The following is a 72,089-nucleotide window of genomic DNA, read 5'->3' as shown; positions in this document are numbered from 1 at the left end:
GGCTGTGTGAGCATGTGTATCTATCTTTTTCTTCATAAATACCCATCTCATGGAAACTGAAGCAAAACTAAAAAATGCATTTGTTCACAGCAGTCACTTCACAGACCTTGATTAGTTTGGAGACTTGCTGATAAGACACAACATCAAATTCAGAGCAGTTGTGCAGAGGCAAGAGGCTTGCTGTCCCTCTGCAAATGCAGTGTGACATGGCAGAGCCCTGCTAGTCCAGATGGATGTGGGACAGAGGGAAGGGTGTCATGCACATGCTTTGAGAAGGGTGTCATGCACATGACAGAAGAATCAGCGAAATGGAAAGACAGCCACGAGAAGGAACTTGGAAAGGTTAGAAAGGATTTAGAAGGAGGGAAAGGGCAGGAGTGGGCAGAAGAAGCTTGAGGGGAAGGTTGAGATGTGAGGGAAGAGGCCTGGGCATTGGGCTGTTCATCCCCAAAATGTCCAGTCAAATCCACAGAGTGCTTTCTGCAGCCCCTTTGCTGGCTCTTGGCACTGGCTTCTCTCTGCAGGTTTCTTCCAAGGCTTCACTCAGAGACTCTGGATCAGTGCTTAGAGGCAAACTGACCCTGGCCAGCCCCATCTCATCAGACATCCACAGTTGGTTCCCACATCCCACAGACAACTCTCATGCTCGTGCAATGTGACATTGACATGCTGTCTCCTGCTCTCAGACAGAACGTGACGTACACACCTCCTTAGGATACTTGCATCTCATCTGCAACTCAGAGCTCCGTGTGATGCTGGGTGTTCTCACAGGAGCATTTTGGGGTCACAGAGCCTCAGAGATTTGCTGGTGCCTGGCACCCCTCCCCTGCAATTGCCTGCAGCAGAGGAGTGCACTGGTATGTGACTCAGAGCTCCCCTGGGCAAGCTGACCTGTGAGGACACAAAAAAGATGGGTCTCCCACTCCTGTTCCAGCTGCCCCTTCGAGGGAGCAGAATAAACATGGCTGCACTGGTTTTACCTCTGAGAGGTATCTGACAGCACGTCCCAGTATTGCTGTGATCAGGAAATGCGGGTGGGGACTGCAACACTCCCTGTTTCATAATCAGAGTAAAAAACATCTCTGACCCCATCTCTGACTAAAGGACAGCATATTTCGCACTCTTGGATGTGAGGCTGAACCAACATAGTGAAGTTTTTGAAGTCTTCTTTTTTCCCTGATTCGCAAACAAGTCCACACGGGAGCAGGCAGACTGCTGTCTCCAGTGTGCTTGCCTGCAGCGGAGCTCCCCCAGGAACACCACCTGAAGGACGGGAAGGAGAGACCATTGAAAAGGAAACCAGTCTCGCACTCCCAACCTGAATTTTTGGCACTGGCACTGTGTGGTGCCACGGAAGTGGAGAGGCTTATTCTTGAGCAGAGTTGAAGCAAACAGAAGAACTTTAGGGTTACCAGCCTCCCAATGGCCAGTCTCACTGGTGGCCACTTTTACCAGACATCTGGCAAGTCAGGGTCATCAAAGGTGGGAATTGACCCAAGGGAGAGCTCTGATGATGCTGGTGCTGCCACAGGCACCAATTTTTGTCTTAAAAGGACAATATGAAATGGTAAAAAGCTGTGCTCTCACCAGGGAGCAAAGGGACTGGGTCCTGAAGACACTGGCATTCCTGCTATGTGACACACAGCACATTAGGCAACTGATTCACCAATTTCCTACGAACTTCTGTCTTGTTTCTACATTTACACCATAACCTTGAAAGCTGGGAACTTCCCAGCAAACAAGGACAGGGGAGGCAGCCATATAGGTAGGAGTGAGATTCATCTAACAGCAACATCTGCTATAAGAACTCCAAGTTTTAGGTACTGTACAAGAATGAAGAAGGATGGGTAAAATCCTAAATCTCATCAGCCCCCTGGGGCTGGACTTTACCTGGAAGGTCTAAAAATAGTAATTCCCACTGTAAGTGATTTCTATTTCACAACTCTTTCTCTTTCAATTTTATATTTTGAGAATCAATTCCAGTTACACAGTCTCCAGTTACAGCAATTTAGAATGGAGAATTTCTTACTCAGAAAGGGGAATTAATCTTTCAACGTACCCAATACTCATCATGGAGAAGTAGGTTCCTTCCAAAAGAGAATTCAGGCTAATAGCCCAAATTTTCCTGCAAAGGCCAGGAAATGAAGTGGAAGGAAACAGAAAGTGGAAGAATTTAAAGGCAATACAAAAGACTCAAAACAAAACTGCTTTTGTTGTGATAATCTGCCAAGAAACATTGAGTTAGCAGACAATGAAAATGTATATTTGTTGCTTTTCATTATGAGCCTGTTTTCTCAGTTGAAAATGTTGCCCATGAAAACATTTATGAATTCCCAACCTTGACTCCACTATTTTAGACAATGAGCCCCCTGAGGATTTCGCACTACCCTTACAAGGATATTTTGATATAAATACTCTCTTTGTTTTTCCTTTTTCCATCTTGTGATTTTTCATACTGTCTCCAGTTGGGGAAATTTTACAGCAGTGAACTATTCAAGCCTGCTAAACTTTAGCTTTTCCTCTTTCCCTAGGGCCAGTGTTATGCTGTGGTTTTGCCTTTTTTTTTTCCCCCTAGTCTTTTTTTCCCCATCCTGTAGCTTTGCTGGAGCTGAGGGGGATTTGAAAGCTGCAACAGGAAAAAGTAAATGAAACATGACCTGCTGGTGCCCCCACAGAACTCAGTCAGCAAAGCCTGGGCAAGTCACTGAAGACCAATGTGCACAAGTCAATGTACGTGTTAGTTTTGCTCTGATCACTGTTGCAGTGTATGGTTCCTCACAACTGCTTAAACTACCCTGATCTAGAATACAAGCATCTCTACTTGCATTTCTAAATCCTGACTATACTTTGTTCCTTGATTCATCATAACTTTTCATAAACAGAAATAAAATTAAAATGGAATTCACATGATATTTCAAGTTTTACTCTGATGTTTCCCATGTAAAAATGCATTTTTCCCAAGAAATTACAAATTCCCAAATGCAAGGACTGATTTTGCTAAAGCATCATTTCTCAGTGAGGAAAGATTTAAGTGGAAATACTTTGACCTTTTTCATGGTGATCTTGGAATCTTTCCATTTTGGGGAGCACAGTTAACTGAGGATAAGAAAACTTCCCTGAAAACTTTTTGAGAGAAGCACAGAAGGCAGAATGACCAAAGCCAGTGTGTACCATAGTCTCACCAAAAGAGGGATCAACCCATCACAGTTTCCTCTGAACCATGAGGTTAAGCAGTTCAGTTAGCCTCGGATAGATAGAAATGTTTTGTTTATTGTCAGCACTTGTCCAATATCTGTTATCAAGACTGACTTGTGCAGCAGTTATTGCCAGCACCCATAGATGCAGCTTTGTCTTTTCTGAGGTCTCAGAGCTCTCTGCTGCTGCTCCAGCCATGCACCACACACACCCTCCATCACCCTCCCTCTCCTCTCACCAGCCATCGCTGCCCCACTCTCCCCATTCTTCACCACCCCACAGCTCCCATCAGCAGGGATTGTCCATTCATGCTCCAAAAACTGCTGGCCCAAATTACCTTTCCCGCTTCTGGAAGTGGCCTGTTTGCCTTTCACCTACCACATGTGTCTTTGGGTCAGCATGCCTTTCATTTCCACGTGGCCAGAAATGAGAAGTAGCCCCTGCTGTCAATCAAGTAATTACTGAGACACTCAGAATAGTTGTATCTTCATTACTGTGCCACGGCACTCCTTTTGGCATCTTCAGAGCTCCTTGAAAATCTCAGCACAAACTGGATTCATCATCAGGATCTGATGTGGTCTGATGGTGAGAATGCCAAAGTAAAATCTAGATTTTTCACCAATCCTTTCTGCTTTGCAAAAGAAGGGATTGAACTCTCAGAAAGTCTAACTATATGAACTCAGAGATAGGAAAATGTAGTTTGAAATCCACATGTAGTTTGCCCTTTGTAGAAGAAAGCAGACATATTTTCCAGCTCTTCAGGAAAAAGATAATACAGAGGCCAGGGCTTTGTGGGGACTGGGGGAACTCTAGACCTTTTTCTGCTTCCTTTTTAGGTCAGTACTGTAAGAAACTCTGGTCACTTCTATACAGGGAAGTTGTGCTCATTTAAGTAAAGTCCATTTTATAATTCATTTTAAGCCTGACAAGCTCTGGAAAATCCAGGCAAGACAGATGAAGATGCTACTGGCCCTTCTGGTCCACTAAGAATCAAAGCCAGAGGTTTCCATTCCTATGAGTGAGTGGGCAGAATGCAACATTTGCCCATGCACCAAAATCTTAGCACAAAGCTACCGTCCTCTACACTTTGGGTAACTTAATATGAGTAATGGTGACTCCATGGGTGCCTCAGAATATCAAACTGTGAATCAGGATTCCTGAGGCACAATCAGGACGCAGATCTGCCATCTCTGCTGAGTGAAAGCAGGGTCTGCTGAAGAAGCAGTGCAGAGGTCTGCCAGTGCTGGCATCTTCAATTGCTACACCAACCATCACCAAGGCTCAGCTATCACAGACTTCCCCCTACGAGGACTCAGACTCCTTTCTTGTTTTCCTCCTACAAGGTTTAAATGTGGCTTGTGCCAGTTTGGCTTGCAATCATTCAACTGCACATGAAGCCCATGTCCTGCTAACAGCAATATCAAGTATCATGTAGCTAGTTTTGTCAGTAGGCCTCCAGGAGCTTTGCCATGGGCATATGATTATCTCCGTTCTTAACAGTGGGTAAATTGGTCACAGAAACTAAGGTGTTTGTAAACAGCCCTACTTAAGACTACTTTTTAATTTTTTATGGTTCTAAGTATACAATGAACCTTTGCATGACCTGCATTTTGAACACTCTTGTATACTGCTAATGAAACCAGCCAAAGCAATGTCATTTGTGGTGCAGCTCTTCAGAATGTGATGGTGTCACGGTTTAACTCGAGCTAGCAAAATAACCACGATAGCCACTCACTCAGTCCCCTCCCCACTCCCACAAATAGGGGAGAAAATCAAAAGGGAAGGGAGAAACTTGGACTAAGATAAACACAGTTTAATAGAATAACAAAATGCTAATACACTACTAGTATTTATATATAAAATAGAAATAGAATATAGAATATAGAATAAAAGATACTCAAGGCAATTCCTCATGATCTCTGTCCACACTGAGCAGCCAGTCCCAGGAAGCAGCATGTGGTCCCAAACAGCTGATCCTGGAGAAGGAAAAGAGGAAAAAGGCAGAAAGGCCCAGAGGCCTCTGCAAAAGAGCAGGATGGCAAAAAGACCCAACTAAACACTCCGAACAGAACTTCCCCAACTCCGACATAAAGAGCGAAGACGTGTGAGAGAGTGACCAGAAGATCCCGACTCTCCTAAATATGAAGCATGACACTAATGGGATGGAATACTCTTATTATTCAGTCTGGATGTCTGTCAATCTCTGCCCCATCTCTGCCCCTGCTACCTTGATGCCTCACACCTGTGGGCAGAGTGCTCAGAATGTCCTGGGCTCTCAAACCAGAGCAACTAAAAACATTAACTCTGTCTCAGGTTTTTATCTCTTGTTCTCAAACTAAGTCCAAATAATGACTGCGGTAGCTATGAAAAAAGAGTTTTCTACCTGCACGAAGAAAAATAACTCATTTTCAGTCAAACCAGCAGAGATGGAAATAAATTAAAGGGATGAAAAGATCTCATTTACTGAATGCCAAGGTAACAACATTGCTTTCCTAAAGGAGCAGCAATCAGGAACCTTGATAGGTGTCCCTTCAGGATGACACATGAGGTATCATTCTGACATGCAGCTGGGAATCACAACCTCAGTAACAGCCTTGCTGGTAGTCTCAGAATAGACAAACAGAACTGACAGGGACTTCATTATCCCATCTCCATCTGGCCTCTCTGATCCGGTGCTAAAGCACACTCACAGCCTAGTAGGAGACTACTCTTCTGCCTTTCATACCTTTATGTTTGTTTGCGTCTTTTACAAACTCTGCATGTATTAACAATAAACAGGATATACTGACTTAAGCAAAACATTGACTTTCCCCTAAGACTTCTCCATAGCTAATATGCCCACAGTATTTTTCATATCTCTTTTCTTCTTAAAAAGAAACCGTATTTAAGTCACAGTAGCTTATCTGCTAGCACTGTACATTTCCTTAAGAGCAGCTGGAATTGCTGACTGTCTTTGCAACAGAGCAAGAATATTTTAGGCTGACGGTGTACACTTGCTATGTAGGACAACTGATACGGGAGGAAATGGAATAGCAGATGGAAGTGCAATAATAAAGGAGATTAGGCTGCCTCCTACAGTTCAGGCACCACTTGAAGGGGAACTGTGGAATCAGTGTGAGGGAGTTTCCTGTGTTTGTACCTTGGGCTTCTCCTCACTCACTGCTTAGGGTTTTGCTTTTAATAAACAGACGGTCATGCCCTTGCAATCCATACAACTTAATGAAGATGAGGAACTTCAGTCCACATCCTGTATCAGAAGTGTTTCAGCAGTTCCCCTTTAATCAGCTGCATACTTGATAAGGAGGAGTCTGAATTTATTTCTTTTTTTAAAACCTGATCTTACCCATTGAGTAGCCTGAGAAGTGTAAGCTCGTATCAGGGCGTCTTTCTGGCCTTTTGAATTATGGAGATCTTCAGAACTTTTTTTCCTTTCTTATTCTTCATGCATTTATATTACTTTTATGCATTCTGTTACAGTAAAACACACTACAACGAAACCAAAAGCTACATTTTTGCTGTCTTTGCCCCCAAACTTCAGACACAGAAAACTGGCAATAGTACAGCCCCTTAACAGCATAAACCTTGATGCACAGCCCCAGAATTCAAAACATCTGCTGAGACAAGATGTTTCACTGCTTCAAATGTTCACTGCAGGAAAGTCTGAGTTGGCTTCACCCATCACACGGGCTGGCAAGGAAAATGAAGGGGCCCTCAGCAGCTTTGCTCTGGGTGCTGATACGGTAGTACCGCTGCTGCTGGGATGGCTCTGTGCCCAAACCCATCCTCCCTGCCAAGATGTAGAGCTTATCATCCCTGGCACAGTGCCAGGCTAGCAAAAGGATCCCGAGATGTCTGGGAGATGCCCCATGACGTGGCACCCTGTCACACTCACATCCGTAACTAAGCACCATGGCTTTGCACACTGCTGTCCAAGCGATAGGAGTCAAGATACCCTAAAAGGTTTGTGCCAATAGTTCTGGTATGGTCAGACTCTGTTTTTCATGAGGACTTGTCTTTAGGGTCACTGTCTTTTTCTGAACATTGCTGAATTCAGTGTCACAGACCTGTCTGCTACTGAGTCCCCTCAGGCTTTGGCTTAGGCTAAAGGAATTCCTGAATGTCACACCTCTTTCTTGGACAAAAGAAGACTAAAAAATAAAAAAAACACCCCCCGAAAGCCCCCAAACAAACAAACAAAACCCAACCAAAATAAAAAAAAACACCACATATTACAAAGTACTGAATGTCTGCAGAGGCCAGTTGTTTTTAGTGGGTTGCTTTTCAATGCTTTGCATTCATCACAGAGAAGACTTACTTGACAGTTTCTGTAGCTTGGATGATTGTCAGGCAGTACAAACCACAGAAAGTATATGCCTGCATTTTGAAAAACTCCCTCTTTGCAGTTGGAGATCAGTCACTGTTACTGAAAAAAGGAACACTTCATTACTTTCATCCCTAAACACTAGTGTCAGTTCTCTCTTTATACTCCAGAATTTTGCATTTTACCCATATTAGGACAGTTACTTAAGTGATGATTTAACCAATTCAGACTGAACTGCCGGTATGTAAACCTCTTCTCATAGGTTCGTTCATGGAGCAGCCCTTGTGGGGATCTCGAGGTCTGTACCATCAAAAGCAGCTGCAGTGCTCCAGCAAGCCTCTTCACCTTGCCCACCAGCCACAGGAATAACTGCAGCCTGACCCCCAGAGAGCAGCCTGCAGCATTTCCCATACAATCTGAGTCACAATATGCCAGCTGAACGGTACATGTCCACCAGAGACAAGCAGAGTGGATTTCATGGACTTTTTGATGGACTCACCTCACAAAACTCCCCTACTTTTGACCCTGCAGGAAAGTGGAAATGTGTTCACTTCTCCCCCAGGGTGTAAGACTGGTAGAGAACTGCCCTTTCAAGGAAAAAAGAAAAGAGACCCAAGCTGTCCATGCCCTTCGCCAGGGGCTTTGAATAAAAACTGAATCACCATTTGCTTTGTATTATATCATGCTGAATCTATGCCTCAGTGCTTCCCCAGAGGCTTGAAACCAGGAAGGCTTTTTTCCTGCCTTTGATGAATAACTTTGGTGTCAGTGAGGGCCGGGGCTGGGTGGTCAGTGATCTCTGAAATACCACAGCTTGGTTGCAGCTAGGGATATGCCATAGCTTCTCAGTCACCCCCCTGACTCTTCACTCCTTGTTATGTGCCTTGGGCATGCAGGGCCAGGAAAGAATCAGCCAGGATTTGGCATCAGGTAACTTCCTGGGGATGGGGACGAGATATCACCCTGCAGGTGAGGGTCAGGATCAGGCCTAGTGAGGAGAACCAGCATCAGACATCACCCCAGGATGTCCAGGAGGGCCACATTAAGGCACATCAATGTAAGTCCCAGACACATGCTGCTGGTGGTTACTAACTCCAGCTCTATCTAGGCAAGGTCCTTGAGGCAGTAAGAAGCTCTCACCCTGGGTTACCCCTCGCAGCCATTCATCTTGTCTTCTTTAAAAAACAACAGGGGCCACAGTGCATTTGTGTCTGCCTGTCCATCCTGCCCTTCCTGCCCACCCCTCTCTCACAAACACCCTGGCAGCTAAGCCAAGAGCCTGTCGGCCAATGCCAACCATGACTCTGAGGGCAGGAGTTTTAAAGAAAATGAAATTCTCCCAAATCTATGAGAAGAGGCAGTTTTTTGTGGCAGGAGGGTGACCCTCCTTGGGCACCAAGCCCATAGAGAAGGGGCACCTCACAGACAAGCCCATCACAGGATGATGTCCAGTCACAAGAGTTGAAGCACAGTTCTGTAGGAAAGAAGGCTTCACAAGCTCTAGGGCTAATGCTCAGAACTGGCTACCTTAACTTGCTCTTTAGAGCCTCCAGTGAAGGAGATGCCACAAAATGAGACTTGCGTTATATTTACACCCTTATCCCTATATGACTGCATGCATTATCCCTTTGGGTCTCCATCATTTGCCTGCCAGAAAGCAGCAAGAAGAGATTCATAGGGAAGTGAGAAGGTTTGATAGAGTAAACCTGACCCAATGATCCTTGTCGGTCCCTTCCAACTCAGGACATCCTGTGACCCTAGTCCTCAGGGATCCTCAAAGTAAGCTGTGGCTCTGAAAGGATTAAATATCATGTTTGTCTTAGAAAGTTTGGTTTGCCAAGCATTTTGCAAAAGCCTGTGATAGCTCCCCCTTTTGCTGTGTAACCATTTAACTTGCCCTCTTGCAAGAACAAGAGCTTCTTCTGGGCCCCTCAGTTCACGAAGGACAGGGAACTGCTGGAGAGGGTCCAGCGTAGGGCAACAAAGATGATTAAGGGAGTGGAGCACCTCCCTTATGAAGAAAGGCTGAGGGAGCTGGGTCTCTTTAGTTTGGAGAAGAGGAGGCTAAGGGGGGACCTTATTAATGTTTATAAATAGATAAAGGGTGAGTGCCACGAGGATGGAGCCAGGCTCTTCTCGGTGGCAAACAATGATAGGACAAGGGGTAATGGGATCAAGCTGGAACACAAGAGGTTCCACTTAAATTTGAGAAGAAAATTCTACTCAGTGAGGGTGACAGAGCACTGGAACAGGCTGCCCAGAGAGGTTGTGGAGTCTCCTTCTCTGGAGACATTCAAAACCCGCCTGGACATGTTCCTGTGTGACCTCACCTAGGCATTCCTGCTCCGGCAGGGGGATTGGACTGGATGATCTTTTGAGGTCCCTTCCAATCCCAAACATACTGTGATATTGTGATACTGTGAACAAAGGTGGCTTCGGTGCACCAAGTTCTCATATATCCTACAAGGAATATAAAGAGTCACTGTTTTTTCCAGCATTGTGACAGAGAGACAGGCAGACAGACACAACGCTGCATGTCATCTTCTCCTTTTTGTGATGCACACTGGGCTTGCTCTGTACTTCCCAGTTGTGCTGGGGCTGTTGGCCTCCTGCCTGCCTCCAGTCAGCTGCCGGTGGGTGAGTCACCCCGGCTGCCCGGCAGGACTTTCTGAGAACGCCCACAAAAGTCATCAGTGACAGCAGGTCAGAGCTCATCCCCAGAAAATATACACCCTTCCTCCCCACCACTTGCAAACTTTCACTGAGCGTGAATGCGCTGGTTCTCAGTGACAGCCACTGCCGGCCCCCACCACAGCAAAGGCAAAAAAAAAAAAGCAACTGAGTTAACAATTTCCAAGAATAATACAGGAACACTTTTCATTTTCATGCATCATTTTCATCAATGAATTATTCATTCAGTTGTGGTAATTCCTGCATTCATAAAAAAAAAATACGACCAACACAAACACAGTGAATTCTCTGGGCTGCTAGTGGCTGCTCAGCACTGGGAACTGTGGGGAGGAGACAGACCCACACCAAGCTTCTGAGTAGTGAGGAAGGAAGTAAGAAGTATGATACAAGGGCACCATGCAGCACAGTGACTGCCACACAGGCAAATGGTGCCCTAGTCTCAGAGCTGAATTTGCACACAACTAATTTTAGGTTGGGAAGTGAAACACCCTAAATAACTACAATTATTTTAAATCCGTGGTATAACACTGATTTTGTATTCAGGAGAGATTAAAACTGTCAAAATTGGCCAACATTCTATGCTTTCTCTCTGTGTGTATCAGCAGTTCACTTACCAGGGGTATCCTGCTGAGTAGATCTTGCTGGGCAAAGCTGAGCCTACAAGGCACCCCATGAGACTCAGGCATGCCCACTTGATTGAGTCCTGCTTTAGTACTAGAAGCTCCTCAGGCAGTGGGTGCCCCATCCCCTCTGCCCAACACCCGTCTCCTCTGAGCTCATCTTACAAAAACAGCTGCCAAGCCAACAGTTACACAAGCCCACTGCTGTGGGTGTAGTGGGGTGTACAAAACTGGGCATGATATTCTAGATGTGGTCTGATGAGTGTTGATTGGAGGACAATAATCCTTCCCCTCCATCTACTGCCTCTTATCCAGTTAACACAGCCCAGGATGTTGTTGGCCTCCTTTGCTGTGAGGGCACGTTGCTGGCTCACGTTCAGCTTGCTGCCTGTTCCCAGTCCTCTTTGGCAGGGCTGCTCCCCAGCCACTCAGTCCTCTCTCCGTATCACTTCAAAGGGCTTTTCCTTCCCTGGCACACAACTTTGCATTTGGTTTTGTTGAATTTCGTAAGGTTCTTGTCAGTCCATGTTGCCAGCCTGGCAGCCCTGCCTTTTAACAGTCTTATATTTGCACTAGATTGCAGATTTCCTAGTTTCTTCAGGTCCTCTTCAATTCTAGAAACCACTGGAAAAATGAAACGTTCTCTTTAAACCAGCCCTGCAAGCATTCACAGCATATGACAACTATGTTTGCAGTGAAGCTTAGTAAATTTGAAACACTTGAAACAATAGACTGCCTTAGGGTAGCAATAAGAAATAAGAGTTCCTGCAGAAGGGTGAAAGATATTTTTGAATTCTCTTGTTTCCACTGACAAAACACAGCACTACTTCTGCACTACAGACAGCAGAATGCTTCATCATAATCCTCACTTTATTTTATGAAGTTTTAATTTTAGAGAATGCTACGTGAGTTTATTACTGAATGCAGTTCAGAAAAGGACAGACATAGAACACAGGCAGAAGCATTGCCTGTTATGGTTTCCTCTGAATAACACCTGAAATTCTCTCCCTAACTAATACCTCAAAAATAGAAGGGTGGACAGGCGTGACCCTTGACTCTGGTCTCAATAATTCTCAGAGAAGTTCCTCACTAGCCTGTTGTTATTATTCTGGTCTAACACTAGAAAACAGCAAGCAGGACCTTCAAATGCACTTAGAAACTTCAGCATGGGCTGGACCTTTCCTTGGTGTGGCCATCTAAGACATGCAATACAGCGCCAACACCAGCAATGCAAAGTGGGGGCAAAGCCTTGCAGCCTGGCAGTAGGAACAATTGATTTTACACTCAGTGTTTACCAGAAAGAGGAATGATCTGATTTAGCCATGCTACTGCCCCCTCACTGGTAACCTAGCCACCTCAGAGCTCTGTGTTTACTTTTACAACGTGCCTGTGACCCAAAAGGATTCAGCCCACTTATAACCTGAAGGTTTAATGGTGATGGGGGGAAACACCACCCACTGTGTGTCTTGCAAGCTACCAGTGACTGTCCGAAAGTTGCTCCCCTTCCTTCCCACGCACACCCACCTCATCCACGCTGCAGCAGAGGGGATCTTCCCTCCCCACAGCCGCCCTACGCTGCCATCGCCACCAAACATTATTCACAGGCAGGAAAGGGCTGATGAAACAAAACGAGAGCTGGAGGATGAAGTCTAAGAGGGTGCAGGTTGTGCCTGAAGCTGAGGCCACCGAGCGCAGCCCCAGTGAACAGGATGCCGAAGGACGTCAGCAGAGTCGCAGGACTGTAAAAACAACGTGAGATCAGTCCCTGGCCTCAGCTGCAGCCAGATGAATGAACCCTCTGGCGTGGCTGTCAATCACCTAAACAACACCTAGGTTTGACAGGTCAAAAATGGGATAGCCACAAGAAAGAGAAAAATGGCTTTCTTCTTTAGACCTGATACCTGTACCAGCAGGATGATATGCCCTTAAGGGTAAAATGCTTCTAGGTGACTGCTAGAAGCAGAGCTGTGCAGGAAACTGTCGCACTTCAGAAATTGTGGAGTTTTTGTCAACACATTAGAAAAGGTGGAAAGTCAGTGTAGAGTGAAAATAAGGAAATCAACAGACCTGCAAAAGCTTTTCATTAAAAATTAGCCGTTATGTGTCCAGCTGGCACCAGTCCTCAATTTTGCAACAGGGCTGATGACCTTTCTTAGTGGAAATGATCCACTTCCATCTGCCCAGTGTTGCTTGTCTGATGGTAAAAAGTCACCAGGATAGTCTGGTAGAAAATATCTTCATGTCAGCTATTACAAAATATCAATTTCAAACTGAATTGGTTTTTGTTGGGAAATGAAAAATAATAGTGTTTTCCCCTGGTCATATAGCTAAAAATCACTTTCGGTAAACTAGCAGTCAGTTCTTGTGAAATTGCCACATACCTGATACACAAGAGCTAGATGCACTACGGAGTATTGGTAAATGTGCAGTATGAATGACTCAAGTGGTTTTCCTTTTTTTTTTTTTCCTGTATTATGTAAGTACAAGAGTTTGGCTAATGGAAAGTTCTTGATAAACTAAGTAGAGGCCCAGGAATGAATTAATATACAAGTGTATATTATATAATATATATACTATATTAATATACACTTGTATATTAATATATTAATATATTTGAAGTTGGTACTTGAGGACAGAATTTTGCTGGCTAAGGAGAAGGTAAGGTTGCCACCTTTCAAAGATAAAGTTATTAAGTGGAACCAGCCTGGCGACATCTGTCAGGATGGGACAGTGTGGGAAAGTGAGAACCTGCACCATGAATTTATATCCAGGCAGATAATAAATTAATTTTCAATTTGGGGTCTGAACCCATACACTGGTACTATAATAACACAGCTGTGTTACTGACTTCCATTGAGCTGTTCTGATTTATTGAGGATCCAGCTCTTTGCTTAACTATCTGATTGATAAAAGTGAAATAGAAGATAAGTCTATAGGACAAGATCAGCTATAAGACCTGATCTGAAGTTCTCCAAAGGCTTTCAAAAGAGACATTTACCTCATTTGTGTTCCTATGGAAAGACGAGTCCTAAAAAGTGTTGCTGTCAGGAATGTAACTTCCCGGGTTGCCTTGTGTCGCTCCCTGTCTCACAGTGCTGCCTCGGCCATGCCTTAAACACTTCTTGGCATCAGAACCCCACCGTCATCACCCAGCCAACATGCCATGAGGTGTGCTGAATGCCACCGCCCAGCTCGGGTGAAACCCCTGACATCTGCTAGGAATTACTTGTCTGGCAAACCATCAAAATAAGAAATTAATCAGATGACACCTGGAGATGGGTGGGTGAGGACAAGGTCACCAAATGGGACCGTTACCCTACTGCCACCAGCAGAATGACTCAGTTACCCGCGTATGCTCTAACCCACCTCCATCATGACAGCTTCCAGCTTCACCACAGACACATGAAATGTCAAAGCAACGTGGTACTTGGGTTCACAGGCCTCAGACCAGCAGCAGTGACAGTGTGTGCCGGTGACGTGGGGTTTATGGCTGGGTGCTGCAACTGGTCCTAAATGCAGATCAGGGGCACCTGCAACATCCAGCCTGCAGTGGTGGGTTTTCTAGGTTGGCTTTTCAATACGAAGGTGGAAAGTAAAGTCTGAAGTTAGGCATTTCCGTTATAAATACCTCATTTCCCTACATTCCTTTAATGGGAAAAAGAATCTTTCATTTCCTTCATACAAAGTGGTAGTGATTGGTGTCAAATGATGCTTATACAAGTTAGGGAGCTAGAAGTTAAACATGAGGAGACACGTCCAGTCAGTCAAGCTAAGGAGACACTGGACCATATTGCCAAGAGACAATGTGAAACCCTTATCATTGCAGTTGTTTCAGAACAGGTAATAGGGACATCTGTCAGGATCAGGTGAAGTGTGTGGGGTCCTGCCTCAGGGCAGGGGTAGGACAGATCACCTCTGAGTGCCAGGCTTCTTGGCTGGTTTTTCATGACCCAGTAAAAACTCATTTCAGCCTGCTACTGCAAAAAGTGCTGTAGCCTCTGCTGATGCTATAAAGTGTCAAAACCTCAGTTTAAAATATAATGAGAAAGATAGTGAGTATACAGAAACACAGTTTTTCTAACATCAGGCAGAGGCAAAGGATCAGCAATGACTCAGAGAAAATAAAACTGCCTCCTGAATCATTGCTTCCACTGTTGCTATGTTACCGTCTGCAGCACTCTGGAATTTCCTTCACCATCTCCCACCCTCCAGCAGGCTCCAGAGCACTTTATCTGCTGACGTGTGGCCATATGACAATCTAAGGTTGTGGACAGCTAGAGACAGTTGGTTTGGCCAGGGTTGTTTCTCAGTAACAAGTGGTGTGCTTATCTGTTAGGGAATAAAATGTTCTGGCGTGCCAAAAAGCACTTTCAGTTCTCTAGAGAATGGTCACTTCTCTCAGACATCAGCCACATGGATCAGAGTGGTTGCTTCCTCAAGAAGACGAGCAAAGTGAGGATAGCTAAGGCAACTCAGACCATGTCTCTTGTTATCTGACAAGGCTTACAGCTGTCACTACCTACCCGTAGCACAACAGCACACTGCAGACTGCAGAAGGCTGGTGTTGTGTTCTGCCTCCCAATTCCCCTCCCTTGGGTGCCACTTTCATCCACATTTCTCAGCACTCTTCACAAAGGAGAGCAGCATCCTTATTCACATTCAACAGAAGAGGAAACTGAGTCAGAGAGAGACCATAGAGAAACAACAGTACAACCCAGGTCTTGTACACCAAGAGCTGGTTAGTAAGCAGACAGTGCTCATGAAGATGCATGGCCATGTCGCCATGATAAAATACAGTTCTGCCTGTCAGTGAAGGGGTCGATCTGAGGAAACTGGGCCAACAGCTCAAGGGACAGACTGCAGTTCTTGCCCTGAAGCATTAGCACAAGCATCAACACCCCCCTGGTGTTTTGTTACTGCTTTGAGATATGCTCAGCGCAGGTAGCTCACTCAAATGCAAAAGGCACCCACTGGTAGTATCAGCTACTACCTGCTTTCCTGACAGTAGGGAGGGGGAGGTGAAGGGAGAAGACATGCCCAAATCATTCTCTGCTCTCCTGAAACTCAACTCTGGTATGCCTTCCTTAGGACTATTAGATGCTGCCCTATATTTTTGTGGTTTAACTCAAGCTAGCAATATAACCACGACAGCCACTCGCTCATTCCCCCCTCCACCTCCCACCGGAAACAGGGGAGAGAATCGAAAGGGCAGGGAGAAACCTGTGGATTGAGATAAACACAGTTTAATAAAATAAGAAAATAACTCTAATATACTACTAGTAATAATATTATATATAAAATGAAAATAGAACAAAAAATAAAAGATACTCAAAGCAATTCCTCACAAACTCTGCACCGAGCAGCCAGTCCCAGGAAGTCCCACCTGGTCCTGAACAACCAGTCCCAGAGAGAGAAGAGAGAAAAAGGCAGAAATGTCCAGAGGCCTCTGCAAAACAGCAGGATGGCAAAAAGCCAAACTAAAGAAACTCCCAAACAGAACTCTCCTGAAGAGGTCTCAGTCCCAGCTCCAAAAACCTAGCTGGAAGATCCCAGCTCTCCTTAAATATGAAACATGATGCTAATGGCATGGAATATTCTTATTGATCTGTCTGGAATCAGTCAAGATCTGCTTGATCTATACCCTCCTTCCTCGATGCCTCGCATCTGTGGGTAGAGCACTCAGAATGTCCTGGGCTCTCAGATTAGAGCAATTAAAAACATTAAAAACATTAAAAACATTAACTCTGTCCTGGGGTGTTATCTTCTTGTTCTCAAACTAAATCTAAACAATGACCATGCTAGCTACAAAAAAAAAAAAAAAAAAAAAAAAAAAGGTTTATAATTGCATGAAGAAAAATGAACTTCTTTTCAGTCAAACCAGCACATATAGAAAAGCAGACTCCCAGGCCGGTCCCTTTGACAGTTATCATGCCAGGCACATGACGGTTTTCAGTTTCGGGATGTATGAGGCAAACTGCAGTTTTAAGGCAACCTCACATACAATCCACTTGTCCCTCTGCAGACTATCCCACGAAGTCCAATAGAAACCATCACAACCATTTCCACACCGCTCAGCAAGAGAGCGGCAGTGGTACAGGAAAGAGAGCTTGGTACCAACACTTGTTTTTCCAGGAAGGCCATTATGGCAGCTGCAGTGGCTCTTAATTCACCTGAACTGCTTCACATGCATGAGAGTTCTTTTTACCATGAGAGCTGAAGAAGATAACCTGTAAACAATGGCCCATCTCTCATCACTCTTTCTGCTTCTGCACGGACAAAGGCCTCAGTCCCTGCACTTGTGCTTATCTTTGTGTGACACTAAGGTCACAGAGAAAGTATGCACACAGGTCCCAAGCCCAAGGCAGAAAAGTCTGGGAATGAAAATGGTCTCCTGTGATGTATGTGAGAAGAGCAGTTAGAAAGCATCCTTGATCTTTGACAGGACTCAGATATTTTCTAATAATGGCAATTGTATACATAGATTATTCAAATAGCCTCTCAAACACTTATTTTCTGGCTACAACTGTAGAAAATGCCTTCATTTGAGGAACTGTCATGTTCCTCTAAGGGGACTGGTTTACTTTGTCTTTCAGTGCTCTATTTTTACTTTAAAGGTTTTCTAATGCTTTTCTTAGAAAAGATGTTATCCTCTACCAAAACCAGATTGGATGGAAACTGTGGGACAACACTCTGGGAGACCTAAAAGCTCTCTTACCTTTAGATCTCTGTGTGGTGCTGCACGCAGTTTTGTGTACTGTGCATTTACAATCACTGAGAGACCACAATCACCATTTGGAAAGGACTGGGGTCTCAATTTCCAACTGAATAGGTTTTTCTTGGAACATACTCCCAAAAGTTTAATTTGTATGTAACTGAAATTTGCATAAGAAAGTTTGAAGAGTTTTAAAGGCTTTCCCTCCCCATCTGCTAAGCAGAGAGCTAGTGGCTTCCTGTTAAGGAAACATTTAGTCTGCTCTTGTCTTTGTTAGTCAAGTCTGGCATTCCCCTCTGAAAAAAAAAAATAGAAAGCAAGAAAATAAGATATTGCTTAAAAGAAAGCAGTCAAGATGCTAAATTAGCCTATACCTATATAAAAGTTAACGAGCGTGGGTGCATCCTCCCACACTTGGTACATGAAGTGGGCTGAGATGACTGACCGCTATGCTCACCACTTCCAGAGACCATTCATTTCTAAGAATATAGTGGCTTTTCATTCCCACAGGGGCTTTTTATTCCCACACGCACGTAGATTTAGCACATGATTTTACTCCAGAGCAGTGCAGCAAGGATGGGCCTTTCCACTAAACACGTAGCAGAAGACAGAAACACAATGTACCAATGACTTCAATCTGCCATCTCTTGAAGCAGCTACACCAGTGGGTGAACCAGATAAGTTCCTTTTGCGGTGATACTTATCAGGTAACTAAAGTGAAGAAAATGGGTTGGATGTCAACAGTCATCCCTAAGCAACAACAGATCTGTTGTGGCCATTGACAGGTATTTAACGCCTGCAGTAGCACATTTGTTATTTGGGGAGAAAGTCATAAACACTTAATTGTGCCCATGGAGACAAAGGGAGACAATAGGGAGGGCGGAAAGTGGTTTGACCTTCTTTCTTAGATCAGCATTTCGTACTTAACTCTTTGAATTCTGTAATCACGCACTTGCTAGGAGAAAAGCACTGTTGCTTAAAATCATTGTGATAGCAACTTTGCAACCTATTACCATGATGCAGCATCACTGACCTGAGTTACTGTGCACTTTTCAAGCCACTTCAGCAGCATGTAACTGCACCAGACCATCTCCCACTGGTAAAATAATGGCAGGAGGATCACGCATGTTCTCCCTGTAGCTGTGGCAGCCTTGTACTACTGGCCAGAGGCAACCTTCACAACATGAAGCGACCCCTGTCATGACTGCTGGGCAGGGAAATGCCAAGGGCTGGCAGCAGCATTAAACACTTTTGTTTGAAAATCATAGAGCTGAGAGCTTCAACAACCCAGGAGTAACACTTGCCAAAACGCACCCAGAAACACTCCTGTCTTCATGGGGCAGACTATTCAAATGTGACTGGTCACCTCACTTGCCTTTGTTTAGTGGTGTCTTTTTGAAAGGTAATTAAACAGACCAGATACTTCTACAGTGCTGCACAAGTGCCCTTACTTTAGTTTCTTTTGGGTGCCCAGTACACAAAAAATAAGACACCCCGAAGTAAACAGTAGTCTTTGAAGATCTGAGTGATAAAGGCATACATTTAAAAAACAATTACTTGTTACATTATATTTAAAAAGATGCTTCTATATACCTTCCTAAGGAGGGTGTTGTTATTTTTGTGTATGCCTTAGTAGGTTAAAACATAGCTGTACAAAGATGTTTATTACCTGATTTGGATATTTTTTATTTTCTTGAAAGTGAGCACAGCTTTACAACCCATAACTGCTTTGTAGACACAGGCCCTACATGGAAGACCTACACCTCCTCCTTTTTTGAGTGGGTTAACAGGATGGTGCTTCACTCTACATGTATTTAAGAGACTGTAGGTCAGTAAAGAGACTTCTTATCCAGTGTCTACACACACACAGGTCTATTCCCTATCAGCTAATCCAGTTTCAGGATGTGTTTGAAATGTCAACACTCCAGCAGTCTTCTCACTTATAGAGTGAGCATCCAGACAAGGAAAACTGTAAGGCTGTAATGCATTTGCTGAATTTGCCTCATGTTCAGAGAGTCCCAGAGTCACTGAGATGGGAAGGCACTTCTGGAGATCATCTGGTCCAGCCCCCAGTCCAGAGGAAAGTCAGCTTGAGCATGGTGCTCAGCACTGTGTACAGTTAGGTTTCGAATATCTTCAAGGGTGAAGACTTCACAGCCTCTCTGGGAAACACCTTACAGTGTTTGACCACCCTCACAGTAAACTGAATCTTCTTCTTCAAGCTGCAAGAAGGGCTCGTGCATCCAATTTTTTCTATGTTTTTTCCAACTGTATCAGCTGGTCATATAAGATTTGAACTCTACCTACACTGAACTGCCTCTCAATTTTTCACCATTCTTTAAAAAATAGAATAGAAAATTTAGGGCATAATTTTGTGTGTTTGCATGCATCAGGCCACTATGAAAAACAGATCTTTTCTTGCAGATAATAATCCAGATGTCCAAATGGACTGACTCAGAGACAACATCATAAAGAATTAAAATCAGCAGTCCTGCTGCTGAATCCTCCTTCAAAAAATATCTTATTGCAGGAGAAGTAGTATGCCAGAAACATCATCTTCCAGAAGTTTAACCAGATAAGCTAGAAGCTCCCTAGCAGCGTGCCTGCCATAAAACCTAATTAAGAGGATCCCTAATTGCTTGAGATGAATCTTAGAACTTAAGACCTCCTCACACTGTGTTATAGTTTCTGTGTTCTCTTCCAGATCTTAATGTACCTCTCAGGAGCTGCTGGCACCTGTTGCCTCCTCCACGCCACTGGTTCCAAAGCGGATTGACAATGCTTGGTTTGAGCAAATCCTAATACCCCACAATAGTAAATACAGCAGAGAATCAGTTGTCTAAATGAGATACATGTTGTGATTGTGGTGAAAAAAAATGATAGGTCAGGGCCTGCAGCATTGTCTACTCACAGCTAATGTTAAACATTTTCCAGTAGTTATGTCAGGCCCACAGTTTCAGCTGTAGTTAGAGCTGCAGCAGAAGAGAAGGGAAGAATCAGCACAATTCCTTTGTTTAATGACTCTGCTTTCTTAGGTTTTGATTGGAAAGGTTGGAGGTACTTTTATGTTACACTTTTACTTATTACTTTCACAGTGTAATTAAAGAAAGCTCCAGTCCTACTGTGAAGCCACATTGTTAAATATTACAAAAAAAAAAAAAAGAAAAAAAAAAGAAAGAAAAAGGAGAAAACTCATGTCTGACACCAAGAGAAGCCACCTTTGCTCTGAACCTACAGATGGTAATGACATTTGAAATAAATTTCACTATGATCTTATTTTCATGGTGGAGAAGAAGACGAAGTTGTGGGTTCCTTTTTGCTCAGAAATTAAATATTTCTGTACCCAAAATAGTGACTAGAGCAAGGGCCTATACTTGGTTTGGGGCTTTTATTTTTAGTCCACTGACTTTTGATAATGAGCGACCTACATTGTAGAGGGTTCTTCTTCTCCCCCTGCTCCCAAGTGGCCTCACAGATTCCTGTGACTCACAGAAATTTTTAAAAAACAAACCACCAAATGTGTGATTTTAGAAGTATCAGTTATGGTTTCATGACCAGTTTTTAGAGGGGATTCCATACACTCTTAGTGCGATGGAAAGGAGTACCCCTTTTTTGCTCATTAAGGTACAGGTGAACGTCAGTTCTAGGAAACTGCCTTTAATTCCAGATGCCTCATCCATGTCCCTGGATTTGAGCTGTTGACACCAGACGCTCTGTTGATTCCACCAAATCAGACTCATCCAGACCCCAGAGATTTTTGTAAAATCAAGATTCATTAAGATTTCCTTCAATGTCAGGCCTGGATTTCTCCTCTAACATGCTCACTATTCCCAAGGGACTATTCATTCCAGACCTGCCCCTAGTTACATTAAATGGCAAGACAACCACCAGATTCCCTGGTAAACTGCAGACCTGTATTTATTTATGCATTGTTTCTAACCCAATGTGACTGGAACAAAAACGGATGCCTTGTTTGATCTTCAGGGGAAAGAGCAAAATACAGGGATTTAGGGTTGGTTCCCAACCCTTCAATGCCCATTTCAAACCTTGATAGGATAGTTCTGTAAAACGGTTGTGATACTTGGTCATTTTTCTGAAATCTTTCTACTAAACAGACTATGAATCCCAACATATTAATTAAAATTACTGCCTTAATGACATTGTTATTCACCAACAGAGTATAGTATACTATGAGGAGACAAAACCCATCTTGCATTACAGATGGAAAGAAGTGGTCCATTTCACCAAACTGAGCTTGCTAACACAAGTTTACATTGTGCACAGAAATGTTCATCAGACATTTACAAACCAACCACTCAGGGTAGGAAATCCCAGAATTGAAGTTACCTTTGCAGTGCTATTTTAGTTCTCTGTGCTTTAGGGGAGAGTCCTTTCATGATCTCACAATAACTTTTTCCACCCCATGGCCATCTCTTTGCAGGCACAGGGTGCAAAGCTACTCATTTGGCGAGCAGCTATTTGGGTTTTCGTGTCCTCCCCTTTGCTCAGCGCTTGGCCTCCCGCTTTACCTGCTACTGAAAAATGTGTCTGAAAATAAAATTACTCATAGATTCTTGCTCTTGCCTCATCACTAAAGCATCTGAGTATCTTTGGATGTTAGCTAATCTTTGTTCATAAGCCCTGCAGCATGAGGGGGTGGTACGATCCACATTTTACACATAAGGAACTGAAGCGCAGAGTGATTAAGGTCAAAAGTTTCCATTACTTCTGTGTACTCCCTAGGACCTGATTTCTCAGTTTATTTAATACTCCACTTTCTGTCTCCAAAGCACAGTGTGCATTACCTCAGCTTCAGCTGTGAGAACTCAGCACTCCTTCACGTCAGACCCGAAATCTCCACCCACACACACGTAATACAAGGAGCACCCAAGTCAGTCATCACCCTGACAAGGATAGTTTCAAAAATTTGCCCGGCACCGCACAGAAATTTTGCAGCAAAGAAGAGGATAAAGCACAGTTTCCCAGGCCAGCATGTGACCACCTTGCCCATGCAGCTGTGTTTGCTTGGGGTGTGACCCCTTCCTTCAGCCTGCAGCTTCAGAACATGACAGCAAGCAAGGTGGAGGTCCTGGACACACAGGGAATACCCTGTTCCCTCAGCATCACATCCCTGACTTCCCCAGGACAAATGTAATGTATTATGAAGGACACAGTTGTTCTCATGTATCACACTTAGTAACTTCAGTGTTCTTTAATCTCAGGGGAAGGGATAGGAAGTGTGGGACAAAGGTAATGGATAATCCCTGCTGTAGAAATGGCAAAACTCAAGGAGTTTGAACACCAACCCATGTTCAAGTACAGACTGTGCCATGGGGCCCACATGTCTCTGCCCACTGCCTCACATTGTGTCCTTTTCATTCCTCACTCCTCCCTGTTCAGGTTCTGCCTGTTTCTTATCCCTGTAATTTTGTTCTCTTCAAATTTCAGTCTCCATTTCTCAAGCTTCACCACCAAGTTACCATCTCCTTGCTTTACCAAGTTCCAGTCCTTTTTTCTAGGCCTTCTGTCTACGTCTTCATCTCTTCAAAAATAATAATACTGGGCTTCTCCTATCCCTATCTCAGTTTCCTCCTTTATTTTCTCTAGTCATTTTTTTCCATCACTGATTTCCCCAGTCCCAGCTGGTTTCTATTCAAGTACTACTGATGAATGAATAGATTGACTGAATCACTTCCCTTACACACCTTCTCAGCTCCCAGTTTCCTGCTCCCACAGAAACTGTTCTGTGTCCCCAGTCTCCACAGCTCTGAAATTCAGTCTTCAGCTTTAGTCACAAGCAATCACCACTAAGTTTCAGCTGCTACTCAAGTAACACCAGGCTCTTCCCAAGTCAGATATTCCCCTCTTCTACAAGACAAGACAGAGGCCACTAAAAGCATGAGATGGGGAGTTGCTCCCTCATTTGATTTACATTGCCTCCCACCTTGATTTGGACTCATGGGGGACAGGCACTGTAGAAGGTCTAGTCTTGCCCTCCAGGTCTGGCTGCAGCAAACCTCTGGATCACCCTGCATGGTTGCAACCTGTGGGCAACATTGGATCTGTGAAGGGATGGCATATGCTCCATCACACTGTGGGGCACACACAGGTGCAGGATAGCAACTTACTCCAGCTCTGGATAAAGCTGGTTTGGTTTAGTGGAAGAACCAAAACAAACAAACAAACAAAACAAAACAAAATCAATCAAACAAACAAACAACAACAAAACAATTAAAGGAGAGGCTTGATATGGAGGATTTTTTTTTTCTCTTCCTTTTATTAACCTGAAAAATTATATTAACCTGCATTTTTACTCATTAGAAAACCTTTCATTTTCACTTACAGCACTGGAAACATAAAAACCAGAGGGCACAAAGTGAAGAACAAGAAGGCAGTGCTAGAACTTCCTGCCTTTCAACTAAGGAGCCTTTGGTTAATTTTTGGTATGTGAGAAGACCCAGGCTCTTCTTCCACAGCTAATATCACCCAGTGGTACAGTTCAGGGTAAGGTGCTCCCAGCCTTGCATGTTGAGATTACCCTACTATATTTAGAAATATTTAACTATTAATTGGAATAACCTCAGTAAGGTTCCTCATTGCTAGTCTATGATGAAACCTAACTCCTTGGTGCTTTCCCTCCTGCCCACAAAGTAAGTAATTATTTAAGTGCCACAGTTTGAGCCAGAGGGACAGAAAGACTCCTCCTGCATACTCTGTGCTTCAGCATAGCTTGAAGATTTCCTTATTGCACCATGGAGGGCAAAGAATATCTAGGTTTGCCTCTGTCCTCACTGAGCTTTCTGTGACAGAGGCAGAAATTAAACTGAGCCAACCACATTCTGTACACGCGACCTCCCCTGCACCACTGGAAAACAGAGGGAATTGGCACTTCCACTTGTGTTCATCCTGAAATACTTTCCAGGTGCAAGTATTTGATTTGACTCCTGATTATTTCAGCTCAACTGGAGCACACTATTGGGTGGCAGGCACATACGCTATTCACTGAAAGCAGCACAGCCAAGCCAAGGCATGGGGCAAGCTCTCCAGGTCCAGAGACACAGCTCCACACAGAACATAGGGAGGCACACTGGTATGGCCTTCATGAGAAGCTAAGAGGAATTTGCATGTAGTAACTCGTTACAGATCCACCTGCAGTTTGAATTTTAAAAGTCTCTACCCACAGCGCAAATAGCAGTTGACAAGCAATAGGTTTGGACCGGCATTTCTTTGAGTTGCAAGTAGCACATCCCTGATGCATAGGTCTTTCTGTGTTGCCAGAAGCCAGGTTTCTGCTCTGAAAAATTGGTCATCAGAGCAATTTAAATAAAAAGTTGGTGGAATTTTTTACATGGAAAAAATTATATATTTTTCCCTAGCCATGTCCCTGGAAAAGAATGAGCTATTTTAAGCCAGGCTTTACCTCCTTCCCACCCCTGTCACCAAATTCACTGTGGAGACCAATATAAGACACTTCATCCAAAAAATATATGGTTTGACAAATACAGAAAAACCAGGAAACCGGGTTTTAACATCAGTGATGCCAAGCACTTTAGTAAACTGGTTTTGCCTGATTGTACTTAAAATTAAGACATAAGACTGAAACACATGCTCTAATTGCCTTCTTGAGAGACGTTATATCAATGTTCTCTAAATAACGACAGTGATGGCTTAACATCGATCAGATAAACTCAGTATTGCACTAAGGCAAGAAATTGGTAAGTGTGCGTAGGTGCCTCTAATCTGCAAAAATGCTCATACAATAGTGAATGTTCCATTAGGGGATTTACCTTTGATGAGCAATTCAGATGTTAAATTAGCTTGGACTACAATAACATTGTGGGGGTTTTATGCACAATTCAGTGGAAGTAGAAAAACTACTGCAGAGCTTCATTAGAATCATGCTGGACTTCATTAGGAGTCACCCTCTCTGCTCGGGATAGCTTCAGCACCAGGAAGTTTCTCCAGAGTTTGCAGACTCGCACTTTGACCTTTGAATTAAGAGCACTGCTCTACTTTGGCCTGTTGTAAACTCTTTCCATTCTGGTGCCATCTGTCCTATCCATAAAGGAACTAGTGTCCCTGTAGAACATGAGCTCAGAGATAATTCTGGTTTCATCAATGCCTGATTACAGTATACAGGCCAAGCAGCCAGGGGGGCAGAACACACCTTCCTCTGCAGTCTCCACGAGGATGAGCCACAAAGGCAGAGGGTGCAGAGATTACTTCCTCTTCGCAGGTCTAGGGATCCAATGTACTGTAGAAAGAGAACAGACAGATCAGGTAGATACCTGCTCCCACAGCCAATGCAACATACCTGTCACCAGGAGAGTGGATGTTCATAGGAGCACAGGGACTCCTGGAACGATGTTTGCTTAAAGTAAGCCCCTGGTCTGTGACTAGGAATAACTAATGACTGCTATTTCAGACAGAGGACTTTAAAAAGACATGCCTGGGCTAAGTGTACTTGCAAGGCCTAGATGAGAGTGACCATGTCAGAGCAAGGCACAGAGACAGTGAGATCCTGTCCCTAGGACAGATCTCAAAGCATCACAAGAAAAGCCTGAAGCTTACCACTCCATTTCACTTTCCATCCTGCTGAAGTGAATCAGATTAACCCTCTCTCAGGACATGGATGTGAATCAAGGTTATAACTGTTCACAATGCTGTTAGATCTGTTGGATAGTCCAAATGAGACACTTCCCAGCTCAGGTAAGGGTTTGACTGGTTAGAGGCACCGTTGTGGGAGACAGACTTGAGCTTTGGCTGCCCTGGCTGCCCAACTTGAGCAGTGGGGATGGGTGCCCTCATTGCATGGTAGCCTGGCACTCTACCCATAAGAACAGAAAGGCACAAAGATTCAGAGGGCTCATGAAGAAGAGCTGAAAATCTGTTTCTGAGAGTGTCAAAGAGAAGAAATTCAGGGGAATCTGTAGAAGACCATCCACTCTCTACTCTGTAGATATCCATTGCATTCTGCTACCTCAGTCTTCATAAGATGTAACCTCCTGTGTTCCAATTCTGTATCATCTGTGCATGTATGTGTACATAGATATATAAGCTCACCAGAGTATACAGGCCACATATTACTTGCCTGATAAAAGAACTATCATTCACAAGCCTATCCAGCATATCCTGTTCAGTGTTTCTCAGTAGATTATACAATGCATGGGAATCTCTTTTGTACTCTTCTCTCTCTCTTTCTTCTTGTAAACTGGAACCAGCCCTAAAATGCAGGCATTTCTTCAGGAAAATATCATCGTGCACACCTAAATGACTTTATTTAGGCCAGGAAATGACAGGATGCCATAAACCCACTGAAATTGCAAGCAGAAAACCATGTAGGCAGATACAATTGGCCTCTCCGAAACATGTCAAGCCAGTGCAGACCTTTACTGCAGTAATAAATCCCATGGAATAGTGTTACTATGAGCTCTTTGTGTTTCTGCCTTACATTCTCATGAAATTTCATAACAAGCTGTTTGAGAATTAGCCATGTAGTTATTGTTTCCCTTTTATCTGTTTTTAAAATGAATGAGTTTGGGCAATGTCCATAACCATAAAAGAGAAAAAATGGCAAAACAGAAGAACATGGAGGCTGAGGAGATCAGGATCAACACTGCACTGGACTTCTTAGGTTGTTTGTCTACTCCTCCACAAGCCAGACATGACCTTGATAAGATAAAGCTGTACATACTGTACTTAAATCTTTGGAGTTTGACTTTCAGCCTTTACCTTGTCCACAGTTGGATATTTCCTTCAATCCATCTTCAGCTATCATGTGAAAGCATCTGCTTGGTTTTCTTACACACAATATCTATTCTTCTGTACAGGGAGGACTTGAAAAATTTTATGACAATAATGAGGAGCTGACTAGTACTTCAGCAGCTGTCACACTGAGAAAACAAAACAAAACAAAAACAAACAAACAAACAAACAAACCCAACAGTTTTGCAATGGAAAAAGCAGCTTTCTGTAAAACTGGGCTACCAAATAAAGAAATGTCTCCTCTAAAGAGTATGGCAAATTCATCAGTCAAATGAGAAAGCATGCAATATCCTTTTGGAGAATGAACTACTACAGAAAAATGCCAAAAATCATAAATCTAAGGCTACTCAGAAGTTGCCTGTCCCACACAGTCTGGACTATGTTACTGTGCCATGAAAAGGGACTCCCACTCCATATGAAGAAGGGCAACACACAGAGATGCATTTGCTTGGTGCAGGTGATCCAGGTCAGACGGTCCTCAATTTTAATGTTCTAGGACCGTGAGGATGGAAACACAGTTACTTAGGGTGCTTCATGCAGACCAGAGATGAACAGATTTCTATAGCCTCTCCTAGATATGATACGTTACTTTTTTCTCTAGTATTCCCAAATCTATCTGGGACTACGTTTACTTCTCTTCATCTGGATGAGTGAATGATAATTTATAGTAAGAAGGTTGTGTGCTGTGTTCTGCAGCTGCAAAGATGACAGAAGTCGGGGCATGTGGCATGAAAACACACTCCCCACTTGTGAATGGCAGAAATCTTACAAAATTCTCTCTGTGAAGACAGGAATAAATGATTATGTTAGTGTTACCAATAAGTGCTGTCATTGCAAAAATGGGGAGTCCCTTCTCTGAAATCAGTATGAATCAGAAGAAATTCCATGGAAAACAACATATTTTTTGAGCCAAAACACATGATCAGAGACACCCCACAGACATTAACTAATCCTATGTTAACAAAGCAAAATCACCATTTCCCTGGTGGGAGATGATTGTTAGTTTTTAGGAAATAATCTATGGACTTGGTTATTTAATTCAGCAAATGCCGGTAAATTCCCATGCATAAACAAACATCCTTTTTTTGAAGGAATTTTTCTTGGGGAAATTCTGTCACTGCTAATACAGGGCAAATAGATTTTTTTGTCCACTTGGAAAGCTAACTTGAATTTCTGGCCACTCATATAAGACTCTCGTGTTATTCCCCATGCACAGAATTTGCTCTATGTAAAGGAAATGCCTTTCCTCTGCTTTTGAAAGTCCAGGAATGAATTCATTTCTTCATTGTCATTAAAAACAGCTGTGAGCTTTGAACAGACCCAAAATGTAGCTAACCTCTTAAAATACAAGATACTGAAACTTATTCAATACGTATTGCTTTTGAGGTAAAAACCCTAGTGAAACTGTCTGGCTGGGGGTGTGCCACATGAGATTAGATCTCACACCTACGCTACTTATTCTAAAATAGAATTTCCAGTAAGTACTGGGGGTACTGGACTCCTTATACAATTCTTTTCTCTTTGACAAAATCAAAATAACCTCTTCCTGAAAGATATGCTGTGCATTTAGCCACAGTTATGGGGCTGACACAGAAACTACAGATGAAGCTCAATGGCCTGCATTATTGAGGAGGTCAGACTAGACAATTATGAACATAAAAAACTGGTCAGAAGCATTCACTGTGTACTGTAGATATTTATATTTCTTGGCTATTTCTCCACATTTTGATAAACCGGGGGAAATGACAAAAATTGCATAGGAAAAAGATTGACAAGCTTCATGCTTTATGATTCACAACTAAAGATTACCTTCGCATGGTGACTTTTTATTCAGTTAGCAATCCCCACATAATTCCATCGCTGAGCGCTGCTGAGGAGAAGAGATATTTCCATCTTGAGGGAAAAGTGTCAGCAGTTCTCCCATTTCAGTAAGGAATGATACAGAATCATTTATTCATGTATTCAACAAGCACTTGGAAATTAGCCACAATTTAAAATAGCTTTACTCATTTTAAAGAGTGTAAGGTTGGCTTAATAAATGGAAACATACATAAGAAAATATGTTATAGGAAATATCAAAAAGAAATGAGAACAGGTTGCACTGATTTTTTTCCTATTCAGACTACATAAACTGCATATATTTTAGGAGAAAATAACTTCCAGTGAGACTAGAGTTCACTGGGAAAGGAGCTCTTAGCTCTTTAGCACAGGATGCTAAAAAACTGGAAGACTGGCAAGTCTGTTGAACTGCAGGCTCTTCTATCTAAGAAAGTTCGGCTGCACTATATGTTGAAATTGTTCAGGGAATAGAGAAGAGGAAGTGCTTTAATTACATGTGCAGACATTCACTACCTCCATTCCCTGACCCTTCCCATCTGCTCCCAGAGAGTACAGCTCTGTGCGAAGTGCTTACTTCATACCTAAAGTTAGAACAGATGCTGATGTAAACTCATCAGACGGGAATATAGAAGAAAGGAAAACAATAGTACTTCCCACCGGACTTCAGATGAGGCATTGCCTTTAGCTATTTATTCCTTAACCACTTGCTGACTCACAGATGCTGAAGTGCTGGCTGTAGCCAACAGCTCTGAAATCCAGCCTCTGCTTTAAGGTCCGCTGCAGTGGTATGCACAGTACATTTAGGCAGTTGTCCCAGTGTAAGGTGAGGAAAAGCTTCTTTACTTTGAGGGTGCCAGAGCACTGGAACAGGCTGCCCAGGGAGGCTGTGGAGTCTCCTTCTCTTGGAGACATTCAAAACCGACCTGGACACATTCCTGTGCGATCTGCTCTGCTGAACCTGCTTTAGCAGGTGGGTTGGACTAGATGATCTCCAGAGGTCCCTTCCAACTCCAACCATTCTGTGATCAAGGTAAAGGCTAAAATGAGTGGACGACTGCTACTTAAACCCAGCCATTTGCTCTGTGCATTAAGTCATGCTGACTACTACAGTTTTGGAAAGAGAAGACCACCCCTATGCAGAGCCCATCCCTCTGCAGCGTTATCTACACAGTGCTTTGTGTTTACAACCCTCAACGCAAATAAAAGACCATTATGACAGTTGCAGTTCAGAGTTAAGTGAAGTCTGCTGCACTTGGATGGCAACTTTCTTGAATCAGAGACCACACTGTAAATATGCATGGTAAATAACCAGGTGTCTAGGTGTTAAGGTACAACCAAAAAAAAAAAAAAAAAAAAAGAGAATACTCTATCATGAAGAGTTTGCAGTCAAAAATTAAACAAGCAAGATATAGAAAAGTGTGAGACAAGAAACACCCTTACGCTTACCCTACAATGTAGAAACTGAGGTACCAAAATGCTTAGCCACAGCCCTAAATCCCACAAGAAAACTGTGGCAAATTGTGGGCTGGAAAAGTATCAGGACCAACCTGTCACATTTCTACACTCTTTCCTAGGCATCTTCTCAACCACCATGAGAAACAGGGCACTGAGCTCAATAAGCCTTTGATTTGGCTTACTACTGCTGTTCTTATTTTCTTCAGTTTAGCTGCAAGCCCTGTCTGAGCCTGCTGCAAAATCCACTGAAAGCACTTTGCTCTCCTAGGCAAAAATAATACTGGTCTTCTCTTTATTTCTTGCTGGGAGCTTATTGTGCATTGCAAAGGGTCAGTAATGCTGGGCTGGGCTGCTATCTCAAATGTAGCTATGCAGAGCTATATGTCTCTGCAGTTCTTTGGGGCCCTGAGGCTTAATCCAGTATGTAGATATATCAGAAGAATGTATGACAGACAAAAATCAAGTTAGAAAGATATTGTCATTACCAAAGCAACCTTTTCACACATTTCAAAGACTCTGATAAAACAGTGCTGGAGAGGCACTCTAAGGTTTCGGCCTGCCTGTTACCCCCACACCAGGAGGTAAGTATGGTTGAGACCATCCTTTACCCTCTTCCAGCTAATACAGTCTGTTCTTAAAAATGTCCAGTGTTTGCCTCCATAGGTCATTTATTGCGATGTTTCGTCAGTCCTAACAGGAGAATATCATCCATGAAGTTTAACCTATGGCTCAACAAAAGGGGCTAAGGCAAGATTTGATCTTTCAACTTCTTTGTAAGCTACTGCATTTCCAGACCTTTACTTCTGACATTTCTATCACAGATATTAAGAAGAAGAAGAGGAAAAAAATATACGAAAAGCAGAAGAAAAGCTTGGGGATACTTGGCCCAGTGGCATAAATAAGAACCTCTACTCCCAGTACAGTCCCTTGCCAGAATACCCTGGTAAAAGTCTCCCTGGGAATTCAGAGCGTCTCCTACTGTATTCAGATAAGTATAATGGAAAATTCACAAAATCAGTTCAGCTCTTGCTTTACAAGTGGCAGAGATGAGTTTGGGTATTTTTTTGCTTTTTACTATCACTCCTTGATTCAGTAGTAAGTACCAGTTTTCTGTCTGATAGGGGTTTAAGGGATTTTCCTCTCTCTTTCTCCTCTGCACCGACGAGCTCTTCTCATCACTTCTTGACTAAGAAAAGAAGCAACAAAAGGGCTCCTGGAAGACAGAAGTGCTGAACTCAAGCATGACCTCAAGAACTGCTATTGCAATAGAAGGGATTTCCCTGTTATGATCCTTTTCCTCCCTTCTAGATGAATCACACCTTTTAGAGAATTATCTGATATTAAAAGACCTGGCAAATGATTGAGCTACTAAAGTCTGAAGGTTACTATCCATAAATATTATTATCGTCTTTGTCCTATGACAGAATATTATGAGTACTGTGTTGAAAATTAGCCTTACCTAATGCAACCTCTGAAACACTTGGTGATGGTGTTCTGAACACTCTGAGGTCTTTCTTTGTTTAATTTAGTGAGCATGAGCTCCTCCTTCCTGAACAGTAAAAAGAAGTTAACTAATTAAAATAATTTGGAGATACTAAGCTGAATGTGGCCTTAAGAGATTTCTTCTTCTTCTCAAGTACAATAAAGAATCATTATTGATTTATGTGCATGAAGCTGATTACTTAAATACCCTCCACAGCCTCCCTAGATAGCCTGCTCTAGGGTTATACAAACTGGACTGCTTTTAAAGGCTGGGGTTTTTTTACTCTTATGCCTAACCAGAATCCAGGTAGCTGAAACTTAAAGTATTTCTTATCCTGTCCTCAATGCGAGGAGAACTTCCCCCTTCCCTCAAGAGACATAGATATGTATATGTTCATTAAAATGTGTGTGTATACAGATGGGGGGGGTGTGTGCGTGTGTCTACACTTCAAAGAAGAAAATTTTCCTTTCCCTTATATATATGTATATATGTTTATATTGTCAAATAGAAACATTATATCATAAATTGTGAGATAAACTATGGGGTATAATTAAAAGAAATGGGAGTAAATCAGAAAAGATGAGTGTGTATTCATGCATTCTATAATAATTGATGTTGACGCTTTTAATGTATCCCTAGGAGATCCAGTTGGCAAGACAGAACTTTATTTTGTGCTGTGCAATCTCAGATCAAATAAATTCCTGCCATCCTCCTCAGACCTGTGTGATAAACATCAACCTTAGCCACATGCAATCAACTTTCAGTTTATCAAGGTGTAAATAGTAATTATGACTATTCAGATGTGCTACCTATTTAGAAAAACCAAAAATAAGCTGTTGCCTTTTCAGGTTTTCCTGGGACTCAGTGTTTCCCTCATAGGCTCACAGCTAATACCTGCAGAACTATCAGTCTCTTTACTCACACTTATTTTCCTTTCCTTCTTCCTATCAGCAAAAACCAGAAGGGGCTAGGACCACTTGTTTGCTGTGTAATCTGTTTGCTGGAGTTCCATATAGAAATCAGGGTGTAAGTCCCTACTTCCTATCTTCCTCATTCCCACTCCACAGTAAAACTCTCCATCACTTCAAACACTCTCTGTAAAACCCACAGAGTGTCTGAGCTCCACATCTCATGAGAGAAATGGCTTGGGTAAATATCTGTTTTCTAATCAGATCACTTGAGTAACCCAGTACCTCAGCCCACACAAGGGGACGGGGAAAACTGTCCAGGAGTGGGGAATGGCAAGATGCTGAAGGAAACATACACTGTGTAAAACCACACCACAGATGCTGCTCTAGTTATGCAAGTAATTGCTCAGGCCCAGTTCTCACAGGCATCCAGCCCCCTGGACCTCAGTCAACCCTCAGGACATCGGTCCTTAAATGTGGAGCCTTCCTACCCAACTACTACTCTCCAAGGCAGCAGAGAGGCTAGGGAAAAAAAAAAAAAAGAAAAAAAAAAAAGAAAAAAGAAAACACTCACAAAAATATTTAAATGAAATCTCTGGAAGAGGAAAAAAAAAAAAAAAAAAGGCAGGGATTATTCTTCTTCCAGCCCCATCCCTGACTCCTTTGTGAACAGAGAAAGGACAGCAGGCTGCACAGAGCCACACAGGTAAGGGAGCTTAAGGCTGAACTCCTTCAAACTCCACTGGTTCTCCGCAGGAGTCAACATTTAAGACTTGATTTCAAGGTGTGGAGCAAATCTGGCTTCTCAGCGAGTCAGGGGGGAGCAGTGGCTGCTCAGGCAGGCAGGAGCTCAGCATCTGTGAGTCCTCTCTTGGGACTGCAAGAAACTTCATTGTGCTGTATTTCACTTCTGGGTGCCTTCAGGTTTGCAAGCCTGGTGACCAAGAAACTGTGCTCTTTCCAGCATAAATCCCATCTATGTCATATTTTACAGGCCTTACGTATTGTGTTTTATCCAGTGAGTTTTGCTATTACACAGGTTTTAGGACATGGTTTAAAGGCATGAACTAATTGATTACAATCATTAACTGTTATGATTCATACAAACTGCTAAGCGTAGCCAAGAGTTTACAAACACAGGCACTAAAGTGCTCCTGCCTTGATAACTTCAGTCCAAAGTTCTGTGCCTTGCCTACAATGGCTTGAACTTGAGCAGGGCTGGATTAAAGCACATTAACATCTCCTGCCTAAAATACCAGCATATGAGTTGTGGGATTACATATCAATTTATCCTGTAATTGAAGACGTGAGGTAACTTGTGGTTACTTAGAATACGAAGCCAAAACTGTGAAGGAGATGAAACCTACATGAAAAACAAACAAACAAAAACAACAAGCACACACACCGAACTTGCTTGGGTTCAAAAACAGTCTAGAAGAGCAACAGCTTCGAACAGGACAGGCTCCTTTTCCATCCCGTTGGGATGTCAGCTCTGGGGAGGGGGGGACACACCTACACCCTGAGACTTCTCTGCGCACATGAGGAGCCCCGCCGGGGCCTTGTCACGTTTGCCCATGGCGACAAGGACACGACTCCTTGGGAAGTCTGAGTCTCTTCCTGCTGCCGCTGCTGCTGCGAGGTTGCAGCCGGGCTGCTGCCCGAGCTCTGGGCACGGCAGGGCAGGGCACAACCGGCTACAGCTGCCCGTGCCCCCGTGCCCGAGAGACCTTCCCCACCGCGGCGGCGCCACCGGGGCGATGCCCTGCACGGGGGCACTGAGCTGCTCCGGCACCAGCAGCTCGGGCTGCGGGCTGGCGTCCCGCCGAGCACCGGGCCGGCACGGCTGGGGAGCGAGGCCTGCGGGACGGGATGGACACCCTCCCGGGAAGCGGGGGAAAACGGAGCAAGAAAGCAGAGCAGGCCGCTGCTGAGTCCCGCCGGGGCTGCCCGGAGCCGGGGGGAGGAAACAGCTGCGGGGCCGGGAGCGCGGCAGCGCCCCCTGACGGCGGCGGTCGGGAGGAGCGGCGGCGGTTGTCACATGTCGGAAAGTCCCCGGCACTGCCGGTGGAAATCCCCGGTGGGGTTTTTTTTGTTGTGTGTTTTTCCTTTTTTTTTTTTTTTTTCTCCCGGGCGCTGAAACAGAAAAGGAAAAAAAAAAAAAAACAAAAACCAAAAAACAAGAGGCTCGGCTCAACCCTTCATTCCGCAGCGGCGACGGCAGCGGCAGCAGCTCCGGCGGGGAGGGGGCGGCGGAGGAGAGAAGGGAGTCCCGGCTCGGCGGGGATCGATGGCTACCGAGCTCGGCTGCGTCCCACCGCCCCAGCCCCGCTGCTGAGCAGGAGCTACCGGCAGGATCGACCAGAGGAGGAGCTCGCCGGCGGAGAGGTGAGCGCCGCTCCGGGAGCGGGGCCGGGCAGGGCACGGCGGGGCAGCGGACCCTCAAACCGGCTTCATCTCCTCCATGCTGCGTGCAGGAGGGCTCCTCGGGGCACCGGGCGGGTTTGGCCGCGGTGTTTGCTCATTTTCCGCCCGGCACCCGAGCAGTTAGCGCTCCGGAGGGGAGCTGTGCGTCGTTCCCGGTTCGCGTTGGACGTCGCTGGCCGGGCGGTGAAGCTGTGCCCTCTGTTGTCGGGCGCTGGCCGGGGCTCGGCGGGTCCCCGGCTCCCCGGGGGCACAGCGGGCTCTCCGCAGCACGTCGGGCGGGGAAACCGGCCGGTGGGGGGTGGCTGAGCTTGTTTTTATCGGCTGTCGCGGCTGGAAAATAAGTTTGTTTTGAGCTCTTCTCCTGTGAAGCTGGCAGGTGGCAATAGCGGCTGTCGTTTCCACCTTGCATACGCTTGCTTCCAGGAGACCAGTTAAGTTAGGGAATTAAGCCGTGTAAACAAGTCCTGTGGTATATGTAACACCTTCAGTCCTCATCTTCTTCCTTGTGCCTAGTTCTGTACCAAGCACTCAGCAACCCAGGCACAGGAATCCAGGGGCGCAGAAGGTGTATTAAGCATGTTTATTTTAGAATTGTCTTCACACTTTATGGAAAGGAGTTTGTTATTGCTGTTTTTCAGATAGAGGACAGAAAATTAAAATAACTTAATGAAACCACTGGCATGTCTCAGAACAATATTCAGCTTTCCTGAGCCCAGCATCTTCAGTATTACATGTTTGGAAAGAATGCTGCCTCAGCTATTTAATCATTGTTTACAGCTGTTCTCTTCTGAGAATTTGTAGTCATTGCATGTCCAAAGGTAAATTAATATAGCATACAGTAAAGCACAGTACAGTATAGACTAATACAATTGTAGCTGAGCTTTCTGTTCTTTGGGTCTCTAGCTTCGGCAACTACTGAGATCTGTTTGTTTCACACATTGTTTTTGAAAAAAAAGGTTGCTCAGATTTTGCCTTGATTGACATTTAATTACTATAAATAGCATAGACAGTAATTTCCATGTGTGGAGGGGAAAATACGCCTGTAGAATATAATACTGAATGCTTCTGTAAACTCAGTACTTTTTATTACTTAAAGCTGGAAATAACCATTTCAAGGGTCCATGCCGATAGTGCTTAATCATGTGATTAGTCTTTATTCATGTAAAAATATCCCACTGACTCAATGGCTTTACTTACATAAGTAAGGAATTAAGTATTTCGGTCATCTCGGATCAAAGTATAGCTGTGATTATTAAACAGATTAATAAGGGATTGTTTATATTTCATTCCTTAAATCATACATATGTTTAAATATAGGAATACAGAAATAGCACATGTAAAACTATATTGATGGGGGGAGTGGATGAGAAAATATGTTATTGCCATGTTAGTGGAGGATTAATAAGAACAGGCCATCTTCAGTGGCTAAGGGAAAGCTTTTCTGCATGTTGCAAGATGTGCCAGCTCTGAGCCCTGTACCTAGTGCTCCTACAGGAGCAGAGGAAACATTGGGTAGATGACATTGCCCTGACTGAGCAGAGAGGACTTTGCAGCATCTCGTGTTTCACTTGCCTCTATTTAGGGCTTGACAGGATATCCTACGAATCTCTCCATCAGCTGGTTCTCAAAGAGATTATAGAGGGCAGCTCTTGACAGCAGGAGTTTGAGGTCCCGTCTCACCCTGGCAGTGTCCTTTCCAGCCCGACTGGGATTGGATGTCACCAATGGAAGTGTCTGGGTGAAGAGAATAGAGCAGCTGGTCCCCTGGGGGGAAGGTTGTGCTTGAACCCTTCTGAGCAAGAGGGATCTTCTGCCTTCAGAGACCTGGGAGTCCCTTCCTGGTCAGTCTGTCAGGATGTGGTCTCTCTGGCCCTCCAGACGCCCATCTCCCTGAGAAAACTTCCTGATAGTTGCATCAATCAGATTTCAGTTGCTTCTTGTCTCCTTGTACTTGCCATGGTATACATTGAGACCTTAATATATACCTGTGGCTTGATATTTGTCTGTGAATTCATAATCGCAATGGTGGGCTCTCCTAACGTGAGCAGCTGTATTCTAAACATGTTAGACATACATATCTTTCTTTGTTTTAATAGAAATTTTGCTTTGGCTTTCAACAGCAGTAATGTACATGGGCAGCATAATGAATATCTCCATGTAATAATAGGTTGCTGGTGTTACTGCAGTGCACAGGAGTTTTGAGGGATGTGGTCCCTATGTTTGGCTCTGGCTAGCCACAAAGTTAGTGTGCTCTGAATAAGTATTTCAGAGAGTGTACACAGTTTGAGGTTATGGTTTGTTTTTTTTTTTTCTCCCTGCTGTAGCCCATGAGGCCAGAGGTACTGAAGAAAGGGATGCAGGGCAGCAAACATTACATGTCCCACTGTGGAAAAATATTGGGGTTTTTGAGCCAAGTGGAAATGCTTTTTCAGCTACGTTGACTTACCGCTGAGTAATAGCAGCACTGCAGTTTGCACCCCCACACGCAGCACAAGCACCTCCGTGCAGTAGCTCTACCACTCAATAAATATAAGGAGCCTCAAGAAGAGTAACATAAGTCTGTCCTTGAGTACTGGCTCTGCTACAAATTCCACCTTTGGCCACTGTAAGTATGAGACAGATACTAGCATGGCATGTAATTCTTGGGACTCTTTTTGTACTGTACCAAGCATCACTTCTCAGAATGTATAGGCTGTGGAAATCTGAAATGGTCATTATCTGCTTTTTTTGGCATGTCATCAAAACAAGAGCTTGAAATGTGCTGAAAGTTCAGCAGGTTCATATGGGATTACACTGTGCAATTAGCAATTAGTTGGGTTCCCAGGATAATTTTCCCTTCCCTTGATCTTGCTGTCTTTTATCCTTACTTTGACTCAAATGCTTTTTTAATATTTTTTTGGAAGATGATGCAATTTCCTTAGTTATTAATAAATTTGCTTTAACATCTCAGTAAGTGATAGCAGCAAATGACTGGAATAAGATGGTCAGTGTTTATATCTGAGTAATACAGAGAGGCTGATGGATGTGAGCTTTAAAAACCATCATCTATATAAGGATCAGTGGACTGCATCCACTCTGTGCTCATTTTAGGCAAACCTGCAGCCAGAATCCCACCCCTGAAAGTACCTTCTCAGTCTCCACAAAAGTTACAGCACTGTGGTGCAAGGACACTAACATGCCAATAAAAGGATCCTTTTTCATTTCAGATGTCTTCTAGAAATATGGCTGGCCAACATATCCTTCCTCAAGCTTTGTATCAGAGCAATATGCTGAAAGCCATGAAAATTAGAGAGAGGACACCTGAAGATCTGGTCAAACCCCCCAGTGGAATAATTCACCACTTCAGGACTATGCACAGATACACCATAGAAATGTTCAGAATGGGCCAGTTCTGTCCTCAGTTTCGGGAAACACTTCAGAAGGCCCTGACTGACCAGGCCACCCAGACTTCGCTGGAGCGCCAGAGGAAGCTCAACTGGTGCATGGAAGTTCGGAGGCTTGTCTCTTTGAAGACTAATGGTAAGTTATGAGCAGGTCTCTGCACTCATGTTAAAATGGGTAATGCAAATGTAGCACCTTTATTAATAGCATCTGCATTCACGTAACTGAAACAGAAGTGCATGGCTTTAAAAAAGTGGTTCCTTTTAATCTTAGTTTTGTAAACTAAAATTATTTCCACGTGATGTACTGTTGTGAGGCTGTAGCAGCTCCCTGCCCATATAATAATATTATGAATGGCCTGAAAAATTCACAGATGTTTTCATAGTATCAGTAATCTGTGGCACATCAAAGTAAAACACCAGGCAGGAACCTTGACCTGCAACCCATCACCTTTCCGTGAATCGGACTGTGTGTCAGCTGCCTTGTCAGAAGTGCCAAATGGCGCTTAATAGCGGGCAAGGGAGACTTCAGATGCTTTGAGTGACAAGGATGCGTTCCTGTGTATATGGCAGAAGTTAATACCCTGCCATAAGCCCTGCTGTTGTAGCTGGCAGGCAAGGTCCACTTGCTGGTCCAGCTTTAACAGCAATGCTGCCAGGAGCATCCTGGACGTGGAGCCTCTGGGAACCAGACCTCGCTGGCCCCGGGGTCAGCACCCTGCACCTGGCCGGCTCCTTCATCCCCACCTACCTGCTGGGGTTTGCTTGCCCTTGCATTTCCTTAGGCTCACCAGTAAGTCCCGTGTGCGTGACTGACAGCCATCTTTGTGCAACACAAAGTTTGCAGTCCCCTTCTCTTTCAAAGGTCAGTGCTGGTTTTAGGACTGGGCTTTTGGGTTATTTCATGTATATTGCATCAAGTGCTGTAAATTAAAAGGTACATTAGTTGTGCAAATATTTCCTGAATAGGGTACATGTGTCCAACGTCTTGAGCAGGAAATTTTTGCACATGACTGTAAGAGTCGCTGGGTATTTCACATTCAGTGGAGGAAAGATTTGGTAATGGCTATGATTTATCGTCATGCAGCTGCAAAGTTGGACTCAGGATTCCCTACAGCACAGATTGCCCCAAACCAGGAAAGTCAACTGGGACAGTGAGGACTCCAAGAACACGGAAAATACATATTATATGCTCAAGAAGCAGATGACACTGGTTATAGAAACACTGGGTGTGGTGGACCTGCAGTCTCACTGAAGTCCTTAGATTATGTTCTGTGGATGCTTCTTTTCATATCTGTTTATAAACACATTGCTCTTATCTTCCTCGTCCACGTTCTTCCCTTCTCAAGTTCTACCATATTTCTCAGTCTGATTGCACCGCCGTGTAGATGTCACAGCTGTGACCTTGAAGAGCCTGATCCTAATGCATGTCTCTGTGCCTTTTGGCAGGCTTTTGCACGTTCATAATATTCCCATTACTGTAATTAGGCTGTTCATGGGGATCGCATAACCTTGAACTTCCAGGAGGACTGGAGTTGCAGTTATGGCAGGCAGCTCTTTGTGGGTACTAGGAAGATAACATCACTCCCAGTGTTGCTTCTTCAAAACTTCACTCCAGGAGATAGACTAATACGTTCACTAGGAAAATGGACAATGTGCATAATTTTTGCCCAGGGCAAAGAGCAATGGTTTTAGAATCCCGTATCTCCTCTGTTAATACGTGTCCTGCAGAAGTTAACCCTGCCTGGACAGGTCCTTGTTGCTGACAACACTGTGTTCACTAACTGTGACTTCTTGCCTTGTCCCATGACTGTCAGCCCGTGTTACAACTGGGAACAAACTGTGGACTGGGGACTTGGATCCAATTCGTGAGCAGGGGTACCAGTATATAGGATGTTGAAATCTTAGGGCAGGTTGAGGGAAGGCAAAGCAAGGGTTCGGTTTTTGGTCCCCCCTTCCTGTACCCCACACAGCCAATGAACTCTGTTTCAGTTCAGTGCTCTAAGGTCATTAAGTGCATGAGTAGTAGGAGTGGCTTTGGGAACCTGTGGTTTATGCAAAGTAGTCACAGCAAGGAACCTTTGCAGGAGAGAGAAGGTAAGCTGGTCTGAAGGAGAGGATCCCTGAAAGAAGAGACAGAAGCCTGGAGAAGCCCTGTATTATCCCAGAAAATAACATGTTGTGTTTTGTTCTGTTTTCTCCCGTGTGGAATGGAGAATACTTTAAAAAGCATTTAGCTGGTTAACCCATAGAAGTGAGGGGAATATACCGGTTCTTTCAGTCAACAGTGGGTTTTCTTCAGAAAATTCTGGGTTTTTTTCCAATGAAAGTTTTAACTGTTGAAAACAGAGAAAGTATGTATTTCCTGTAGGATCTTTCAGTGTGTATTTTGCCTGATATGTGCATGAGTTTGTGGAGTGGTGTTTTGCCTCTTCTTTTCTTTTAAAAAAAAATTTTTAAAAAAGCCCTTTTGAATCACCACACATTTATTTGCAGACATGCGAATGGAGGACAGAGGGAAAGCAGTAGGAGGTATAAAAATCGAAACTGTTAAAAAAAAAAAAAAAATCAAATAACATTCCAACATCTATTGGCTGCAGAGATTTCACTTGTATAATGAAAAGGCATTCATTCCAGCCCGCCCAGCCACACCCCCCGGGAAAGTCCGAGGGAGGCTTCGCTGCTCAGCCTTGTGCACCGCAGAACAAAAAGTACAACTGTTGCTCAATTGCTAGTCAAACAGCGCAGGGGAATTCCAGCTGCTGTGTAAGGAATTTTGGGCAGCGCTTCTCAATAAAGAACTGAAAGTGAGCTCTCGGAGAGACAGAGAGGAAAAAAAAAAAAATCTTATCTTTGCTCTAGATTTTGCAAAGGGAAAATTTTGACGGGATTAATATGTCATCTGTCTTGGTCAGAAGGAAACCCAGTCAGTTTTTCTGTCTTATATGTTGTTCCCTGGTTTTCGAACTCAAAGTAAGCTGCCTGCAGACTTGAAGTAAGCTTTGCAAGACAGCGTTCAGAGACCAGAACGCTTCCAGTCGCAGGAACCTGATACACATGGAGTCCATAACGATTTAGGAAATGTTAAGTAGATTTCAAAGGAAATATTTTTTTCAGGTTCTGGGGTTTGTTGTAAGTTTTTCTCTGCAGTTTCATAGCAGAGGTAGTAAAAGTGTTCAACAAATGTGTACTTAAGATCATAAGGCATGTGGCAAACTGGGTTTAAGTCTTTTGTGGGTGTTCTTTGGCTGATGTTTTTCCCACATGAGAAAAATCTAGTAGCTTTACCACAGTTGATGCCCTCGATTCCAAGGAAATTGCTGTGGTTTCTTAGCATTCAGTGAATCTGTTTACCACTGTCATAAACACTGAACCTCCTTTAGAATCTGAGGATATGACAGTAATGATTCTTGATGTCTCCCTTTTAAGGGAGGCATCCCATTTCGAAGATGGCTAGAGACAGAATTTGAAACTCAGACATAGGCATACTCTGTGACACCTTTTACTTAAGTTAGTTAACTCTTCCTATTCTCAATTTCCTCCCTTCTGAAATTGCAGAATATTGCTTTTCTTCCTACCTGTAGGGTAAAGAGAACTTTTTCAATGCAAGGAGTCTGTCTGAATAAAAATTCATCATTATGGTTTTCATTTATTTAGCTTTAACTTTGCATTTTAGAAAAACAACCCTCTAAATAAAACTTTTGACAGCATGGTATACTATCAGTTCTGAGAGGAAGGCGGGAGGTGTTCCTACAGTTACTTTACATAAATCACATACCCTTCCCTTTCTGTCTCTTTTTTAATTACAAATCCTCCATCAAGCACAGCCGAATGCCTTTCAATGCAGGGGGATGTGAGGCTTGGTCTTATTATAGTATTTTCTTGGTGGCTTCCATAGTCCCTACTCTGTGCCATCAGGTTTATATCTGTATATACACTGATGAGGGATATTTAAGGGAGATTTACACATTCTTTTGTCATTTTAAGTTGACTTTGTTGTGTTTAAAAGCTATTTCAGCTGTGTTTGACATTTGCAGTTGACCCCAAAACATGGTATCAGGCAAAGTTAAGTAAGATAGATACAGGGCAGGCTTCCCACCATTGCTGAATGACAACACCAACAGATGAAGGAGAGAAAAGCAGTAGAGAGGGGACTTTCTTAATTTCTGTCCCTTAACAGGGAGCTCATTGCTGTGGTCTTCTTGTTAAAACCATTCTGTCCGAGGCTTAGAGAGAAGTGCACAAGGAATATGAATAGGCGCAGTGTAATTCTACATCCCACGCACTTACGGGGTTTTCTTTAAGCAGACATTTAAAAATAATGTATTCTTTGGGTTTTTTTACAGGTGATGGAAATTGCCTCATGCATGCTGCATCACAGTACATGTGGGGTATTGAAGATATCGACCTCGTCTTAAGAAAAACATTGTTTAGCGCACTCAGGGAGACTGACACACGGAACTTCAAGCTCCGCTGGCAGCGGGAGGCTATTAAATCCCAGGAGTTTGTAGAAACAGGACTCCACTATGACACCCGGGTAAGGTGGCCTGAGGGAATGGTGCTGTTTTCTGAGTGCTCGTCAGCGTTGGCTTGCTGATTCCATTTGCTTCTTGGCTTCACGGATTCCACTGTTAAGTGAAGAGCAGAAATAGTCGTCTTTTGGAGGAAATGTGAAGGTGTGATTGTTTGGAGCACTGCTGCACTGCAGTTCCTGACCTCCGTGTCTTTGAGCTGTTGCTGATGCGTGTTTCTTTCCTCAGAATTGGGAGGAGGAGTGGGAATACCTCATTGAAATGACCTCCCCAGAAACATCTGGGGCTCGAAACAGGCTTCCGTATAATGCACTGGAAGAAATCCACATCTTCATCCTTGCTAACATCCTCAGAAGGCCAGTCATTGTCCTTGCAGGTGAGTTGCCCAGCCAGTTGTCTCGTATTACAGACCGTGTCACTCTGTGCTGTATTAGTAATCTTATTTTGCTCGTAGTAGTTTTCAGGTAGATATGTTTCAGAACTGGGTGTTTTCAGCAATTGTTCTAAAACGCCCGGGATGTGTTTTCTCTTGCTTGTAGCACATACTTATTTCTGTTTATTTGTCTTCCTTATGCAGATAAAGTAGTGAGAAGTTTAGAGTCAGGCTCCAGTTTTGCTCCTCTGAATGTTGGTGGTATTTACTTGCCTCTCCTTTGGCCAGCTGAAGAATGCTACAGGTACCCAATTGTGCTCGGTTACGACAACATGCATTTTACACCACTGGTGACTCTGAAGGACAGCGGGCCAGGTATTTTTCAAGTACCTTGTTTGGTATTTATGTAGCTTCTTCAATAACATCATGCTGATAAAGCATTTAAAATATAATCTGGTTTAGATTTGCATTTCAAAACTTAAAATAAACGTAAAAGTTTCCTTTAGAATGCGTGCTTAAAATGTGAGCAGGAACAGTTTTGACTGTAAATCTGAATAGAAACTGAAGGTTGTCTTCAAAATACTGATTGAAAGTAAAGTACAACTCACCTGTTTGCAGGCTGGGATCAGTCAAAAGGTGGCCTCTGCTTCATTGTGTTCTGGCCTCCTTTCTGTGCCCCATCATTAAGAGAAAAAGCTTGGAAGGACATGGTCTTGTAACAGCGTACCGTTGCTTGACAGGGATAATGAAATACATGCTTTGCCATTTTTAATGCATCTCTTCTGGCTGGATAGCAGTTCTCTACGTTCTCAGGTTAGGGCATCATCTTGTGGAAAGGTACAACGAACTAAGATCTACAGTGCTGCCCACACTGAGAAGAAAGTTGCTATGGGGACATTAAAAGATTTGTGGTGCAGACATGTCTGCGTCCTTCCCCAGTGGCACTGTTCAGAAACCAGTTGCTCTGGCCAGCCATTCTCCTCTCTCTCTGAAATTCAGCAGCAGTGGTGAGGTGTCTGTGTGTTGCATCTTATGGTTACTTTTGCTTGGTTTTATATATATGAATATATGCTAACCTATCTTGTTTCCCCACAGAAATCCGGGCTGTCCCTCTGGTCACCAGTGAATGTGGCAGATTTGAGGACTTGAGAATACACTTTCTGACAGATGCAGAGGAGAGAGAGAAAGAGCAGCTGCTAAAAGACTACTTGATAGTGATAGAAATTCCGGTGCAAGGCTGGGATCATGGTACAACTCATTTAATTAATGCTGCAAAGTGAGTGTCATTCATGTTTCCTCAAAGTCATCTTGTTTATGGTGGTGGGAGAAGCTGGACCGCCCAGTGCGTTCCTTCAGTCATTCCTTTCTTCTACAGCAGTACACACGTTAACCTTCTGCAGCATGAAATAAATGGCATTACTGTTGAGATGCTTTGAAGTGATATGGGCTCGAGCCAGTCTCAAAAGGCAAAAATGTCAGCAGACTGAAACTAATAATTTAGACAAGTAAGCCCAGTGGATTAGGTTCACTGATTTTTGGATTATGCAGGAGGGTGGCTGAAAAGTAGTGAAACCCTGGAACTAGTTAGACCAAACTTTTGCACTTTGTTTAAGGGCACATTGCATAAAGGGCAGCTGGTGTAGTTTTGGCTGCCCTAGGAAGAGTAGCTGGTGGGATGTTCTTAGCATAGATGCCTTGACACCACAGGCTGTGGTGGTGTGGCAGTGGGCAGGAAGCTATGGCCAGTAGAGGAACCAGCATCTGAGCTTGTCCCCCTGACGGTTGGGTGTCAGTTACATGTAGGGGGAAGCTGGTGGCACTCATCAGCCCCTCACATTTAGGGGAGCGGCAGCGGCATCTGCCCAGCCCCTTCACAGGTGTGGGAGGGAAGCAACTATCTGAAGCTCTGTCTTTGCTTCCGTTGCCACAGCAAAAGGATATAGACATACGTAAAGAGTAGGAATCCAACTTCATAGTCCCATTGCACGGATGTGTTCTTGAGTATTACCAGTAGTGCTAGCTCCTCATCCTCCCATCTGTGGCATGGTGAAGCTCTGGTGTGTAGTTTTCCCTGTGGGCAGGGTAGGGATGGATGGTATGATGGATGCTGGCATTACACACAACACACTGAAGCTATGTCATTTGTTTTGAAGAATTCTGCTGGTAGATACAGACTCAATAAGGCAAAACCAGGAGCAGATTTTGTGATAAACTGTATCATGAAATGCAGAGCCTACCGTGGGAAAGGCTTGTGTGGGGGCTGGTGAAGAGAGGGGTCTTCCACTCTAACCTTGGCTCAGCTGAGCACTGTTCTTCAGAGGAATTCAGGATTGGGGTAATTTTGCTTTTCACTTCTGAGAGAGTATCCATATTTTTCCTGGAAATAGCTCTCAGACACCAAAGCCTCATCTAGAAAGTCCTTTTAAGAATAATCTGTTTAGCATTGTGTCACATCATTTCTTTATACATGAAAGTCTCCATTTGACATCACTGAACACTTGCTTTTTAAATTGTTTGCATTTACAGCAACAGTTTAACATCCTGGGTCTTCTAGTTGAGTAATATGGATGTGAATTAGATCTACATTTCCTCCCCACACTGCTTGTATTTGCCTCCAGCCCCACCATCTGCCCTTTCCAACCACTGATGCAGTCTTCCTTTTTTGGCTCTCAGGTTAGATGAAGGCAACCTACCCAAAGAAATAAACCTTGTGGAAGATTACTTTCAGCTGGTACAGCATGAGTACAAGAAGTGGCAGGAGAACGCTGAACCTGCTAGAAGAGAGACCTGTCCCAGGAACAGACAGGAACTGTCTTTTCCCCAGCTCTCCCTCTTACAGGTGAAATGTGAAACGCCAAATTGCCCTTTCTACATGTCTGTGAACACCCAGCCCTACTGCCATGAGTGCTTTGAGCGGAGGTCCCAGGGAAGCAAAGGAAGAAAGCAGACCTCCAAAGCAGCACCTGAGAAACTGAAGGCAGCTGGGTCAGGTTCCTCCCATGGGGATGTTTGTGAACCTGGGGGATGGACACCTGAAGGGCCCATAACGGGGCCTCGCTCCGCACCTCCAACTGCTCCGAGCCTTTTCCTGTACAGCGAGACCACGGCCATGAAGTGCAAGACACCAGACTGCCCCTTTACGTTGAATGTGCAACACAATGGGCTTTGCGAACGCTGCTACAACTCCAGACAGCTTGCTCCTTGCAACAAGTTGGATGACAAGAGACATTTAGACTATGCCACATGCAAGGTGTGCCATCAGAAGGCAAACAGGACCTTCAACGGCATATGCAGCAATTGCTTCAAAAGGTCTACAGAGCATTCCTCAAACGGCAGCCCTGCTTTCCTGCCCACGTGCCACCAGAGATCGACATCTGACCCGTCCCAGATCTCGCAGAGCCTCCTCCAGCACTCCTGCCATCAGGCTCCCAACAGCCGCGACGAGGAGCCCCCACCACGGGCTCTGCCTCCCGAGGAGAAGAGGGGAGGTAACCTCTGCAGGAAACCCGGCTGCAAGTTCTTCGGGACACCGCAGAATGAGGGCTTCTGCACGCTGTGTTTCTTTGAGTACAGGGAAAACAACGGTAAGCAGAGAGAGGGCGAGCTTTGGCACACTGTGGCCTCAGATTGGCCTCCTGGAGCTCTGAAGCTCTGAACACGCTGGGTGCTGAAAGGGATGGTGTGATTGAAGTGGTGTGGAGTAGAAGCAGTGCTGTGAGGAGAAGGTGCTTCTTTTGACCATTATTATCCTGTAAAAGCACATGCAGTAGTAGAGTGAGAAATCTGTGAAACGTCTTGTAAAACTTCTGAACAGCTTTCACAGGGGCAAAACTGGCTCAGGAGGGGTAGTCTCAGATCCCTTTCCACCATCCACTGCAATCATAGTTTGGAATGAATTTTCTTCCCAGCTAGACAAGTCGTAGGGGTCAGCGAGGGAAATGCTGTTGTATTGATGCTGCTGAAAGCCAGTTATGTTGGTAAGGCTTTTTAAAAGCTTCACACGAGTGTGAAGATCTGTATCCGTTCCGGATGTAACAGGTATAACACCCTGGAATAACCACTGAAGTCACCTTGATAAGCAGAGCAAGTAGAAACTGACTGTGGATAATGTGCTTGTATTTTGGAGTAACTTAGGAGTCTATTCTTGTAATCTACCTTGAAATCTTTCTTGGTAGTATCACGTGTATGTGTTTAAAGGCAGGCCTTCAAAAGGTAATAGTCTGTGAATAAATCACAGCATGAAATCTTCATCTTTCATGCTACTGCTCTGTAACACAGGCAAAGAGCCCTTGGATACAGAAGGTGAAAGGCACATGTAAGAGAGAATTATTGCTTTGCTCTGTTTCATTGCTGACAAGTGTGCCAATGCTGCACTTTTCACAGATGTTCAAATTAGGGAACTTCTTTGCCAGCTTACAATAGCTTATTTTCCACCGTTGTTCACAATGATTTTTTTTTTTTCCTTCTGACCGTGGAATATATAAAATTGCTTCATGAGACTAAAAAGTGTAAGGCACTTTTTCCTATTATGCGCTGTGCTGCTGTACTTGCATTACCCAATGTGCCTGAAATGGGGAAGGCCGAGAGGGAAGTGTTGGGGTAGATCACAGATGACATGCTGAAGGTGAAATTCCTCTTGACTTCAGTGAGATCTAGTTTTCCCACCGAGGGCAAGTTTTGCTGTTTCAACAACTTCAGATGCGAAAATCAGGTTGTATTTAACTCTCTTATTTATGTAGCATGGAGGAAAGTGCATCAACTGAGGGGTCTCAGGATTGCCCAAAGCTCATGTTTGGGGCTAGCAGATTTCTTTTTTTTATTTTTATTTTTCTCTTTTTAAATTGGGCAGCTTTTCGTAGTTGCTTTGGGTCATCAGGTCTATTGAAAACATTGAAACTCCTCCTGTCCTTACTTTGCTTTACAGACAGTGCTTTGCTACGCCACCAGAGGAGATCTCAGAGGAAGTCCTCGGCAGCAGGTCAGCTGGGGACCTCCGCCGCCACCTTCCGTGACACCGTGTCCTGCCAGCGGCGCGACTGTGACACCCTGGGCAGCACGATGCTCGAAGGGTACTGCCAGAACTGCTTCATTAAAGCCCAGAACCAGCGATTTCAGGAAGCCAGGAGGACAGAAGAACAGCTGGTGAGACAGCCAGAAGTAAGTGTGAACTTCTCAAAAATCTTCCTCTTGTTTAGCGCTGCCTTTTTTCCTCTTGTGTGAATAACTTGGGATGTCTACTATGAAATCCTCAGATGACTGCATCCTAAGGCAAGCTTAGAGTATCTCATGATTTTTTCCTGCTGCAACTGAGCAGCATTCCTAAAAGTTGTTCTCAATTTAGGCGTTCAGTTTTACCTCAGCTGGGATTTTGCCAGCAATTTCAGTGGACACAATTGGACCAACAGTTGGTTTGTTTGCTTAACAGGGAAATATTTTCATTCTTAGATTTGTGCAACTGCATCAAGGCGTTGAGTCTGCTTCATGTCACCTTTTTCATTGAGCCCATTACAGATTTTCTTTGTCCCCGTTATTTTTCTTTCTTTAGTTTGTTTTTTGACCTTTTTAGAATTGAGAGTTACCAAAGATTAAAAACATTTTTTCTAAGAAATAACAGAATTTGTAATTTTCTTTGGTAAATCCCAACTTGGCTCTTGGTATTGCACTTTTCAGAAGAGGCACGTGTTTGCGACAACCCCCAGTGGTTACTGATACAAACCATGAGCAGAGTTGAAAGTAAATGAAAAGTCACTTGTGCTGCCAGCATGGCAACTGACAATGTGTTTTAATGTTTTTCAAGAGAACAGGACAGCACAGAGATTTGCAACGAGCGGCGCTGAGTAGCCAGAAGAGACAATGTGCTGTGGCTTCATGTCGAAACAACCTGGGCTGCAGAAGCGATGACTTGTGCCAGGAGTGCCAGCGCCTCAGTCAGCTTCTGCCTTTGGGGGGTGCCAGGGACCCCGCTGCAGAGGAACCTCCGAAACAACGCTGCCGAGCCCCTGCTTGTGATCACTATGGCAATGCCAAGTGCAATGGCTACTGCAATGAATGCTACCAGTTCAAACAGATCTATGGCTAGTGGAGGAGTTGGTAAAGAAGAAGAAATCGATACCAGCTACTTCCTTCGCTGAAACGGTGCTATTTCCAAAACACTTAACAGTCCTGGGAAGGGGAGGGTGGGGGGAAATATAAGCTGTCTGCTCGTGTTTGTTCCCAAGAATGGGAATAAGTGTCTACTTCCTCTAAACACTGCATACAAGGACTGCTGAGAAGGACAGGTTGCCTTCTGCACAGAGCTGTCATTCACGACTAAGCTCCTACAATGCCGTATTTAATTCTTGGACTTCCCAGGAGGAAGTGTGAAGCATTTGAATCCAAAGAACTTCCCAGTTCTGCCTCTTTCTCAATACCTCCCCTGCTCCCGGGCGAGGAGCCACGGCTACTGTTGGAGGTGGAGGAGCTCTTTGTGTTTGCGTACATCAGTCATGGACAAGTCTTTTCTGAGAGGGATTCCCCAGGACAGGCTGATGCAACTTGGAGTTGATGTCTGAAGAAACTTACTTTGGGTTGCCTTGCTGGTGTTCTTACAGAACTTGTCAAGGCAGGAGGAGCTCTCACAGGCATTCAGGGTGTTAACAGCAAGCGGTTCTGTGTTTGCAGAGCCCTCAGCAAACTGCAGCCAGAAAGAAGACCGGCAGTGGTCTGCTCCTTTAACATGCTTAATTTAACCAGCATTTAGATCCTTTCCCAAATCCCAGGACAGCTGGAAAGACAGGTGATTACAGAAGCAACTTTCATGAGCATATGCATATGATGGGAAAACTGAATCCTGATGTTCCCCACTCGTATGGAAGGAATTGCCTCCAACAGACAAAAGAAACCCCAAAGCCCTTTGTCTTCTATTCTGAAACCAGAGCAACTCTCTTCTCTTTAATTGTAACTGTTGGGAACATGTGTGCTGCTGTTTGCAGCCTTCCTACCCATTTCTGTCACACTTTTTTCTGTTACCTTTAATGCAATTCTGTTGTCATGCAAACAGCTTGGAGCTTGGTAACAGAGTGCTTTAGGGCAGAAATTTTACTCCTGGAGTTCATGCATCCACTTCCCAATCTGCAATACTTTCTTTAATGACCTTGCCTTACCGTTGTGCCTGGTACCTGATTCTCTCTTCTCCTTTCTCACCTTTAAAGTTTTTAGCATCTGTTTTGCTGCTATGGTTCTGGAGGTGATACCTCTTCTAAGTTGCTTCTCAAGTTTAGAATCTTTTTCTAGTTATTAAAAAACAGTTTTTAAAAAGAAAAAAATTAAATAACTCATGACTTATTTCTGTTAATTTTATATATTTTGTGAACCTTAATGTGAACATATGTTTTATTAAAATATTTATATTATTTGAAACAATGCAACTTGAAATTTGCACAGCTAGGACTCTTTTTTTTTTTTTTTACTCTTTTATTTACTCTTGTGTTGAAAGTTACAAACTTAAATGTATAATTGAAAAACATTCTCCAGTATAAAGAAATAAATTATTGAAGAATTGAATTTGTTATTTTATATTGATGAGAGAGAGCATGCATGGAGCATCCCTTGAGGAAAGCATTTCTGTTCAGGACCACCATTCAGTATGTTATCAAGTGCTCCCTTGTCCAGATGATGTGCTTTGAAGAGGTGATAGCTTGCTGTGAGTCTCTGCATGCTCTCACATTCTCTTGGGAAGAGCTCTTGGGTATCATTGGGCGACCTGTGCAGTCAGTGTGCGTAAGGAGTTGGCTCCTGTGGGTGCAGAGTATCTTCAGTCCCCGGAAGTACGGGTGTAGGAGGGTAAGGATGGTGCAGGACCAGGCTGCAAGGGAAGCTAAGCCAGACTAACTTTGCTTTCTCCATTCATCCATCAGTTATGCCAGGGATCCCTAGCTGATGTTGCTTGAGTGCCACCTTGGGAGGTGGTGATGGCAGCACGTGATCCCCACCTCTGCCCAGCTATGTGTTCAGCCCTGAAGGCACAGGCCAGCCCTGCCAGCTCCCATCACCTGGGCCAGCAGGGAAGCCCCTTGCCACTTGGCATCTGGGTTGCTTGATAACTCCTCAAAAGCGAGTTGCCAACTGCTACTTCAAGACATACTTGAAAGCGGTGTTTTCTTCTCATCCCAAGTTCAGTCTGACCCAGCCCTATTACCAGGGGACTTCTTCACTTTAAGGTTCCCTCAGTATGGCCTGACTATGCCTGTACCAGCACTGATGTTTCAGACCTCTGCCTGGACAGGCAATACTGCACACTACCATGATGTTTAGGTGTCATCTGTGACCTGAAAGAAAAAAACAAGTCAGGGCTGCAAACATTCCTGTGCAGTCAGGAAAGAGGACCCTTTCCTGAGAAGCTGGCCTCTCCAGCTCAGCTGCTCTCTATCCTGATTAACTCTTTAATCCCGTCTGACTGTTCAGGAGCACACCTCAGCACGTGCTTCAGTGCTGTCCCAGTTGAAACCATGTAGATGTTGAGTTCCTGAGTATTTTTGCAATAGGTTAGCTGGTCCTTGTAATTTGCTTAGCTCTCTAGCCCATGTTCCTGGATGCATGTCTGCCTTCCTGACATGCACTGGTCTCCTTACAATTTAGCCCAGCTCTGTCTGGACTCATGTATGCCTCCTTTTGGAGCATACTACCTAGAAGTCAGCCCTACTGCCCCCTGAGCAGAGCCTGCTGGATCTAGCAACCTCATCTCTACAGCATATTCCTCTTTTTCAAAATCTGACTCTGTTTATCCATACCCTTCTTCCCCTTTATTTACAACCCATGCAACTCACATGCCCCCTTGATTCATCAAACTTCTGCCCCAGGCAGACACCTCCTTGCTGAAAGAGCAGGGAAAGACTGGGAGGGATGTCTGCAGCTGGGCACCAAGACATGGAGGCAGCTCACAGTATCCAGCCTCACAGCCATCACATCTCGCTTGCTGAAAAAGGCAGAGCCTCCATCATGACACCTTCAGTGTCAAATGGCTGGTTAACTCCAGTTGCTGTTAACTGCAGCTTCTTCAGAGAGGAAGGATTTCGGGTGAAATGCCCCAGAACCCACTGATCTGCTGCTGTCTGGGCCTGTTACTCATAACCCTGAAGTCACATGAGGCATGTCTTCATTCTGAAGCTCCTATGTAAATGAGAGTGCCCAGCCCGTCTCTTGTGTCTTGTGTGGGAACATTGTACGGCCTTTTTTTTTTTTTAAATACTCTGGTATTTCCCTAATGTCCTGAGGGGATTTTGACTGTCTGATGCTTTCTGCCCTTTGTCCAGACACCTCTTCGAGTTCATATATTTTTTTCTTCCTGTTCTGCAAGAGAGAACTCTTATTTGGCATCTCCTTTTTTTGGTGACCGCTTGTGGAAGTCTCTTTGCTACTTTATGAGATTATTTTCTTAGCAGAACAGCAAAGCTAATATGAAACAATTGGTTTAACAACTACTTGCATTGCACTTGAATTCCTTATAATACAGTGCAGGAAGGGATTGTTGTGCAGGCTATGCTTACTTATTAAATTTGTTTGGGGAAGGAATACTTTCAGATTATTATATGATGATCTGACTATTATCTATGTTTCTGGATTTCTCAGGGATCTAACCACTCTATTAGTAGATAACTTATGATATGGAAAGAAGAAAGCACTTACTACTTTTTCAGTATATAGAGAAAATTGATTTATCTTTTGATACTTCAGTGGTCTGCTCAGCAAGTCTTTGGTCTGATCTGAAGTACTAGGCCACTTAGCAGGGCTGGCAGCACCAAACAGCACGTACTGTGTTAGATCAAACTGGGCAGGGCTCAGTGTGGTCAGCTGTTTACAGGGAAACAAGAACAGACAGTCCCTGCTGTTACAGTCTGGGGTGCAGGCTGTGTTGTTCCACATTTATGCAGAACAGAAAGGCATCACATTTATGGCCAGTGAGCCATCTGCTCATCCTTTCTTCCCACACTTATTCAGCTCCATCCCCATCCTTCACAGTAGTCCACCTCACCCAGCAGTGTGGAAGAGTTACTGCCAATGGGGGGATCCGCAGGCTGCAGTGCTGCTCCTTTGCTGCAGGTGGACCTCACAGGAGAACTGTGCCTCTCTGAGGTAGTGATCAAGAAGCAGTTATTTAAGTAAGGATGCCTTATTTGATGAACCGTTCATGAGTTGCTTGCCGTGTAACTTGGTGTACAGATTCCAGCTGACCCACCGATGGCCATGGGCAAGTGGGAATGTGATGAATGTAAATGAAAAACATTTGTCTGAGTTAGTGTAAATGTAGGAGTGGCTTCATATCTACTTTTTATGTACTTCATTGAATCGCAAGTGATAAGCCATTTTGCCAGCTGTCTTTCATCCTGATGTCCCTGCACATGCTACGGACTGTCCTCGTCTATACCACCACATTCCTCAGAAGTGTCTGAAGTCAGTTAAATCATCCATATCTGGCAGCTATCGTCTTTACACTGACAGTGACAGGCATATGAGAAAAGGCAGCTCAGTGACTAGAATGCACACAAAAAAAGACCCCTATTGTGAGACTAAAGCTCTTGGGATATGATAAGGTGTCTTTCTCACCTGGAACTGGGATGCTCCTCTTCTTAACAGGCATAGCAGAGACTTCTAGGCTGCTGTGTCAAGGAGGTAGTCCACCTACTGAAAAAAAAAAAAAATCTTAACCTGCTCATCCCCAGCTGTGTTTAGGAGGCAACAACTGGCAGAGATACCTGGTAGGGTCAGACATGGTAATTCAAATGCCCAGGATGATGCTTCGTTTCACGGAATCATAGAATACCAGCTTGGAAGGGACCACAGGGATCATCTGGTCCAACCTTTCTTGGCAAAAGGAGGTTTGAGAGTCCTGCTGGGACTTTGACACTTCTGCAGCGTGGGAATGGGGACACAGTCTCACCAGGGAGATCATCAGTACATGGGGGTTCTACTGACAGAGGGGCTTCAGGACTTCAGGCAGTATTTGAGGTGGCCTGTGAAGATTTCAGTAGCATCTAGATGTAGTGTTTTGGATACAAATCTCCAAAAATTCATGCTGAGCATAACTTTGTGCACTTGGGGCCATGAGGCCACGGTGCATGACATTAACTTGTGCATTCAGTCCGTGCAAAATAAGTGGTTCAGTACAGTGATGTGATGCATGTTTTGTACAGGTGAATGCCACAGGGGAACAACGGCTGTGTAATTTTATTCTGAATACTTTAGTAGGCCACTACAGCATAATGTGTGCAGCACTGAAATAGGAAACCACAACACCGAACAGTTACAATTTCAGTTTATATTAAACTGCCAAGGCTCCTTAAAATCTGGAGTTAAAAGTACAGGTACCTTTACATCCAAGTGTTCCATTTCTCAGGTGCCAGCGTTAAACACTCAATGCAGCAAAGCTGTCACCGGTGCAAGCAGATTCGATGTGCATATGTAAACTTGTTCACTCATTTCTGCACTGATGCTTTCTTCATAAGGGTGATAAATAATGATCGCATCATCCCTTGCCTGGTTCAGAAGGGTGTCCTAGCTGCACAGGAAGAAAGACAAAATGTTTGCAAGTGGTTTAATTGAGCTGCTACTTCATTAACTCTCCTTTCCTTGAGCATCTATGGTTATTTTGGAGAAGACTGCCACTAGCTCTTACACACCGTATTCCTCTAGCTGTTCAGTCGAGTAGGAGACATTTGGATGTACCTCCTAGAGGAGCCCTGCTCCTGTATGAGAGTTATCGCTTCTCAACCTGTGGTCCAGCTGACTCAGTCAGCTCCCCCATGGTCCAGCAGCCAACCACCGCTGCCAGCTGGCCAGAGCCGTGGTTGTCCTCCTGCTGCCTCCCGGGCAGCTCAGCAACCATGCAAAGGGCTCTCGCAGCCCTTTTACACCAAACAGCTGCTGTAGGAAGCCCAGTCAGCTCAGTGTAATTGTGTCTTCATTTGTCAAGATAAATGGCTTTTGGAAAGAAGTCTGTATGTGTATAGACACATATATATATATATATACATATAAAAACCCCAACATATTTAATGTCTGTCAAATAGAAACCTAAAATAAGAGCAGGTAATTTTGCTTGGGAGTTTTATGATGACTTCTTTTTGTACTAATGTTAATTTTCAAAAAAATCCCTGTGTCTAATATTGAAAGACAGCCTACAACATGCTATCCAGACTACCCCCTCCTCCAGCCTCACTAAAGTGAATAATATTATGTATGTAACTTCTCTCCCTCCCACCAGCCATGATCTTTGACAGCAATGATTCTTTTTGTTATTGATCTGGCTTTTTTTTCTCCCCTCCCCTCTTTTTTTTTTTGGTTCAGCTCTAGTACACATCCGTAGTGTTGGGCAGGAAGTCAGATTTCCCCTGGTGAATTACTCAGGGGGAACACTTGAGTTTTGTTCTCTGGTTATGGCTCCATGTCAAGCAATTCACATGAGCTCATGCGAATGCACATCATGAGTTAGTCCAATTCTCAGCTGGTGCTGTTTTTTTTAAAAAAGCCACTGTTTGGTGGCATGTCACAAGAAGGGGTCAAAATCCCCTTCTCGTTTACAATGTAAAGCAAAGCCGGTGAGCTGGGGATCTGCCCTGAGGAACAGAGCTCTATGCAGTGATTTGTGCTTCGAAACCCATGCTTTGCTTACTGATGGCTCTCAGATAACCCATTGGGTACTGCGGGGCTGAATTTGTTCCCAGCATGAAGTATTACAGACCATGAGATCACCCAGTCAGAATTCCCACTCGCTAACGTTACTTGTTGCAGGACTAGTTTGGTTTCCTGTTGCCTGATGCTGGTGACAGGAGAGCGCACACTGCAGGGACGCCTGGTAAACATCTTACTGCAAACTCTGGTAACATTGATACTGGTGTAAACCTTTAATAATTTGATTGGTTTCTGCAGCTTTACTCTGTAGGATTTGGCCAGCTAGCTTATAAAAACAGTCTCTCACTTCCTTTCATACATTCTGGAGTGAAAAGATGCAGCTTCAATTGCTGCTGCTGCAATCCTCGTGCCACAAAGGCATGCCTATCTAAGCAGACCTTGTTGTTAAGACATTACATTTAAGTAGGTGTATGCCTTGGTTGCTGGTTACAATTTGATGGGAATTAGGTATCTTAGCCTTTGTTGTGGTCCTTAATGCACAGCCACTTAAAAGGCAAGAAAAGTAGCCAAACTGATATTTCACCATGATAGGTTACAGCTTATTTAGCCTGGAACAGATAACCTGCAATGAGGACAAGACTTATTTCTACTGGAGGGAATAGATCACGTTATTTTTAATTTACCTATTATTAATGCACAGTCTAACAGAAAAGGATGGTGTTGCATGGCTTTTTCACCATCATGTGCATGTCTAGACCAGCCTACATATGCCTAAAAGAAAAAAGTCATCATTTCCAGAGCCTTTTTTTAAAAAAGGGAAGTTTGGGTGGTGGTGATAGAGCAATGGATGATGACCCCTGTCAGAGCTATTCTCTTTGAAGGCTGGTGCCAGGTCAGGTGCTTGGAGGCAAGAGAGCCTCCAGTGCTTGACAGCACTCCTCTGCATTTGAGTCATATCAGAAGTGTGCACCATTAAAGTTCAAAATGTATTACTCAGACCAGGCGTGTAGTTCAGGCCCCATCAGGCCCAGCCAAACCTGAGTCTATGTAAATGTCAAATTTAACGTATTTGTCATCAGAATTTTCTTTCTCTTGCTTAATGTTATGGGCATTCAACAGGGAAGACCTATTATGGCAGAATTTCATATCACTGGGGTTTCATTATTTAATTAATTGGGTTTTGGTTCAGACAGTTTGCTGTTACATCAGACCTTTAAGCTTTGCTTATTTTTCCCAGACTGGGGCTGCATCAGATTTCCACTCTGGTCTCCTCTACGCAAACCAAGTGACCTTAGCTGCTCCTCATACGGCTTCCCCTCCAAACCCTTCACCAACTTCACAGTCCTCTTCTGGACACTCTCTAGTAGCTTAATGTATTTTTTCTAGTGTGGCACCCCGGACTGCACACAGTGCTCCAGGTGAGGCCTCACCAGTGCAGAGCAGAGTGGGACAATCACCCCCCTCACCCAGCTGGCAATTCTGTGCTTGATGCACCCCAGGACACAGGTAGCCAGGGCACACTGTTGGTTCCTGTTCAACTTGCCGACAACCAGAACTCCCAGATCCCTCTCTGCAGAGCTGCTTTCCAGCATCTCATCCCCCAGTCTGTATGTACAGCCTGGGTTGCCGTGTTCCAGGTGCAAAATCTGGCACTTACTCTTGTTGAACTTCATGCAGTTGGTGATTACCCAGTTCTCCAACTGGTCCAGATCCCTCTGCAGGGCCTCTCTGTCCTCGAGAGTGTCAACAGCTCCTCCCAATTTTGTGTCATTGGCAAACTTACTAAGTGTTCCCTCAAGTCCTGAGTCTAAATAATTTATAAAGACATTGAAGAATACTGGCCCTAAGATAGATCCCTATGGAACCCCACTAGTGACTGGTCACCAGCCCAAGGTAACCCCATTTAGTAGAATACTTTGAGCCCAGTCTGTCAGACAAGTGCTCACTCACTGTATTGTGTGTTTACCCAGCTGTATGCTGGATATCTTGTACAGGAAATGCTTCCTATTTGGAAATAACTTCAAATTAAGCTCTCAGCAGGAAATAGAGCAGTCACAGGCAGGTTTCTTTTCTTTTTTTCTTCTCTACAGTGAAGATTCAGCCTGTAATAATAACATCTGCAGTATAGCTGCTGGAGCTGTGTTTGTGCCTAGCCTTGTTTTATTAACATGTTCTTTCTGTTATGTTTCAGGGTGTAACTAAATATTTTCAGTTCTAGGGAAGGTGTAGCTAGATCATATCAATCATGACTTATTTTTGCTGAGTTAAAATGCAATAAGCTATTTTAAAATACTTGATGATATATAAGGTATTGAATAAAACTGTTTTAATACTACAATGATAAAAATATAATCAGCAGATAAAATTAACCCAGCAAACCCTACAATAAATGGAAAATAATCACAGGACATCATAGAGGTCAGCAAAACCAGGAGATGATCACTTTGTAGGCATGTGGAGCCAGTAAATGTTTAATCTATAAACTCTCTTGTTTTGATCTGGGTGAAGCAGAGACAAGTAGACACAAGAAAAAGTACAAACAAGTTCTTTATTTTGAAACTGCATTAGAGTACTCTAAAGATAGCATCAAGGACTGTGTGGAAATCCCCTGGATACGTTTTGCAATTTTTTCCGGTGAATCTCAGGATAGCAAATACAAGAGACGAGGGTAAGTGGATGACCATAGCTGGCGTAGGCTACATTTTGGTATTCCGCTTTCGTGGTGCATATACGTAAGGTGGAATTCATCTCCATTGTCTTTCCCTCCCTTGACTACAGGGAGTGTGCAGATGACTAGTCTAGATGTAGATGTTTACACTGTCAAGGTGACATGTTTGATGAGCTGAATCTCACAACCCATTTTGAAGGCAATGTTTCCTCTTGGGGAAAGGTAGAAAATCAGGGCAATACGCAGATTGCCTTTTACTTCACAGCATCTTCACTAATCAGTTTGATGCTGGGCAAACCACAGAGACACTCAAAACTTATGGTGGCTGGTGAGTCCTGAAATCAATGGGTATTAAGCATTTGAATGCCTTCCATACCTGTGGTAATTAACCTCTCACTTCTTGCATTTCTATATTCATTCGTCATGAAGCTGGAGAAATAACACTCACCTAACTCTCCTCAGTAATTATGAGATCAAATTAATTGATGATTACAGTAGGAACTGACGTCCTTAAGTGAAAAGTCTGATAGGTAAATAACGGTATTTCTATCTGCATTGAGGACATACTGCCCACTAACAACATAATTTTGGGATCAACTGAGTCTCACCTTTTGGGCCTCCTCTTTCATTTTTCTGACATCACTTTGTTTTCTTCCAGGTACTCCATGGGATATAGAGGAATCAAAATGAAACTTGTCCAAAGGGAGCATGTAGAACCAGATGCATATCTCTGCACTAAACAACACTTACATGCTAAGCCCACTTCATTACCATTTTCCTGGTTATTTTACCAGTGTTCTAGAAATGTATTTGAATTCTCAAACAATTTCCAGTTCAGGCCCAGTATGTTCCCAGTGTAAAAAAAATCAGAGCAAATGCAGTTATATCAGGGCATGAACTGTTTGGAATAAGTGTTAATGGCAAGATACTTGACATTGTCACCAAAGACAATATATCCTCCACTTGCATTAGTAGTGCATTCAAGAAAACAGGGTTTTCCTTTGTCATCAATGGAATTGTATCAAAGAACTATCTGGCTCCACCATTGATTTATCTTTCTAACAAAGCAAAAGATCTGAAATGTTGTCAAACAACAAGGAAAAGTACTGGGTCACAATCCTCTGTACACCACTTGCAGCTGGCTGCAGATGGATATGTTTAGCTTCTTTGAATCACAACACAGTTGAGATGTACCAGGAAATTTGTATATGGCTTACACAATGCTTAATGTTATAGACTGGGTGAAATACAGGGTGTTTCAAAAAGATGGACCCAATTTGAAATCACTATATCTCTGCAACGATTAACTGCCCGTGAATGAAACTCTTACAGTCCATACAGTAGACGGAAGGAACACAGAGCATTTATAAAAAGTTACTAAAACTTAATAACCCATTAAATAATACAGAATCACAGAATGTTAGGGATTGGAAGGGACCTCAAAAAATCATCTAGTCCAATCCCCCTGCCAGAGCAGGAACACTTAGATGAGGTTACACGGGAATGTGTCCAGGCAGGTTTTGAATGTCTCCAGAGTAGGAGACTCCACAACCCCCCTGGGCAGCCTGTTCCAGTGTTCTGTTACCCTCACTGAGAAGAAGTTTCTTCTCAAATTTAAGTGGAACCTCTTGTGTTCCAGTTTGAACCCATTACCCCTTGTCTTACCATTGGTTGTCACTGAGAAGAGCCTGGCTCCATCCTCGTGGCACTACCTTTTATATACTTATAGACATTAATAAGGTCCCGCCTTAGCCTCCTCTTCTCCAAACTAAAGAGACCCAGCTCCCTCAGCCTTTCTTCATAAGGGAGATGCTCCACTCCCTTAATCATCTTTGTTGCCCTACGCTGGACTCTCTCCCTGTCCTTCTTGAACTGAGGGACCCAGAACTGGACACAATATTCCAGATGTGGTCTCACCAGGGCGGAGTAGAGGGGGAGGAGAACCTTTCTCGATCTACTAACCACCCCCCTTCTAATACACCCCAGGATGCCATTGGCCTTCCTGGCCACAAAGGCACAGTGCTGGCTCATGGTCATCCTGTTGTCCACCAGGACCCCCAGGTCCCTTTCCCCTACACTGCTCTCTAATAGGTCATTCCCCAACTTATACTGAAACCTGGGGTTGTTCTTACCCAGATGCAAGACTCTACACTTGCCCTTGTTATATTTCATTAAATTTTTCCCCACCCAACTCTCCAGCCTGTCCAGGTCTCGCTGGATGGCAGCACAGCCTTCTGGTGTGTCAGCCACTCCTCCCAGCTTGGTGTCATCAGCAAACTTGCTGATAGTACACTCTATTCCCTCAAATAGTTTGTAAATTTTTGTGTAATTGTAACATGTTGGGTCCATCTTTTTGAAACATGCTGTAGATGATCTGCTTGTTTACTCTGAGGTTTTCAAGGTTATCACGGGAGATGAGATTAAACCACCGTGGCATGAACAAGGAAGTTAAGTGAGAAGTTCATCTAGCTGGCTGTTATCTATTTCTGCAGTGACTTATTGCCATAATCAAGGGATAAATACCCTCTTTGCAGTGGAAAAATATTCATAAAATTGTGATCTCAGTGAGAACTGGGAAGTACCAGTGAAAAAAACTTCGAAACATTAGCATGGAAGAAAAACTCAGCAATGAGAAATACAGGGGCAAGAACCACATCTTCTCCAAGCTTGTTTATGCATCCATTAATTGTATCTTTCCCTTTTAGCCCTGTAATGAACTATGAACTCGAGCTATTTGCCCACTGCTATTTGCCCTCCCCTGCTTGTTGTTTTCAGCATATAATACCCCACCTTGCATTTGGTTGTATTAGAGTGCATTCGTTTCAGTGGGTCCAGTTTGCTAATCCATCTATTTTATACTGTCTGACTCCTCTGCCTCCTCCATTTTACTGTTTTCCCAGCCCTGCTGTCATTTTTGGTTTTTTATCAGTAGTGACTTAATATTTTCTTCCTGGCTACAGATAAAAATGTAGAATGAGATCAAATCTGGAACTGATCTCTGCAGAAAATAACTGAAGAAGTCATTTGCTGAAGATTTCTTATTGCCAACCTATTAGTAATTCTGCCAGGGCATAAGTTCTCAGTTTAATGTTTTTTTTTTTTTTTTTGCCAGCAAGAGTTGCTAGATTTTTCTGTCCAAACATTGTACAACACCAAAACAAATACCCCACAAAAGTCTACATAGTTGCTTTTATCAACCAGGCTAATAATAATTCCACGCAAAGCATGGAATCAGGATTATTTGAGAAGCTGTGTTTTCTGTTAATTAACGTAGAATGACACTGGATGTTTTCCTTCTTGAAGCACCTGTTGTAGGATTTGTGGGTGTAAGTTGCATTCAGAAAGAAGTTACTTACTTGTATTACATAAGAACAATACTTTCCATTACATTAATATCTAAGGGAAATGTTAGATACAGAACCAGGATGTTTACTGAACAGTTTTCCCTCTATGTTTAGAATTTTATTATCTCCAGAGGAGATATTTGCTACCACTGAGATTAATTTGATGCTAAAAAATTCTTTATTGCCTTTAGATTTGCCAACATCTGATTTTCCCTTAATGTGAATGCAACTCGGACTTGGGAAGATGTCCACAATGTTCCTAAATTCATCCTTCCACAAATGCTCGCATTCTGTTTGGATATAGTTGAATTTCTTTGAAAATATTTAATCATTTTACACAGCCTATCAACTGTCAGTTCTGAACTGCAAGAAACTTTTGACTTGAGACAAAAACTGACCTATGGAGAAAACCTACAGTATGAAGGCTCTCTGGGGTCATTAACCCTTAGTAGCCCCTGTGTACCCATCTAAGCCACACAAAAAATCAGCGAAGTCATACCCTTGGAAAAGTTTCATACCAGGTAAAATTTTTTACCTACCCTCTGTTCAAAACATGTAAACCACCCTGTCTTCTGGCACCTGGTGCTGGGCTTTGGAAAGTTTCGGTCCCTGTATGTGGGAGAGAAACGTTAATGCTGTAAACAAGTCAGATGTCAAGAGAACAAGCAGATGACACACAAGGTGCTGAGTTAAGAGTTCAACCGTCAAGTTTTGGTATTTTGTGGTAATGCAAAAAGTTCTCTACTCCTACGTGTCTGCACCATACACCACTGTCATCCTCTGGCTACTGAGCTGCCCCCACTCAGCTGAGGAAAGGACCCTTTCATCTCCCAGTCTGGAAAATGTGATGGTCTTTATTTATAATTCTACTCAATTGTTTTGTTGTACAAGGGCTAAACAAACTGCAAACACAATAAGAAGAAAATATTTTTTTTCTTATATTATATAAGAGAAAACACTGTGCTATTGGTTTTCTCCATCAGGCCACTGAAAACTTGGAAGAGGAAAGTGTTAAATTAAGAAACCATAATTCATATACTCGTACCAAAAATTACATAGGGACACCAATAAAACAACTTAGAAGTATATTTGCTATTAGAATAAAAAGTGCCATGTAAGTGAGAACTAAATAGCTCTCAGATTAGTTTGTATTCAGGGAAAAAATATACGAAGAACTGAGATATTTTTATTTTTCTAAGTAAAAGAAATGAAAGTGACACATTTATAGTAGACCATCGACCATCAGCCTCTATGCTAGAGGGTGCCTTGCGGTGACTAGAGGTCAGCATGACCACACCTACACTTGTCTACATTTGCCAGCTTCTGGGCAAGTTACTGGGTTCCCCTTGTCCAGTTTCAAGGCTCTTTGCAAGCCAGCTCAGCCAGGATCCAGGCTGTGTTTGTATGTCACATGTCCCATCAGCAGTCATTCCCAGCAGGATCCCAGGTGCAGATTAGCCACAGGGCAGGCAAGATATGTGGCAGCTCACCTGGACAGAGGACATCATAGAACAGGGGTGTCAAACTCGTTTTCACCGGGAGCCACATCAGCCTCACAGTTGCCTTCAAAGGGCCGAATGTAATTTTAGGACTGTATACTGTATACATTATACAGTATACAGTCCAGTATATACAGTCTAGTATACTGGACTGTTTACAGTTCTAAAATTACATTCGGGCCTTTGAAGGCAACCCGTAAGGCTGATGTGGCTCCTGGTGAAAATGAGTTTGACACCCCTGTCCTAGACCATGCCCAAAAGAGAAATAAAAACCCCTTCTTGTACAAGGGAGATTCCTTTCTTGAGGCATCCTGGCCACCTTCAGTGGTGGGCTGGTGTTAGAGCTGGCTTTGGAGATAACCCAGGGGAAGCCTGTGAAGGACTTTTCTTAAGGGAAACGTCCATTACCTCCTATTTTCCAGTTCTAAAGACTCCAGGTTGCAACTTCAAGGGCTGAGAACACCTCAGGACCATATTTTTCCAACAGATTCAGGCCTGAGAGGTCTGAAGAGGAATTTTTCTCTCTGAAAGCTCTGTCTGGGGAGAGTCTAAACTGCCCTTTACAAGGTCGTTTACAAACAGGGAGTTTCCCATTCAGGACTGCAGGAGATTAACGTGTTACCTCTTTAAAAAAAGACTTAATTACCAAGAAGAATGGCACCAGCTGACTCTCAGGTGCAGGCTGGTGGGGTTTCACACCAGTCTCCAGGTGCTTGGGCATTTTGACTGTGCTTGGAGAGCAGCAGCACCCTGCTGCACAGCAGGTTCCCAGCCACCCCACCTTCAGCAGAATTTCTATTCCTTTCCTCCTCTCCATGTATTTTGTATGCCAATAAACACCAGCGCTGCCACTGCACACTGAGGTCTGCATGTGTGTAAACCGAGGCAGTTCCTGGCAGGGCACTCACCCAGCTCAGGGCATCTCTCCCTGCCCAGCAATGCCCTGGAACTGTCCACAGGTGCAGGAGCCAGAGCTCTCCCTTTGGTCTCTCCACCATGACCCAAAGCAAGATGGAAAGTCAGGGAGGTCAGCTCATTACTTACAGCTTCCTTTCACCCCAAACTCAATCAGTTCCCCCCACACCATGTAAAATATGGCCCAGGGACTTGAGGATGTGTGGCAAACCCCCTTAAAATCTCTTTGTCTGCTGCTTCCATAAATACAGACTAGCAGAATCTGGGGGGTTTTCAGTTTTTGTCACGGTTTTGGTGAATTTTGAAAGCAAATATCTCTGAAAGTGCCCAGACAAGTGTGTTTCCACACAGTAGGAAGGAGGAACCTCAGCAGTGCATCTCCTGCCCAGCCTGGCCATTCACCCCTACACAAACTGTGCAGTGAATCATCAGCTAGGTGGGAGTTTCTAACCGCTGACACCACCCCAGTCACCCACAAGGACACAGCTTTTTTTTGGCCCTTAAATTCTGGTTGATCCAACTCAGCTTTTCTCAGGGTGGTTCTATAGAGAGCTGGAGGTGTGTGTGTGGACAAACATGTTTATACCGCACCAGTCGCTTGGGACAAACTGATGAGCAGAGCTGTGCTTAGCCTTGCTTGCAGCAAATGAACCAGGGTAACTGTGCCCTAAATATTTCCAGGCTTTGAACTTTCAAGGGAACTGTAATGACAAATTTAAGAGGAAAAATTCTGTGTAGTCTATTTTTTTCTGAAAAAAATATGATCAGGGAAGAAAGAGAAAGCAGAGAGTTTTGGTGGTGGTTGTTTTTTTATTTGGGTTTTTTTGTTAGTTTTGTTGTTGTTGTTGTTGTTTTTAACTAACACTGCAATTGTAAAACTATATATGTCAAAACAACATAAACTTTTTGCTAATATCAAACATAAAGTCGTTACCTGGCCCAATACAATAATACTGAAAGGCTGGATTAAAAGGACAGGGTATATTTACATTGTATGTTGTTTTCCTCCATAACTCCCGTAAGTAACTTAACCAAAGAAACCGGTGAGAGGAAAATGAGGTCTTGCTTACAGCATTATTTATCTTGTCACCGGAATAAAGTTTATCACGTAAAGATAATAACTGCAATTAAAAAGCCATCATCTCACTGAATAACAGTGAGAAACAGGAAAAGATAAGCCACACCACACCCAGAAACTTCTCTTGCACAGTCACAGAATAACCTGAGTTTCCTGAACAAATGACAGGTGATTTTTTCCAACCTTCAAATACTCATTTTTGTCCTCCTACTTCTAGCTTAATCGAAGACCACATGTGAAAATCTTAACAAAAAAAATCACCCTTAAATACTCACCCAGACTGGACCAGTCTGTCCTTTTTGAGTACTGGCAGTACAGCTTGTCTCAGCAGAGGGTCCCACCTCTTCCACCCCTCCAGGCATGCAATAGTGGGTGGGAAGCTGCACCACCAAACTACCTAGCAGCTCCTCTACTACATCTGCTTGGATCATCTCCAGATTCTTCTGTCCAGAGGAATATGAGTACAATAGCATGTTTGATTTAATTTGATCAATACCCACTTGAGAGTAATGAGGGATTGCTTTAACAGATGTCCCCTACTTTTCCCCTGGGTACTAATTACGCATACTCCTCCCCACCCCTTGTCAGTGAGACACAGGGAAACTACCCACTGCTGATGGCTTGTCTGCACAGATTTCATGTGGCTTGTCATCATAAGACCGGGTTATGTAGATTGTGCAGCTATTTTGCTAAACAAAATGGTTTATTCTGACTTCTGACACTTTTTGTTATTGTTCAAAGTATTGCATTTCCACAGATGTGTTTTAAAAGCAAATTCTGCCAATTTTTACATGGCATCTCGCCTCCCTAAAACCTCACTGCTGTACAATCTAAGTTGGAAGTACATCATGATTCATGCAACATCTTCCTTTCCCATGTGAAAATAGTTCGTGTTCCTCAGATGCTTTACCTAGGTGCTTTTCACATGTCTGTGTACCTGAAGGTGAAATGCATGTACGTAAGTCTCAGTTGTTCTTTATTTCAGGACGAGTTGTTTTAGATACAGCTCTTATCTCCAGCTGCGTGTCTCCAAGCAACATGAAAACTTAGTCATATTTTTCCAAACTGTCACAGGCACTTCCATCAATTTCCAAAGACATTGCTGCCAGAAAGCACCAGATGGGCTGCAGGCCTTTGGCTGGAGCAGCACACCAAGCACACCCAGCTGATGTCCTCAAAGGATGCCTTCAGTTGCCACCGCTACACCATCTTCCAGGGGCTGCTGGATCTCCACAGCTTTGCTATGTGCATTGTCTCCCATCTACTTTGATGTCCTGATGTCTCTATCTCTGTGCTTTCCAGTTGCAGAGGCTTGTTTCCATCTGCCTGTGCTGGGATGGGGCTGGGTGTGCTGAGGACCCTGAGCCAGCCAGGGCAACAGGGCAGTCACCATGCAGTGAGAGAGCCATCACACTGCCAGCTAAGAAAAGTTTCCTTGTGGGTAGATTGTCCTCCCCAGTTCCTCTTTTAGCCATTTTTTTGTCTCCCCCTTGCTTGTGACAGCCTCCTCCTGCCTGCTTGGCCAGCTGCCTGCCTGCTGCATTTCACTTTCCCCTCTGCAAACAAGCACGTTGCTCTGTGACCAGCAGCCGTCCTGGTCTGTCCCAAACCATGGTCCCCCACTCACAGCACCGCCACCCTGTGAAGCCCACAGGACTTCATGGTGGCTGCCTGCCTCTGCTGTCTCTCAGTGCTTCTCTGTCTCTTTAAGAAGGTAGCGCCTCAAGAAGGAAGAAGTGTTGTTTTGGTTTGATTTGGTTTTTTTTTTTTTCCTAGGAGGTTATTTAAGGCTGCCTGTTGCATAATTGAGAAATGTTTCCACCAAGTGATTAGCAGCCTACCCAGCTATGAGTATTCAGCCTGCACTTGGAAGCACACCCAGGTTTTGGGCTTTGTGCTGAGCTACTTGCACCTTTTTGCTGCAGTTGTTTTCAGCGGAAAGGGCTGACAATGTGCTGGTCCTCTGGGGAGAGCAGTGGGAAGGCCACAGGAATGGCTGGCCCCGGGCAAGCTGCGTCCATCCCCCCACCCCATGTCCATCCCCTCACTCCACATCCATCCCCTTGCCTCCATGCAGGGCAGACTAAAGGGGCCCCACTTCGGTGGGTGAGGGAGGGCTGGCTCTCTCACCATCTGACAGCACCCTCCACATTTCGGAGAATGTGGTGTGGGTGTACAACCTCACCTTGCCTCTTGCTAGCCAGAACAGCCAGCACTGCAGCTGCCCTGGTGCCAGACTAGGTTTTCTTTCTAACTGTAACAAAAGCACAGGACAATGCTACCTAATGGTCAATGAAAGAAAAAATATTCTCTAGACCTCCCGGAGAAACAATCTAGTTATCTGTGTCCTCCACAGATGTCTTCTGTACCTACCTTTTCTGAGGCATCACCTCCCCAGAGACATGCACCTGCCCTTTCTCCTTCCCCACATTGAACCAACCACCAACATGCCTGCACATGTCCCATAGAGCCAGCAGCCTGCACAGGTCCTTCAAGAGCTGCTGTGCTCTGCTTAGGCCATCAAGGCTAAAAATGGCACAAGAACTTGGGAGAATTGTTCCCAGAAGAACTACTTCCCGCCATTAAACTATGCTTTTTTTTTTTTTTTTTTTTCCTGAGAAGTCACAGAGCTACTATTTGTGAACGTTTTTTCCCTCTTCAATAATTTTCTCTGTGTCCTCTCCATATTGTGAAAGGGAATCTAGATGCTTCCTAATGACCAAGGACAGTATATAGCTACATATATATAGCTATGTAGGCTACAGCTCACTCTTCAGAGCTTCATTAGACATTTGCCCCATGTTTCTTTCCCAAAGCAAAAGAGAGGGATGATGCACTTTAGATGAATCAGGTAAACAATCTGTACCTGTCTGAGCACTTTATTTATGGACCCTATTGGCAGTTTTCCTAGTGACCAGTGTCACTTGGAGGTTCCCAGGCTCAAAAACATCACTCTGAGGGCTGGGTTACCAGCAGAGCAGAGGAAGGCCTGGCCTGTCCATTTAAGCATACTCATTGATTAAAACTGCAAGGGGAGAAGATCAGAGAAGAATCTCTTTTCTTTTTAAACTTCATGCAAATAAAGAAGCAAATAAACTTCATGCAAACAAAGAAGACCCTAGAAAATTTCACTGTTTCACGCTGCCTCTCTAACTGTATTTTTCCTACTTGACATCCTCTTTCTGAGAAGAGTGTCACCTCCACCTGCTTGCAGAAAACTGTACAGAGCTCACATGGCTTTGCATGAGACTTGAAATCTCCCATTGCCATCCCTTCAAATCTGAGTGCAAGAGGTAAGCCAGTGTGTTCATTTGGCTGAACTAAGATAATTTTCCATGAAGTTAGCTAATTTTCTTGTGGAAAATTAGCATGGTCTTTTGTTTTGAATGTAGTTTGTGAATAATAAGATAGCACCCTGGCACAGAGTTCATACTTTCTTCCAGTAACTTTTCAGTGTCTTTGACTTGACATGAAAGAATGTAAGAACTCACTGATGTTGATACTTATTGTTAGGGAAGCCAAGGTCATCCCTCATTTTCTCATGTTTTGCAAGTAAGCAGGTGTATAATGCAGGGAGGAGCAGATCCAGGACAGCTGACATAAGTTGGCCAACAGCAGCATTCTATACCATGAATGTGATATTCCATAATTAAGTGGGAAGTTGCTGGGAATGGCCCTCTTTCCTAGATGGCTGCAATCCATGAGGGGGTCCTGCTCCTGTTCCTGCTCATGGTGCCTTCTTCCAGAGTCTTCCCTGTGCCCTGCTGTTGCTTCTGACAGCTTTAGTGAACTCGCTGTTCTTGCAGTGTCCACCTGCTAGCGTTCATTCCTGGGAGCACGTGTTCTAGTGGCTAAGTATTTGCTTTGTATAGTTTTACTTTTATTTTAATAAATTTCTTTCTATTTCAACCCATGAGTCTTACCTCCTCTTTTTCTTCTTTCAGTCCAGAGAAGGAAAGGTGAATGAGCGACTCTTTTCCTGTTTAGCTGACAGCCCAGTGCTAAATGGCAACAGCCAAAGTGTGGGTTAACACCACAAGCTTTCCAACAAAACTTCCTGGCAGCTCTTCACTTCAAAACATTTCTTGTACCATGATTGTTGTTGGAGTAATCCAATACCAAAGATAGAAAATGCCTGGAACTAAAAATACAGGGCAGCCAGGGATATTGAGTGTGGTTGAATTAGGGGAAGTACTTGACCTCGTGGTGATCTGGGTTCCAGATGAGCAGTTCTGAGCCTGTTGAATCAGTATGTGACAGCTTGCTTCTTCATCAGTGTTCATCCTTTGGCATTATGTGTCACATCTTTAACTAAATAATAATAATAAGCTCATATAAATATTTGCTGATGGACATTTGTTACTGGTGCCAAAGTTGTGCAGAACAAACAGTATGTACCTGTGAGGAGTATGGTATGGCTGGTGCAGCACCTCGAACATGCTACTACTTTCAGCCACATAGCAAATGAAAGAAAAGGTGAACAAAGTATTCATTCCATGGAGAGAGGAAGCAAGAGCTTTGGAGTTCAATTTCCACTACCTAGTCATTTCTAGAGGCCTTTCAGTGAATAAGATAATTTTGTGGGTTTGGGAGAACTTGAGGGAGTTTTAGAGTCTCCCACAATTTTCCTCTATAACCTAGACAAGTCATTTAACCTATCCATGCTTCAGGGTTGTGTTGTTGTTGTTGTTGCTGAGGTTTTTGTTTGTTTATTCATTTGTTTTTAGTAGCATTCCTAGTAACATTATCTGCATAACATTTTCATTAGATAAGGTGTTGCAGATATTATATAAAAATGTATCTTATATATACATACCTAATCCTGCCTCCTAGTGCTGGTGCAGCAAACAAAAGACACCATGCTCTCTTGAAGGTACGGTGTTTCTGTAAGAGAAGATGATGGTCACAACTAGGCTTATAGCTGGCAAGCTCTAATAAGAGGGTCATAATCACAACTCACTTTCTATTTGGCATCAGAACCGGCAGTTTCATTGAGGACTGACTAAGCAGGGATGCAAGATTAGCTTGATGGTCTGTTAAGAAAGCCCTAATTTCTCCATCTTAGAAAGCTGTAGCTATGTATTTTCTATGAATTTGCATGAGTCCCGGTCCTGTTATTAGAAACAACCATGCGAACTCTCAAGACTTACTGGCAATCAACATAAATGGACAAAAAGTTAATAAATAAATCACCGCTCAGCATAAGAATAGTCCCTAGGGTACATTCATGTAACTCCACATTTGCATCATCTGAATATTACACTGATTTCTAGCATCATGACATTAATAAAAAATTTTTAAAGAAGGGTTTTGCACAATATTTATGAAGTCTTGTAAATAAATTTGTAGCACCAATTTCACGTGATATACTTTGGAGAAACACCCTTCCTTTTACCGGAAGATTACGGTGAAGGTAAAAATTTGATGAAACTGCTTCAGCCTCAGCTAAATCTCATCTCAGACACTTTCAGCTGACCCCAGTAGTTTCATTTTGCATATGTTATCTAATAATCTAAATTCAGATCTCACTGCTGGAGCAGTGAAAAGGTGTAGAAAAAGCACCTATACTCTTTGCCTGGGAATTTGCTGCAAGATTTTGAAAACAGTTGTCATGGTCAACAAGATACAGCAATCCCTCATTGTGGACCAGATATTTTGGCAGCTACTGCCTGCCCTGCCTGCCATTCTCCATCACTGTTTCTTCTTAACCCCTGGCAGTGTATATCAGAGTCCCCATGAGTGACAATAACCAGGAGCTCCACCTAGATGGGCAGAGAAGCTTTTTGGTGCCACAGTACTTTTCCAGGCTACCCTAGTGAATAACTCAGTGCTTTATTACATGCTTACGTTTCCCTGCTTTATGTCAAGAAATAGGAATCTATTCAAAAGATTTTATCAGATATGGATATAGAAGCAAAGATTTCCTGTCACTGGGCACTCATCATAATGGTTGGTCACTGGGATGCAGCATCACTTCAGATCACACAGAACTGCCTTGAACTTCTGCTCTCTTAAGATGAACCCACAATTTTCACATTTTACATGTACAAGAAACTGTTAAAAATTTTAAAAATTGCCTTTTTTTCTAATCTAGGCAGAAACAAAAAAGCTGCTGTACAGGGAAGGAAAAAAAAATCCTTAAAACAAGTAACTTAATTGCCTAGCCAAGAATGAGAGAGCTCCAGGAACTGTAGCTGGAAAAAAAAACTTGCCATACTAAAGACAGTGACTGATTTTCCTCTTGCCTGTCTGTGAGGCCAGGTTTCCACATTCTGCCTATG

The 72,089-nt window shown here is 43.7% G+C and overlaps 1 protein-coding gene across 2 annotated transcripts; it reads left to right on the top strand.

The window, feature by feature from the left end:
- Positions 1–34,972: 34,972 nt before the first annotated feature.
- On the top strand, positions 34,973–51,240 carry TNFAIP3 (TNF alpha induced protein 3). Of its 2 annotated transcripts, none has more exons than XM_082050130.1 (9): positions 34,973–35,374; positions 38,620–38,932; positions 43,140–43,330; positions 43,554–43,701; positions 43,903–44,073; positions 44,794–44,974; positions 46,372–47,282; positions 48,623–48,855; positions 49,496–51,240. In XM_082050130.1, exons 2-9 carry the CDS (start codon positions 38,620–38,622, stop codon positions 49,775–49,777), a joined length of 2,430 nt encoding a protein of 809 aa, XP_081906256.1. In that variant the 5' UTR covers positions 34,973–35,374; the 3' UTR covers positions 49,778–51,240. The 2 variants fall into 2 exon arrangements, with proteins under 2 accessions (XP_081906256.1, XP_081906257.1); XM_082050131.1 differs by lacking the exon at positions 34,973–35,374 and adding an exon at positions 37,754–38,018.
- Positions 51,241–72,089: the final 20,849 nt, after the last annotated feature.

The sequence above is a fragment of the Streptopelia decaocto genome (assembly GCF_964273445.1).
Source record: "Streptopelia decaocto genome assembly, chromosome: 3".
Lineage (NCBI taxonomy): Eukaryota > Metazoa > Chordata > Aves > Columbiformes > Columbidae > Streptopelia > Streptopelia decaocto.
The sequence above is the reverse complement of the archived record's forward strand: the minus strand, read 5'-3'. Positions and strand labels throughout refer to the sequence as shown.

Bases quoted from the DNA above. Each gene is read 5' to 3' on its own strand.
- TNFAIP3 (XM_082050130.1), top strand. From the start codon at position 38,620: ATGTCTTCTAGAAATATGGCTGGCCAACATATCCTTCCTCAAGCTTTG. The intron at 43,331-43,553 runs GTAAGGTGGCCT...TTCTTTCCTCAG, and splicing joins GACTCCACTATGACACCCGG to AATTGGGAGGAGGAGTGGGA. The intron at 44,074-44,793 runs GTATTTTTCAAG...GTTTCCCCACAG, and splicing joins TCTGAAGGACAGCGGGCCAG to AAATCCGGGCTGTCCCTCTG.